Source organism: Sander lucioperca, chromosome 20 (genome assembly GCF_008315115.2).
Source record: "Sander lucioperca isolate FBNREF2018 chromosome 20, SLUC_FBN_1.2, whole genome shotgun sequence".
Classification (NCBI taxonomy): domain Eukaryota; kingdom Metazoa; phylum Chordata; class Actinopteri; order Perciformes; family Percidae; genus Sander; species Sander lucioperca.
This window is the reverse complement of record NC_050192.1, coordinates 15,027,820-15,099,908: the sequence shown is the minus strand read 5'-3', so window position 1 is coordinate 15,099,908 and position 72,089 is coordinate 15,027,820. Positions and strand designations below refer to the sequence as shown.

The 72,089-nt window shown below is 41.7% G+C and overlaps 1 protein-coding gene and 1 long non-coding RNA gene across 2 annotated transcripts; both read right to left on the bottom strand.

The window, feature by feature from the left end:
* Nucleotides 1-13,585: 13,585 nt before the first annotated feature.
* Nucleotides 13,586-18,508, bottom strand: pim3 (Pim-3 proto-oncogene, serine/threonine kinase). The gene is made up of 6 exons (XM_031284870.2): nucleotides 18,025-18,508; nucleotides 17,687-17,796; nucleotides 17,478-17,528; nucleotides 16,962-17,325; nucleotides 15,901-16,077; nucleotides 13,586-15,423 (listed from the first exon to the last, which is right to left on the bottom strand). Exons 1-6 carry the CDS (start codon nucleotides 18,110-18,112, stop codon nucleotides 15,218-15,220), a joined length of 996 nt encoding a protein of 331 aa, XP_031140730.1. The 5' UTR covers nucleotides 18,113-18,508; the 3' UTR covers nucleotides 13,586-15,217.
* Nucleotides 18,509-37,901: 19,393 nt separating this feature from the next.
* On the bottom strand, nucleotides 37,902-52,980 carry LOC118494007. Its single transcript, XR_004896069.1, has 3 exons — nucleotides 52,970-52,980; nucleotides 52,803-52,804; nucleotides 37,902-37,951 (listed from the first exon to the last, which is right to left on the bottom strand). It is a non-coding gene; the product is annotated as an uncharacterized LOC118494007 (long non-coding RNA).
* Nucleotides 52,981-72,089: the final 19,109 nt, after the last annotated feature.

Below are 72,089 nucleotides of genomic sequence, written 5' to 3'. Positions count from 1 at the left end.
TGTGACAACGGTAGCCATCACCGTAGTTACAGAGCTACAGGTAAACAAAGGGGAGGAGGAGAGAAGAGGAGTAGAGGAAAAGCAGGTAGGTGAAGAAAGAGGATGACAAGGTGGAATAAAGGAATAGGATCTGACAGCAAGTAAACACACAAGACAAGAAGAAACTTGAGCAGGAAAAGATGTGATGCACAAGTGGTAGAAAGGATAGGAGAGGAAGGCAGGGAAGGATGAGAAGAAGAGGGGAAAAGGAGGACAGAGTGGGAGGGAGAGGTGACCCCCCAACCAGAGAAGGGTAGATTCGGGTAAACAGGATATAAATCCGTTGGCACTGGATCGGGGTCACACTGTTCCAGAGCTGTGCCATGACAGACTTTTTTTTAATAGGAGGAAGTCAGGCTGATTGTTGACATGCAATAATGCTGAGTCACGCCTCGAGCTTTGACACAGTCACCTTGAACAGAGCAGGAGGAGCAAATGATTGTGGCAACATGTTGATGGCAAAAGAGATCAGCACAGTTCAGACACTAATAATGAAAAAAGGCCCATATTTTTTTCTGATTCATTGCTCAATATCAAAAGCTATATATATATATATATATATATATATATATATATATATATATATATATATATGTATATTCCAGAGATACAGACACTTAATCCACGTTTCTACTCTCTGATGTGATGCTAAAAGTATGTACAAATGAACCTGAATCTTAATATACTGATTAAAATACTAATAATGTCTACTAAGTTTGATCAATTTGAGATTTACATTTGACAAGGCAGGCATTGATTTTGAAGCAAATATTGTCCTGTCAAAAGATTAAAGAATACAACAACAACTTTATACACATGTTCATGATTCTATCCTTCAACAGTTATCCAGTGCATTACTGTCATATCAGTGGGATCAGTTAGGGACAGAGAGAGAGAGAGAGAAAGCTCCCTGAAGCATTGACCAGTAGTGGACGAGTGACACAACCATCTGAAAACATGGGCCTTGGCAAACTGGGTCATAACACCCACACACACACACACACACACACACACACACACACACACACACACACACACACACACACACACACACACACGGCTACCATGAGTCTTCCTTTAACCCCACAAAAGGAGTGATACCTCTTTTTTAGTTTGTCAGATCGCTCATCCAAAATGTTGGATTTGAAGAGTTAACTTCCGCTTTAAACCCATACATCAAGGCTCTTGTCCTGTTGGCACACTCATTCTTAACAAAATTGAATTTAATACCGTTCTGAATACAACAACTCTGGGCCAACACGCGGTGGCATTATAATATAATATGGTGCACGCCTATGTGCTTTTTGCAGCACAATGAAGGTTGTGGGTTCGAACAACAATAAGGCCCAGTTTGTATGTTGCATGGTTATCCACCATGTATTCCTGTTTTGGTATTTGGTAAGGAGATACTAAGTGACAAATAACTTGCATCCGATAGTGTCACTATGCTAGCTTCTAGCAAAAAGTGCTTGTTGGATGGTTGATCAACGTCTGAAACCCCCTCTTTCCACACCTTGTCGATGTTGTCGGACAATTGTAGCTGCTTTCCGAAACTGACTTTTGCCTTTAGATGTTATTTTGGACGAACCTTCTTACAAAGCACTTTGTTTAAAGCATACCGAACCCTTTAGAAATCTGAGGCCAGTGCCCTTAAACAAGTCATTTGCTGTAGTTGGTTGTAGAGATTTTACAAGGTGGAAGACCAATCTCCACCGGAGTTAGAAAAGTCACCTGTGTTAACATCATTCTCCAACCAAAATGTGTGATTATGTGTTCCTCTCTAAAAACGATGTGCTACCAGTCATAATGACAGAAAGTCTTTTTTTTTTTTTAAAAATGAATGTTTCTTCAGTCATTCAATCTGTACTTGGTTATTACAGGCATCATCAAAAGCTCTGTTTCATTTCTCAGCACGCTCACTTCTTAGAAAGTGAAACAACGCCCATAATTCTCTCCTCTTGGCTTCCACTGATTCCCAGGGTCCTCCCAAGCCATATATTCTCAGGCTCGCCAGCGGTGAAAGTGCAGCGCCGATGGTGCACCTACTGTATGTGGCTGAGCGAGAAGCCTGGAGAAGTGGAAGTGTTTTTCCCACACAGTGGTACTTTTCTCTCCTCTCTGTGCAGCTCCCATACATTCCTGGAAGCATGAGGGGAGCTAAGATCAGCCCGAAGTGGTTGTTACATACCTGAGGCAAACACGTGCCCTTTAATCATCGTCATCGAGGAGACGCGGCAGCTTTCGGGACAGTCCTGAATGGGAGGCTGAATGCCCTGCCATTCTCACAGCTTGTAATTGAAGCCCTGCTTATGTAAACTGTGTCTGTCTACCACGTAGTGATATTTACACAGTTGAAATAGAAGGGAAGTAGTTTGTTTTTACTGCTCTGATATAACCCTTTTGTGTGTGCTGCTCTTCTTGATGTTTTCCTTGACAGAGACAGTCTGGGCCCAGGAGTGGATAAAAAAAGAATAATTAAAAATGATTTTGAGGGATTGGAAATCTAAAATTACTATCTTTCAAATTCAGTGTTGAGGTAGTACAGGAAAAAAAAAACCATCAGCTCGAAAGTTAGTAACCCTGCAACGTGATAAATTTAGCTTGATTGCTGTATACAAAAATTGGGAGTCATAACAATAATACTTCTTGAAATGTAGGTCTCAACACACTGGTCTTCTCTTACTGTAACCCATGACTCTTACAAAGTCCAAAGTTCAAAGTCCTTTCAGTCTATTTTTACATGAACAATGGATCAAACAACTATATGTAATGTGCAAGGGATCACTGATAGTGTACGAAGCGTTTTAGCGTCTTTTAGCTCATTGTTTGGGTTTTAGGCGCCGCATGGTCGTTCACCTTGGCGTGCTGTGCTTTCAGTTCATCCATAGCCATAAATATGTGGTCAGAGAGAGACACCACACTGGGAAAAGAAGAAACATTTTGCTGGAGAGTGTGGAAAAAACGGTCTCATGGAAAGATTGTTCTTAACAGTGTTAAGAGGCAGACAGTAATTTCGATTTGGAGATAATCGACAGCCACATTAACCATTAAAGTAGATAAATGTAATGTTTGGCGGGACGTCTGTGTTTATCATGGATGTGTTTACTACTGTTGCCAGGCAGCCTGCTTTCTTCCGCTCTCTTCTTCTCTACTACTTCTTGCTTTTTCATAGATTATTTTGTTGGTACGCCCTCTGGTGTTTCGGAGAATAACAATGCGTTGAGCATTAACGTCTCCGTGCATGCTCGTAGCATGCGCGCCATCTACGGAGGCCTGTGCCACAGTGTCATTCGCGAGTATAACCAAGGCTTAAGGATGTCCTGTGTGGTCATCTACATATTAAAATGAACAGGATCTTGTCCTGTTGGCACAGAAAATATAAATCAACACAAGTCAAAACAAAAAGTCAAACAAAAGCCAAACTCAAGGTTGTCAAACTGTTGGCAAATATTTGACTATGCAGCAACCAAAGCCAGTTATACTGCTTTTTACTTGAATACCATAGTCCTTGCGGTCCCATTTCTGCCTTGTTCCAATTGATTAAAGTTAAAGGGATACTTCACTGATTTAGCATTAAGCTTTGTATCAGTAGAAACACGGTAGGAGATGAGAGATCTCTGTATTGTGGGAAAAAATCTTCCGATGACGGAAAACAACGATTTTTGCGTCATCGGAAGATTATTTGCCCAGAGGCAATGGACTACAGCCAGTAGTAGGAGCTACTTCCACATGTTTTCAACCCGCCCCTAGGGGGTTGGACTGTCGTCTTTACCCGAAGCGTCAGCCATCTTGAAGCTTCGCTAACAGGCTCCGTCTTTTCAGCAGAAAACTTTTACAACAATTATGTGCATTCAAACTACCGCACATGTGTACCACCGGGATACGTTGGTACAGATCGGAGAATATGCAGGAAACTTTATTACAGACGGAATACTCAACACACTACGCGAGCTTCGCCTGCTACGGAGACCAGCACCTCAGCCTGCGGTGTCGTCTGATGCCGCTAGCCGGGGAAAGGGACCTCGACAGCGGTGTGCAGGAGTGGAAAGCAGCTAGGTGGAAAGCTAACGCTAGCCGGCCACCTGTTCCATCAATCCTGCTTGCAAGTGTCCGCTCATTAGACAACAAACTGGACTACATCCAACTTCAACGAAACTCCCAACGCGAGTTCAGAGACTGCTGTGTTTTTGTTGTTGTGGAAACATGGCTGAACAACAATGTACCAGACTATCCAGCTACCAGGCCTGCTAGCCTTCCTAGCAGATAGAGATGCTACTCTGTCGCCGGGTAAGACTAGTGGAGGTGGGCTGTGTTAACACGGACTGGTGTAGAAATGGGGGTGCTTGTATCCAACTAACTGCTAACTGCTGGTGGAGTTTGTGACTGTTAAATGCCGACCATTCTACATTCCACGTGAATTACGGCTGTGTTTATACTCAGTGTTTACAGCCCACCAAGCACTAATGCTAGTATGCGTTAGCTGAACTTTACGGAGCCTATAATGTGTGTGCACTAAATGTAGCCTGTTTCGTATGTCGTTTTTATATAATCTCATTTTTATATATTTTAAATGTGTAACACCACTTGAGCCACGGTATATGGTTGAAATGACAATAAAACCAACTTGAGTTGAGTTGACCGTCTCACTGTCTGTCTGTCTGTAAACGATAGGCGTGGCTTGGGAGTGGACTCTAAAGCAGTGAAGCAAGTGCATTCTGGGATTTGGTGTCTTTCCACGAGCCAAAAACACATTTTCTGGCTTTTTTCAGCATAGAAACCACCAATTTCTAAAAGAATTTCACATTTCTACTACATAAGTGACCCAATTTAAAGATATATTCATCTTTCCAAAGGTGAAATATCCCTTTAAAAGGGCCATATTGTTATAGCTACATAAAACCCATGCAATTTTCTCTTGCAATATAATGCAATAATCTACAGCAATAGCTGCACATTCAGGCACATGCCTGTTGTAAAAGCTTGACCAAAGAACTTTTGAACTGTACTGTAAAAATTGAATTTTTTAGACTGTTTTGGAGCTGTAAAGGTCCCATCAAACTCAGATATGTCTCATGTGACAGCTTTCAAATTACACAAAATCATTTGATCCATTTTTAATACACAAATGATCATTAGAGCAGCTTTAAAGTCAGCCTAGAAATGCTACATTCCAGTTTTCCATTTTGCTCCTTTGAAACCCCTCGTGTCCTCAGTGCCCTGAGCTACGAAAGCATACCAAGAGCAGCTGACACCAGAGATCCACAAATGAACAAAAAGGTCCCCTTAGAATGCAGTCACTCATCCGTTTTTTTTTATACTTCCAAAGACACTGCATACAAAATCTGTGCTCTCTCCATCAATGCTTTTTTGATATCCGCGGGGGCCATGTTTGCCTTGAATTCACGAGAACACTGACGTCCTGTAACAAAACCTGACTGACAGGGAGTCCTGCAGCGCTCTCACCCATGAGAACATTCAGTCATTCACTCTCTTTACCTGTTTATTATAAGGGCACAGGGGGTTGGAGCCTATCCCACCATGCAATGTGCCAAAAGTAAACACTCCAGTCTGGTCGCTATCCATCACTAAGCTCACACTCCTGGTTCTGCTGTACTTCTGCTTATGGAAGTGTTGAAGGTGCAAACCAAAAGAAAGCAATGCAGGTGTAAGCTGTAGGAAATGAGAGACCAAGAGTGAACACAATGGGCCGGCTTTTAGCTTAAAGCCACCTACACAGGTGTTTTCAGTTTTTCTGGCTGCTCAGGTTGAAGCTGGGCCAGAGCTTTGATGGGAATTTATCAGATCACAAATCTTCATCTACCAATAAGAATGATAAAGGTCTAATTTGTCCCGCCCTTACAGGTTGCACAGAGCTAACAGGAGACTCAGAAAGACGTCAATCAATCACACACATCACATCAGATTAACTGAAAACACCTGTGTGGGTGTTCAGAACCTTTCAGGTCCCAGGTGTGCTGAATCAGCTGATGGCCCTCCCTTGTCAGCCACTTGACAGCTGATACAGTGACTATAGTTTTGCAGATATTTGGTTGTAAACCAAAAGGTATTGGACAAATTGAAACCTGATGACGATGAAGTTCTACAGTTGAAAATTAGCTAACACTGGCACGTTTACAGAAATGTTGATTTGTGTGTTGTCCTTATAAAGCGCGTAGATACATGCTGCATAACATCAGAAGGATACATCCCCTTCTAACGCAGAAGGCGGCTCAGGTTCTGGTTCAGGCTCTAGTCATCTCACGTCTAGATTACTGCAACTCCCTCCTGATTGGCCTGCCTGCTTGTGCCACCCGGCCCCTGCAGCTCATTCAGAACGCAGCAGCTCGACTTGTCTTCAACCTCCGCAAGTTCTCTCACACTACACCGCTCCCGCGATCTCTTCACTGGCTACCAATAGCTGCCTGCATCCGCTTCAAGACACTAGTACTTGCATACATGGCCATGAACGGATCAGCCCCAGCTTACATCCAGGACATGGTCCAACCCTATACCCCAACCCGCCCACTCCGCTCTGCATCAGCCAACCTGCTTGCTGCTGTTTTAGTCGTGCAACAGATAACTCAGATTGGACAGATAGTCTAGCTAGCTGTCTGGATTTACCCTGCAGAGATCTGAGAATAGGTTTAACATAGTCCACATAAATCGACCAGAGTTTAAAATGCCAACATAAAGAAAGCGGAAGGTGACGGACATCTGGCCAAAATAAAAGACATCTGGCAGGATTTCCGGCAGCACCTGAACAATCCCGGAAGTGGAACGTCGTGGATATAGACTACTATCTTTACAATAGTTATTTAGATATTTCACTAACAAGCAAAAATCAGGGTTCCCTAGCAAAAAAAGTCAAGGGATCACCAAAGTCAATATAATCCATTATCTGGGAACCATAAATGTCTGTATAAAATAGTTGTAGAGATATTAAAACACAATATCAACTGACATGACAGGGGCTTTCAGGTGGGTTTATTACCTGAAGAAGGGCCCTGTAGTTCTAAGATCTTTACCACAGGGTGAATCCAGGGCCAGGTAGTACTGCAGCATGGATCAGTGTTTTCATTAAACAGAAACGGTTCAGAAAATAGTTTCATATTACTATCTTCCAAAGGGAAAACTACAGAAATACTGTACAACACAGCAGTGTATTGCTTTCATCATGAGAACAACACCTCTCACAAACTGCCATTAGAACGAGAAAACCATAACATAACAACATATCAACGAGAAACTACGAATGAAGAACAACACGCTGCGGTACAACAAGAAATATTGTGTTTGGACTAATATTTTCCCAGGATACTTTTCTCATAATACAGGAGAAACAGATAACAGCCACGGGGCAAAAATGAGCACCAGGTCAAGGACTCCTTTGATCACGTTACAAGCTTGTAAAAAGACTAACGATTAAGATCTCTATCGCTCTCTTTCATCCCCGTAATCCTTCCTTTATTCTCACCTTCCTCTCACTTTTTGTTTTCCCTCTCATCCCCGCCTTCCCGACCACTTTTCTGTCGTTCACAAACACTCACAATTAGACATGACGGACAATTTGTTCTGACTTGGGACAATTAAGCTGTTGCAGTCACCTCAGTTCACCTGCTGAGATGTGCAGTTGTTGATGTTGTTGTTTGGGAGCTTGGCAACGGCAGCAACGTTTGAGGCTTTGTAGCCCTGCTTCTATTTAATCTCAGGGATCTATTCATGTGCTTGTGTGTGTGTCTCATGTCCTGGTACAGCTGTGTGTGTGTGTGTGTGTGTGTGTGTGAGTGTGTGTGTGTGTGTGTGTGTGTGTGTGTGTGTGTGTGTGTGTGTGTGTGTGTGTGTTTGCCTGTCTGATGTCTCTGCATGTTTCTTTCTGTGTCTCTTAAAACACACTCTACCCTTATGTGTACAGCTTGTCCTGTCGATCTAGAACAATGAGTTCCTTCACGGTGCTTGGTGACGGAAGCAGGTTCCCACCAGACTGGCAGCCAGGTACTCCTCTCTGGCAGTGGCACAGTGTTCAATAAACGCTGTGCCAGACCAGTGGAAAGTCCCAGTGGAGGCTGTGCTCTGGGTAACAGAGAGCAGGAGGCCTCCAGGGTGGGCAGTCAGGCATTCTGCAACCCTGAGGGCTAACAACAAAAACATATACACAACACAAGTACATAAACACAGTTCAAGGCAACAGGACACAGGCAAGATTTATTTCCATTTTTCTACTGCATGGTTACTGTGCATTTTCTAACGTTTCACCACACCACAATAAATAAACAGGCACCATTTACATTACCCACTTTTCATTTTAAAATGAAGCCATACACTTGGAAATCACCATATTTAAAACCCTGTTTAATGTGCAGTTACGCCACGACTGGGGTTGGTTGTCTTGGTAACCACGTTAGGTACACAGAGGTCAGAAATAGCGACCGTCAAAGCAAGTGATGCTAAGGTGTGTCACTGTAAATATAGTCTGGATCAATGACAGTTCATTTCCAGAATAATCACCGGAACATCCGGCGCGATGTTCGTGCCGTTGTCTAACTCTGTTTTCTTCAGGAAACAACAAGCTACACGCTATAAATGGCGAGTTTTGAAGAAAGTTTGGATCGTGCAACAAGGCAGGCCTGCTTGGTTCTTTCAGGGAATAATTGTAAAGATTTACAAAGTATATGTTTACGACATTTACTCTCTAACTGGGACGTTTTGGAACTGATTGGCGGGGATATGCTATGGACAAAATACACACGGCAATACACTCATAAGAGCAAATTACATTTAACCATGTATCCAGCTGGCAAAGCTGTGATGTTCTGATTTTGTGTGTTTGGTCTGTCTACTCGTCAACATCAACGTATAGCTGATGTTGACGAGTAGACAGACTGGAATATATATAAAAACCTTAAAGATTTGCAGTTTTTCCACAGAGGAAATGAATTACAGGATATATTTGCTAGCCTGGTCTACCAGACTCTGGTACATTTCATTTGTACATAGAGTCTGGCCACTCTCCATTGACAAGTGTTAACTTCCTTGAAGGCGGGTACTCTGTTGAAGTTTAAAACTATTGGATCTGCCCAGAGCCACTCTGGATCTGCCATAACCAATCGCTAACGTTTGGTCGTGACGTACAGTATGTCATGCGCATGTGCAACAAGAGGGGAGTGTCGGTACACGATCCGTTCTGCCTGCACGATCCGTTCTGCACATGCGCAAGATAATACTGTTTTACGTATCCATACGACCTGCACGATCTGTTCCACGCTAGCCTATGGCTAGCCTCCACCGGGAAGCTAACGTTAGTTTAGCTAACAGCTAATTCGGCTAACCGCTAGCTGACAGCTAGATTCAGTCTAAAATAACGTTAACTCAAACGTAATGGGAAAAGCAGGCCACAGCTAAATTAAGACTTCACAGCAATAACAATAAAGACAAGTATTGAGTGATTGTATTTTAAATGAGCACAAGTAAAGTAGAACTGACGTAACAGCTGTTATATATGTCAACGTTTATTATTGTTTTATTTTGAGCAACGTTTTTATTTTGAGGGTCTTTTAAAGTTATTACATGCTGTCTCAGCTAGCAGTTAGCCGAATTAGCTGTTAGCTAAACTAACGTTAGCTTGGCTGTCGACCGGAAGCGTGGAACAGATCGTGCAGTGTCGTAAATCCTCGTACAACCGCGCATGCGCGAACATTTTGCGCATGTGCAGAACGGATCGTGCAGGCAGAACGGATCGTGTACCGACAGGGAGACTGACAGACAAAGCTTATATTTAGCGTTAGCATCGCTAGCGTTAGCCTTAAACAACTCCTTCACCACTAACAGAGCGAGCTGGAAAATCAAACTTTTCCCGAACCCCGTGGGGAGGAGGGCCACCAACACAACCACTCTGGCAAATATTGTTCTTGCTCGGGCTTTAACTTCTGGATATTCGGCAGCGTTGCCACAACGGATCGAATGGCTTCGCTCGCATTTCTAGCGCATCTCTAGTAGCGCATCTGTAGCGCATCTCTAGCGCACGGCCTCAACGTCATCGTTCTCAGCCACTCCCTCTGTTTGCTGATTGGACCGCCAAAAATTTGGCTGTAGAAAACCCAAAACTATACCGCGAACCCCAGACGTAGTACTGAAGGGAAATGAAAATTGAGCGTAAGTACGTAGGAGGGCGGAGCCAGGCTATATATTTGCTACTTGTAGTGTATGTTTGTGTGAGAAGATGCACAGACTCGAGAACTGAGACATATGCATGTACGTACATGCACACATTCAGCAGCATGCATTTATGCAAACTCATGCGTTCAAATGACCATGTCCTTAATCAAAAGGTCCGATGCATGGGCACACACGCAGTGAGAGAAGTACTGTGAAGTGTAGTATCACTGGTGGTGTGATCTCGCTCTTCTTTTCCCTGTCTTTGTGCTGGCGCTGCCGCCTGTGCTGCCTGTGTGGGTGCCACCCACCCACCCATCTGTGCCCATCGGGGCCCTCGGGCCCAGAGTCCATCTGGCATCTTCCTCTGTGTCTGTCGAGTTGTCACCTATGACGGCCACCACCGACTGCCTTAATGTGCCAACACTTTTGTTCAGAGAATACAGAGAGAAAACGCAGTGAACTCAGCTTCAATGAAGGGTTTACATTACAAAAATACACAATCACAATCATTTAATGTATAACCAAGAACCCCCCTTTTCAAAATATTTAATACCTCCGACACAATTCTTTTCAAATTTACCCAAAAAGTCTCTCTTTACACCTCCAACTCGCCACGCCGCCCAACCATAACTGTCTAGCAGCACTGATGCTTGTTTCACAGATCCGCATTTTAAAGAAGTTGCATATTTACACTGTGAACTGAAAAAAGTTGGGAAATACACTTTGCCTTCTTGCCATGCGTTAGATTAGAAGAATGATACCACTCTCATTAGCTTAGCTTAAACACTGGGAAAAGGGGGGGAACAGCTAGCCTTGTATGAATAAAACAAATAATGATATAACGTGTTTATTAGTGAGCTTTATAGATGCTGATAGGTGGATCTAACTTTTGAAGGCTAGCTTTCCCCCCTACTTCCAATCTTTATGCTAAGCTAAGCTTACCGACTGGTTAAGGTTAGCAATTGCTACATGGCAATGAGAGCTGGAGTTGGCAACAGCATTAGCACAGACCAGCTGTTGATTAAATTCATCAAAATGATGTTTTTCTTTTGAATGTTTTGGACACAAAGATACCTATGTTCCCTTAACTCATACCATTTGATCTTTTAATAGATGGCTACAAAGCAGGGGAATCTTTATAGAGTCTAACTAATTGTCAGTGATGAGCAGAAGGCATTCTGATGAAGACAAGTTGCGGGTCATTTGCATGTCAAAAAGCCTGGAGACACAAAGACAATAGACTATCAGGGCTGCAAATAGAAACACAGCTGTCAACGTACTGAGACTGACACCAGTGATCATGCACAGGGGTGCTTGTAAGGAATTAAGTTTAAGATTGATTAAAAGAGACATCTTCAGCTGTAGTCTTCCCCCCCATTCCCTCACTGAAAGCTGAGTGATCCTGGTTCAAGTTTTATTTACAGTTTTACAGCATTACAGGAACATTTCAACATTGTGGGAAGTATTTACCCTGTGTTTACTATGTTTACAGCGCTTAACTTAGTATAAAATACTTCTATTTTAGGTATATAATTAATATATGGTCTAGGCTATTTGTGAAGTAGATGATTACTTTGGGGGGGGACCAGAAAGGAGGAAATCCCACCCCCGTTTATTTCCCAAAATGTCTAGCTGTTCCTTAAAAGCAAATTTTCTGCTCTTAATTTACATTCAGATACATTTTTTTAAATAAGAGAATGCATAATGTGAGGACTCGCCATTACATAGACATGGGTTTTGTCTCAAATAAAGTTGTAAGAAAACTACAATTTCAAACCAGAGCTCTTCTCTAGAAGCTCCTCGGGGGGGAGGGGGGGGTTTGGATCTTAAATTATTCTCCCAGCCTTTTTCTTGCAATGCCTAGTGTAAATATCCTTTAGGCCGTTAGGTGCTTTTTCCGTTCCAGGCAGTGATGTTCCCCGTCAGGATGCTCTCGATGGAGCAGGAGTAGAAATTGCTCAGAATTTGAGGGGATACCTGGAATTTCTGAGGTGAAACAGTCTCTGTGTGTTTCATCCCTCTCCTGATGAATATTCCAAATGGTAATTAAGAAAAGTCTTCTCCTTTTTCCCCAAGCATATAAATCAATGTCTTCATTGTGAATTAGATCCCTGAGAAGATTTAAGGACCAGCTGTCTTATGAAGTCTTCAAATGCAGGGTTAGAATTAGAAGCAGCCAGTTAAGTTTAACTTGACATGTGTAGGTCTCTGGATGAGCTGTTGATACACATTTTTTTTCCATATACACAGGGATAATGATTTAAGGTGTGAGGTCTGAAGAGTGTGGTTTTCACAAGTGGTTTAGTGTCCATCCATTTATGTCTGTCTGCGTATATCTTGTAGAAATAAAAAATATGAATATAGACCCAACATTATATGCATAATCATGAAAGAGGTTTTACGGAAGTAATCAATAGCTGTTTTAACTATAATCAGTGGAAAAGTATTACAGGAGAAAGCTAATGACACTGACCCACCACAGGGGGCAGCACCTCACCAGAAAAACATAAAACCATTCAACTCACTCCTGCTTCCTAAAAAACACAAACATACATAAACACTGTATACACATGCACAGACACTATGTCATCAGCCTGTTACTTATAGCCTTCCTGCATCCAATAACAGAATGACTTGTGTTATTGTACTGTAGGTAGGAAAGCAGGAGGCTTAACATGGAAAAGCAACTGTTGCATTATATTTTAGAGGCTGTATGTGTATGATGATGCATAACATCCCAATTTCTCTCTTTTCCTGTCATGCCAGCATCACTTCATCCCTTCCTCCCCTCCCCTCGGCTCTCAAAGACACATCTGTCTCTTATTAGCCCTGTGGTTGCTGCAGGTTGTCATCCAACTAATGCAACATGATGAGTTGCTACAAAGCTAATTAAGACTATCAGCTCCATAAAACTCTCTCTGTATTTCTCAGTATGGCTATGTTCAGAAGATTGTGTCGTACGGTGACTTTCGCGCGCAGAATCTCGAGTGAAGATAATGACCTCTTCTGAAGAGTCCATCATGTTTTTTTTTTTTAATCCTCCGTGTCCTCCTTGGCTACTAGCAACTGCATGGAGGAGGGTTGGGGGCTGTGAGTGATCACGGAAGGCTTGTATCATGTGGACACGCTGACCGTTTTGTTGGCATTACTTAGAATTCCTCATGGGGGCGACAGAAACTACGCACTATAGCTTTAATTAAGGTGTGTGCAAGGTGTTAAGACCTGATTTACAAACTACTATGGTGCTATATCTCTAAAATATGAGGTAAACGTGTTTTCCACAAAGAACGTAATATATCGTGCGATAGTGTGTGTTAATCATACCAAAGGTTGTGGATTAAAATGTGTGTAACTACAACATACCATGTTCAAAATGATCAAGACACCAGACTTATTTCTGTACATAAAAATGGGAGTTTAATTGAAACTTTTGTATCAAAAAATAGCAATATCCATCCTTCACAGCCACAAGTCACACAGCTAAACTGAAAGGTATCCAATATGAGGCTGTGTGACAACTACGAAAGCTGTTCCACCCGTAGTTTAGCTTTCCATAGAATTCAAAATGAATCTTGACAGTACAAACACCAGATGGACTTCTCTCATAATTAGCAATTCAACATTACCAACAGACTTTTTAAAGTAGTTAAATAACATTCAAATGCTCTTTTCAAATTGAAGTAAACTTGTTTTATTCTGCTTTACATCGACAACTGCTTCAGTGCATTCTCCACATCTAAAAAAAAAAAAAAAAAAACATGGCGAAATGTAAAAATAAGTTATAGGAATGCAAACCAAAGGCAGAGTAGGATATGCCAAAAATTTAGAGGGGATTTTAAGCGTAGACAATAAATAAATAAATAACCACAGAGTGTGGAATGTGTACATGTTTACAAATAAATTAAATGCAGACTGGGGAGGAAAAATAATGTACACACAAAAAGAGAAGAAAAAAAAAAAAATACACGCTGTACAATATTTGTTGAAAACAAAATACATAATTGAGACCATGAATATTGCATTGATTGTGCATTTCACACCCCAAACCCTGAGGGAGGCCAGGGGCGGGGGCCATGTAGTGTCAAGCAGTGAGATGGCAGGAGGCAAAAAAGAAAAGTCAAGAGGGCCACACACCCTGCAACAGGCATGGGACAAGAGGGAGAGAAAAAGGTGTGTGTGTGTATGTGTGGGGGGGGGGGGGGTTGACATTTTGTAGACATTCAGAAAAGACAGGATCCAGTTTCCAAACACCTGTTCAGGCTATAGAGTGATTGAGCAGCGTTAAAGAGAGCGACACAGAGTTGAGTCAAGTGTTTTTCAAGTATTCCATTGTCAGGAAGAGCCCCCACCTCTTTCTCTCCATCTAATGCTATCTTAGCCTCTTGGCTGTGGGTTGTTGGCTTACAGTGATGGAGGGGGGGAGGGGAACACACAGCCTTAACCTCCTCCCCCCTTCCATCACAACACAGGCAACTTAGCCCACCAGGCCACGAGCAAACCCAAAACATAGAGTTGTTGATGAAAGCCCCCCAGAAAAGCAGCTTTCCAAAAGAAAAAGGCACTACAAAATCAAAATTAAAACATTTAAATAAAAAGGTTTTCTCCAAGCTCTATGAGAGCAGCCATGTTTGAATAGGAGGGCCTTGCCAGCTGCATATACCAGCCTAGTAACAAAACGAGTAAAATAAAGTTAAAAAAGGGAGAAGGGGAGAATAAATAGTGCTGGTAAGACCGCTCAAAAAAAATAAATAAAAGAAAATAGTTCCCGTATAGGAAACAAGTATTATCAACTGAAAAAAGAGAGGATGGGGAAAATAAGATAAGGAAGAACAAATAGTAATAAATTAGAAATTCCCTACAAAAGAGAAAAATTAAAGTACATTTTTCTTGCTGGAGCAGCTGAGTCAAGCGCCCAGCCACTGATGGGCCAGTTGGGCTACAGGCTTCCGGCCTCAAGTCCATATCACCCCCTCCAGCCACACTCCTTCTTTCCCCAGAAAGTCTTTTGGGTCCATCAGAGCCGTCCTCAGAGGCTCTCCTTGCTTGAGCTTGTACTTGACGAAGAGTCTGTGTCGATGGTCCTGAGGCGGATCTCACTGGTGACCGGCTCCTCTTGTGACTTGGGTGACTCGGTTGTCGTCGCCCTCATCCAAGGGTGGTCACAAATCTGCTCCAGTGTAGGCCGGTCTGAAGGCCGCAGGGCCAGGCACCATTTGATCAGCTGCTGGCACTCTGATGAAGAAGGAAACAAACAATGTTGAGTATAAGAGGCTCTCAACTCAAAGAGAGAAATTACCAAGTGTTTATTTATTTATTTTTTTTCTGTACTGTATGTGGCTGCGCTGCATATGACTCAAGTTTGTATGGATCTACAATATTCTAGTGTGTAGGCGGCACAGACAGCCAATAGAAAGAAAGAGAACATGCGTCCTTTAATGGAGTTACCTCCCTAGGGATGCCAGGGCTGTTACACAAAGTGCACCGAGGGAAATCATAACAGCTAAAATCTCAGTTTCAGTTATCATTCATAAATCTGTCTACCAGCCATTTCAGCAGGTAATCCATTATGATTGTGAGGTATTACTCCTGTGTACATCAAATGCATAATATAGTCAAACCAGGAGGTGGACTTAGGGCTGTACCAGTTACCATGGCTAGAGGGCAACAGAGTCAACTCCTGTGTTATGTGCGTTGTTGTGGTTGACTCACCGGCTGAAACCCTCCTCCTGAAGTACAGTCTCCCTCTGAGGATCTCCTCGTCCTGCTCAAAGGGGATGTCTCCACACACCATGTCATACAGCAGCACTCCTAGCGACCACACCGTCGCCGAGCGACCGTGGTATCTATGGAAGCGGATCCACTCTGGTGGGCTGTACACTCTTGTACCTAAAAACAAAAATGGGGAAGGTGAGTGATGATGAGCGTGTCTGTTGTGAAATATAGTATGACGCTGTGAAAAAGAGAGCTTTTAAAGGGTTTGGATGTAATATAAAAGAATATGAAAAAGGGCATTGGTGCTCAAAATATGGGAACAGCAAAGAGACTGAATGAAACAAAACGAATGGGGCTGTGTCTAAAATGGCTGAGTCACAGTAGAAATGATTTCAATCTTCCTTTAGCCATAAAACAAACTGCGTGACCTGCCTGCGTCTCCTCACTCTCTCCCCCTCCCTCTCCCCCTCCCTCCTGGAAGGAGAAACTAGGATACCAAAAAAAAAAAAAAAAAAAAAAAAGGCAATGTGAGCCCATCACGTGAACCGCCGACTCGGGTTTCACAACAAACAGATGTTACGTGGCACTGACCTAATACCCACAAACTGCACTTACTCAAGCATTACCAACAAAATAACAACCGGACACATAACAGTGCACTCCATCTCACAAGACGAGGATGAATCAGACATTAAGAAAAACGGCCACCAATAAGATTAATAAACTGTGAGTCATATCTATGAATCCATAACATGCGCGTCATACAGCCCGATAAAACACCGGACGCTTTTCATTTGGCAGCATCGATTTACAGCCGCGTTAACGATGAGCCGCGAGACCCTGGGCGAGGAAAACCCTCGACCATAAACAGAGCAATGCGTCACAGCCTCGTGAACGCCTCCGTGTCTGAATATAGCACAGCGGAGCATCAAGGACAAATACAACCCAGCCCACACGGATATGTATTCATATCAACAAATTACACATCGCGCATTGTAACGTTTTATAATAGCGATCAATGTACTAGGGGGGGGGGTGGGCGGGTGGTGGCTGCTTACCATCGAAATCGGTGTAGACTGTGTCCTTGAGAATCGCCCCTGAGCCAAAGTCAATAAGCTTGAGCTCTCCGGTGCGTAGATCCACCAGCAGGTTTTCATCTTTGATGTCTCTGTGTACTACGCCGCAGCTATAGCAGTGTCTGACCGCCTCCAAAACCTGGCGGAAAAATCCCTGAGCCGTGTCCTCGTCCAGGGCGCCCTTCTCGGTGATATAGTCGAAAAGGTCCTTGACGAGCTCCGGCCTCTCCATAACGATCAGCCAACCGTCCGGCCGCTCGTAATAGTCCAGCAATTTGATAACTCCGCGAAACGACGAGCTGACCTTCTTTAGCAGCAGGATCTCCAAAGGCACCATAGCCCCGTTCTGTAACATATGAAGGAGAATTTATAAAAAAAAAAAATGAAAATAATGCACAGCCATTATTCTGCCTTTAACATCACAACTCCTCCACCCAGCAGCAGGCGGGTGGGGGGTGGGGGGGACCAAAACAAAACAGATCGGGGATGACTACTTACAATTGTTCCCCACTCGGTCACCCTCTCCTTTGCAACGTGTTTCACAGCCACCTGAAATAACAAAAATAAAGACGAAAAATCGTGAGCAAATGCTTTCAATATTGTGGAAGTTACATTGTATTTCCCGGTGGCGAACAAGGACCGCCCGGCTTTCATGGCGGCACATGCAAGATCAAAACATAGACCCCGATCCCTGTGCATATTCTTACCGGTGCGCCATCAGATATCCGGCTGCCGGCGTACACTGTTCCAAATCCTCCGCTGCCCAGCACGGATCCCACTTGGTAAACCTTTTCGAAGGGCTCCTTTTCCACTTTAACTGCAAGTAAAAGTGAAGAATGTTAAGGTAACCAACCACCGCTTAGTGCCAGTCCAGGTTGTTATGGTTTACTGGCTGCACTAGCTCAGCTGCAAGAGTAGTTTACTCTAAATTAATCGAGCGGAGTAAATATAGTTAACGTACGTTTCTCATACCACTTATCAGTTGTTATATATCAAATTCACTGTACATGGGGTGAAAAAGTAACGTTCAGTAACGGCAACCTACCCGACTGGAGCTGTATTTTCACTGGTAGATGGTCCATACTTGAAGGATTGCAAATGTGCGAAAATGAACCAAACTTTGACAACAACATATTCCCGCTGAAAAGCCGACGAAAACGATCCCGATTCACCCGTTGAGAGTCAGAAGAACCAGCAGAGGAGTGAATTCAGGCGCAGTATGGTGGGGTGTACCGTCTTGGCTTCAAGCGAATAATATATCCAATCCAGCAGTGCGCCAACTCCGCTGCACCGCACCCGTCAAAGTCGTCTCACGACCGTGAAGTGGTATACCGTTTCCCGAAAACCGGCATGAAATTTGAATTCTGTGTCTCGACTCAAGCACAAAAAACGAAAACAGTCCTCTTAAGGAACAAAAATCACGGACACTTCGATCTGTATTGTAGCCGTATCAACAGCAGAATGTATTTAAAGGGCCTCCGCAGCGTGTTATTGTCCTGAAGAGTGGCCGCTGTCTGAGCTTTGGCGCGGTCTTCCTGAGCCAATATTTTGACGCGCAGTGGGATAGTGATATCCCTCCGCCACCAATACAAGTCGACACGTTCGCTTAATTCCAGCGCAAATTCGCCACTTTACACTATATACACATTCACATGAAACCACTGGGTACGTATTGTAATATTATCGTACTTTTATTAGAAACATATCATCGAAATAATCATTTTCACCGCGCACTACTTTCTCATAGTACGAGACACCCAAGAATCCCTTGTCTGGAACCTTTTGCGCTGTGTTCACTATGGACTCGGAGGCTTCGACCAATTAGATCTCGTATATAAATACCGCGTTTCGTATCTGGACCAATCCAGAAACAGTTATTATAATAAAGCAGGCATTTGAGCGCACGTGGCGGCAATTCTGAGTTACATTTCCCCTCCCTTTTCTTCCGCAGCTCTGCAGTGAGAGACATACAAGAAAATTCTTGGTTTGGAGGGTAAATTCAGTTTGTAGTGTAATTCACCACAAACTACTGATCAACTCTTTCAAGTTGTTCTCAGTTATAAATTGGGTACCTAAACTCACTTGTGGTATTTGTTTACCTTTTGTTTGCCTTACATATATACTTATTATTCCTAACACATGGAATGAGGTTTGGCTGTTATTGTCATACAATTGAGACCAACACATATATATATATATATATATATATATATATATATATATATATATATATATATATATATATATATATATATAAAAAGAAATTAGAGTTCATGCATAGGACAGAGATGATAGTTAATTATATATTTTGACCAAGCCTCATTGAGATTATTTTTTTTACAAGCGTCCTAGCCAAGAGAGGGCAGCAATATCAATGAGTTAAAGATAAACAACATATGACAAAAACACTAAATATACCAAAATCTGACGTAAAAAGAAATTTGAAAGTTTCTAAACTAATAAATAACATTTATTATATAAATATTATAAGTAAAGCTCATAGAAAGCACCTATAGCCTATGGCACATTAAAACAGCCCCAGAGCTGTCTAAAAACATAAAAAAAAAAAAATTAGCTAAATAAGACCAACAATAACTTAATGAGGCTTCCAGAAGAGCATGTTGCTGCATGTGCATGTCAAAAGTAAATGATTGTCCAAGGATGAAAATGCAATTGGCAGTATTTGAATGATGATACATGAATACTATATGTCATGCACTGACATGAGTATGAAAACAAAGTAGCACATGGAAACACAATCAGATGGCCAAAGTTTGTGAAGCCAGCTGTCCCATTTCAGGAAGTATACATATTCCAGTTTTACTGTTAAACATTTGACATGACCTTGGCTCTCTGTGAACTCTACACTTATCTTCTGCTACCTCTGATAACCTGTGTGAGTATGCGTGTGTGTGTGAGTATGCGTGTGTGTGAAGGAAAAAGAGTTCCAGGGAACCTTATCTTGCTACAGGCCTGCCTGCCGACTGCAAAGTTATGTAAATGTACACACGCAGGCTGCAGATGAGAGCAGAGTAATAGCCTTTGGGCTAACTGGCAGTGATGCTCTGTATTCACCGCATGATAATTTACACTGCTTCCTGTTTCTAGTACTTTGTCACTCATACAAGTTGAGAAAATGCATGCTATCAACACATTTGTGCATGGCTTTTGCTATTTTCCAACATAACAACACTGTATGGACACACTGCATACATATTGCAAAGCTTTGTGTTCCTATAAAGGTAGTATTTGCATTTTAAGGGATATACTGCTATGTACATGCAGATTGCGCAGGGGGAAATGGAAGAACCTCAAGGGTTGATTTACTTTAATCTTATGAAACATTTACATAAATGACAAAGAGTTCAATGGTTTATTGGATTATGCTTCAAAGAAAATGTGTTCAACCCGGCAACAGTGTTAGCAACAGCGTATTCCCTGCAGAAAAACCTTCCACCTCTCCTGCATGATCATTCTGCGATCATGAGTGTATGAATTGGAAAATAATAAATTGCTTACAGTTATTATCAGCTTGAATTAGTTTATATTTCTATGACTCTTATCCAAAAACAGTCTCTCCTCATTTGCACTTGTCAGTTAACGTAAGGTCACACTCGCAGCTGAGGGAGGGCACTCTGTATCGCAGAGAAAGGTATATGAAAAAGAGTACTCTATTCTCCACCTGTAAACAGATGCAACATGTGTTCCAAAATAATAATGCAGGATAGCCCTCAGTATGTTTTGTCCGTCATGCAAGTGTGCAAATGAAGGTGGAGTGGATAGGGCGAAGGTGTAATGATATTGAGTGTCAGCCCCGTGACAGATTTGTTGTCCTGTCCAGGGTGTTTACTGCCTTTCACCCAGTGCATGCTGGGAGAGGTTCCAGCCATCACACGATCTTGGATATGAAAAAGATCCCATCATGGATGGATAAAAATAATAATCATCAGCACTCCTCCATCACAGACAAGCCCCCTGCATCCCCCCGGCAAACTTTTCTGACAACGCACCTTACCCACACACTCTAAATAATGCATTTAACACACAGTATGGATCCCACAATCCTGTCATCCAAAGTATTTGAGTGTATAATGTGCAGATAATTCCAGGTTCTACAAGACTTTGCCCCAGACAAGGACCAGTCAAGTTCTGAAGAATTCCCTATTGTAATCATTTTCCTCTCTTGGTGGTGTGAACCAGTTGAGCAGCAAGTGAGGCAGTCAGGCAGTTGGCCAACCAGGCGTTCCAGCAGACGCACACAGCTGTTTTGCCATGGCTTCACATGAACGCGTGCTATGCACTTGTTTGCAGCTCTCATGGGAAATCATCGTCAGGGTTTTTATTTTTGTTCCCCAATCCTTTGATCCGTGGATGTAGAGGAAATGCTGAAGGGAGGGAGCAAAAATAAATAAAATGGCTTGTGGCCCGCTGATGAGCTGTCACTGTCCACCCTGCTCGTTCTCTCTTCTTTTTCTTCATTTTTTGCCCTTGTCTCTCTTTTTCTCCGCGTGCCTGGGATGCCTCCCATTTTCCTTTGCTCTAATTACTGCCTTAGTAAACTGTGTCAGTGAGCTGAAATAGTTTTGATGAGGGGTCCGGCTGCGTTTGCATCTGTAATTTGATGGTTTTCATTGGGGACACATTAAACCAGGCACACTAGAGGGTACGTGACCAGATCAGAGCCTTGGGGTCAGCCAAGGTTATTTTTAGCCCCATCATGCTAGTCCGGTGGCAGCCACATCATTTTGGTAAGCCGTCGATTGAAATCGATCCAGCTGGTGCTCTGTGCCAGGGAAATCTGGGGGCCTGAATTTGTCATGCGTCGTTCTGGGGTTAGATTCCTCAACATGTGTGCAGGATATACATGTATTATATTCTGCTGGCATGTTTACTGTAGCTGTGTCCTCATGTAAAGATCAAAGATTACCTTGTAAAAAGACTGTAGATTATCTAGAATTTCATGCAAACAGGCAGTGGTGGTCCTAAGGTTAGAGAAGCGAGCTTACATATGACCGGGAGGTCGTCGGTTAAATCCCTGGACCAACAAGATAAATCTGGGTGGGGAACTCAGATTTATCTTAACCCTTGTGTTGTCTTCCCGTCGACCATGCAACGTTTTGTTTTTCTGGGTCAAAATTTTAAATTCAAACTTATTTTTAACGTTTTGGTCGACTTTACGACACTTTTGTCATTTTTCCTAATGTTTTTGTCACTTTTCTCGATGTTTTTTTTTTTAATGTTTTCGTTGTTTTTTTCCAACGTTTTTGAAGCTTTTTCTGACATTTTTGTCACCTTTTTCAACATTCTTTATGAATTTATTTTCAAATGCTATAGCATTGAATAAAACACCCAAATTCAATGAAAGTAGTGAACTGATCATTTATTTTACTTGTGAAGAGCGTTGTATGGAACCATCCATGTTATTTCTTTTGACAATTTGGTTGAAAGAAACCCAAAATTTCTGATATAGAAACTTTTTGAAAATGGGTCAAATTTGACCCAAGGACAACATGAGGGTTAAACTCAACTGCTCAGCAGATCAGACTGGTTGTACTGGGCAGCTTCTACATGTGAATGTGTGTAACTGTGCGAATGCGATCAGGGCGTTCCTGCAAAAGAGAAGCTTTCTCTTAGTGGAAGTTCCCTGAATTAATAAACAAGGTAAAAAAAAAGAGATCACATTACAAAAAGTGAATAAATACTTATAGCCTTGGGACATAAAAACAACAAAAGCATTTAATTCCAATGAAATCATCCCAACCAGTGGATTCGCTTGTAAGAAGGAAGTAAATCATCAATCTTCAACTTTATCACTAAGGCTTGTTTGGATATAATATATAGTTCTGTTAAATCTTATTAAATAGGTCTGGTATAGCGAAGCTATCCCCGAGTGCCGTAATACCTGCTGTTTTGGACGTATTATTAATACATGTAGTTATAGATCAGGTTTACCTACACTGTGCGAGAACAGGCCAAAATTATAATTCAATTTGCAGCAATTCCCGAGCGTCTGAGAAGTTTTTAGCTTTTCCCCCGCCAGTTGTCATGATTCGGCGACGAAAGAACAACTGCCAGGGTCATTAACATACTGATCAGCATTCATGAGGTGCTTTGCATTGACTAATTATGGTTAAAAATGGGCATGTACAGGGCGGGATAAGAGGCTGATTCACGTACGCACACTTGTGGGTAATCTGTGATTTATAAAGGGAACATTGCTTACAAATGTGCGTACGTGCGGTTTTATAAATCTGAATTTTTTTTGGGGGCGTACGTACACTTTTAGTAAAGATCCTATGCACAGTTTTATAAATGAGACCCCAGGTCTTTAGTGGGATACCTAGATGCAGTCACCGGCAGTAAAATAGTAAAACACAGTAAGAATATACATATATAGGCCTAAATACATTTTCCAAATGTTCCTTTGAGAGACAGCTCTCCTGTCACTTGTACTAACCCTGTCAAGGACAGGTTAAGGCATGTGTGCTGCATGCAGGCCAGGCCAGGTTGCTGAATGGATTACTGTCTGGACTCAGCATTATGTAACAATGTCAGGTCAACTGGTCACACTCCTAATCTGGCAGCCACATTGGATAACTGTTCAGTAGCTTTTTCTACACATTCCCTCACACCTTCCCTTTTAAGCTTCTTCTAGGCTATAAGTACTGTATGTTTTTCCTGATGTTCAAGATGGATATTTACCCTAGATTCCATGGGTTATACTTGTGTGCATGTGTGGGCGTGTATTTGTGTGTACAACCAGCCAGCCAGCCAGCCAGAAATTCAAAGGAGGACAAATCGAAGAATGAAACATGGTAGTATTTATTGCATTAGATGACATTTATAATTGTGAAATGTATTTGTTTCTAGTTATGTTGGCATTTCTTTTCACTATCTGGACATGTTGGACACTAATGGTGTTAATTAAACTAATGTTTGTTTGTTCTTTGCCTAACTTCATTTGGGCGAAAGAGAAATCTAACATGACCCAGTGTTAGGCTAGTGTTACATAGACAGCATATGTGGCAGGTCATTGATGCCATCTTTGACAACGGGCCCTATCCTGCACCCGGCGCAGTGCAGCACAAAGCCCGACGCAAGTGTCTTTGCTAGTTTAAGACCAACGCAGTTGTCAATTTCCCGCCCGGCGCCCACGTCGTTTAAATAGCAAATGCCCCTGCCCCCATCTGTGCGCCCATGGGCGTGCTGGTCTTACAGGGAGGTGTGTTCAGGTGCATTCTTGGCGTATTGCTATCTTGAGGCAGCGGGAAGTGATCGCACCATTGACCAACACAAACCTGGTCTAAAGTCAATAGTGCAGCATTTCATTGGTATTTTAACATCGAATTAGTAAAATGCGCCTATCGTGCACAGCGCGCGCACACTATGCTTGTTACACACACACACACACACGGAATAGCAGCAGCACACAAACATGCAAAAGATTACAAATAAAAATATTACGGTGCAAATCTGCCATCATAATAGCAATGCGCCAAGGTACAAACGCACCTGGCTTTTAAAGGGAATGGGAGATGACACTCTGATTGGTTTATTGCATGTTACGCCCAAAACACACCTATGATTAATTAAGACACTAAGTACAACCCTTTTGTTGGCCCTTTTTTCCACCGTCAAACTAGCAAAAGTGGATTTGGACACGCCCTAAATGCACCTGCACCATGTGCTTCACGCCGTGTGCTTAGATCATTAAAATAGGACCCTATGGCCCTAAAGCTCGAGGACACACACACACACACACACACACACACACACATACACACACGCGCTGCACACATGAAACCACTCAAGTACACTCTGTCTGCTGCCAAGCTTCTTTTATACTGGCACTTTTCATCATGAAAACATCCATATTAGCCTAGCTCATTGGTATCTGAGCTCTCTATCATCTGTGTGCACATGGTGAGTGTTTATGTGCGCACGTGTAAGTACTGCAGGAGGGGACAGAACAGGCCGCAGGCCTAGTGTGGGAAATTTCATAACAGCAAATCCCATTTGATCATTTGGATAGGAACAAGCTTTTATTGCGATAGCTCAGGTTGTGGGTTTGGGTTGGTCTTTGTGTATACCATGTAAAAAGACTGGCAAGCTGCCAAAATTTAGAACTGAGGTAGTAAAACAGTTTGCAGTAGGAAAGATTAGCACAGTTTTGATGTATAAATTGAAAACAGGTGCTATATTTTCACTGCATCCCTCTAATGGGGATCTCCTTAGGCGACCATATGGATGCAATTTGAGCTATCAAAGCGACAATGCAAGTGTTCCTTGACAGTTGACATACATGGTTTACATTCTGAATGGAGTTTTCACCTCTTATTCTAATTAGGATAAGAGGGAACTTATTAGGCTAGGGCGTCACGGTGGCTCAGTGGTTAGCACTGTCGCCTCACAAGAAGTATGCACTGCTCAGTACTGGGTTTTATCCTTGGTTTGGGGACCAAAAACACCACCACCAAAAACATATATGTTTTAGTTCTCCTGTAACTGCCCCATGACCAAAAGGCACAGGCAAAAAGGCTGGAGTTTGTCCCCAGGCGGCTGCCCGCTGCTCCCATGTAGGCCTATAGGATGGGTTAAATGCAGATGACAAATTTAATTTCTCTGTGAATGACAATAAAGACATTTAAACCTTTATAAATTTAATAATTTATAATTTATTTATATAAATTATTTCCCAGTCAATAATCACTTCCCAAGTCTATTGCTCAAACCGTTATAGAAAACCTTCCCCCGCCAAGCAGTTGGGTTGGTGGTTAATCCTCAGCGGCAGAGCTGCCGTATATACCGTCCTTATACTGTATACATGAAAGTTTCAGCTAAGTGCTCCACTTCCCTCCAGTGACTTGATCCATTTAACTGCCCCACCCCTGTCTTAAGAGGATACTGAGACCAAAGCCTTAAATCCCCCAGGCCCACGACCCTGGGAGGGGAGAGCAGCAGGGTCAAAGATGGTCCAAGGGAGCTCTCAATGTACCCTGCATGTTCAAAATATAAAAGCTAGTTACTTTTTCACTTTAATAAGCTGAATCCAGGTAAAGGCCATTATCTTCCCCCCCCCCACACTGATTTTCCATTCTAAAACATGTACCAATCGCAAAGGACATGGTGTGGATGACAAGAAACAGATGAGCATTTTTTGTGGTTTGAGTTCAATATCAGGGCAATGATGTTTTTGTATTTTACTTTTAGAATGTTTTGGTATGGTCCAAAGAAGAGGTTTGACCCATGTCTGACACTGAAGGAAATATTCAAGGCCAACCAGAACCAAAATGCAAGAGGAGAATGCAATATTATGATCAGGTCACAGCAAATAAACTGCAAACATTTTATACTGTAAATAAAATCTTCTAATCACTGCATTTGGAAATAATAATAATAATAATTGTGTATGCATTAAATGAAATGCAATCACAAATAAGAGATTTGGGACATCTGCATGGTTTATTTTGTAATTGATTAATCCATCAATTTTCTGCGAAAATGATTTCGGTTCAGGTCACGTTGATTTATTTTGAATTTTTTATTTATATGATAGAATATCATATTCTATATATACAATATAGAATTATTGCAGCTATACTGACAAAAATGTGGTATGAATATTAATAAATCTGTGCACTTAATAAATAATTGTAGGCCTGATATTCATTCTTTAACCAGTATGACCGTCCAAAAGGTATTTCATTGCATTTTATGTGTATTAAAAAGGTGATAAAAAGGCGTAATTGAATTTGGTGAACACTGTAGAAACCATAGAGATTGCTGTACGCGTGAAGAAACCTATGTCTACTAGTACTATTTTGATTGTGACCTGTTAAAAAATTAAATCCGTTAATTTTGCTTTTTCAATCACAACCAGGGTCGTACCTATTACGAATACTAAGGTCATGACTTAAGTATTTTATCTGGGATTATTTGGGGGATTAAGTAACATGAACATCCTTTTTAGGCAGATACCAGTTTATTGTACTTACATTTGAACGCCAACAAAACAAATGAATCAAAGATTTTGTATTTCTCTACCAGCACTGTATTTCTGGTGGCATGGAGAGGGCTTTGGATCAGCATTTAGATCTTTGTGCTGAAAAAAATAAAATGCTAATGCTTTATTTTACAGGTCCTTAATTTCCTAGGATGTTTCCTGGAAATAATGATTTGATCCTAATTAGAGGGAAATCAATGTTTTGAGACATGTTTTTAAGTTAGAATTCAATTAATTCAGCTTATAAGCAGATTTCTAGCAGATATATTAAAGACACCAACCAGGTGGTGACAGATTGTTACCAACATGTTTATAGGGGAAATGGGTGATTAGCTGACTTTCTTTGAGCTTCGATGTCATTAAACAACAAAGATAAGACATCAGCATGCATCTGAGGATCCTGTCACGACAATTGGTTCCTGTCTGCCCTTTGGCCCGCACTCTGAGTGCTCTGATTGGCTGGCTGCTGTGACAGGCATTGTGCTGACTGTGTGTCTGTGAGGGCCAGGGCTCTGGCTGCCTGGTCAGCAGTCTGTACACGCCCCCCCCCCACCACCACCACCACCCACACACACACACACACACACACACACACACACACACACACACACACACACACACACACTAACTTTACCATCACAAACAGTTCAGAAGAAAATTTGTCTGTGTGCAAAGACATGAGCATGAGTCATGCACTCAAACCACACATAATTGAGCTACTCATGCAGAAACACAAGCTATACTGTACGCAGCTATACAGTTCACGTTGTGTTTATGTTTCATCTTCCATCTTTGCTGTGGTCACATCATTACTTATTCACCAGCGTGGCTAATAGCCACATGTCACCGCGGCACTCTGACACATTGTGCAGAAATTTAACCCTCAGGAGGCCCTAATCCATAGGTCCTGATGTTATGACACAGTGACAATAGCAAAGAAAGCAGCTGCAGACCCCCGCACCATGACACCTATGACACCAGCACAATAAAAAGGTCCCCCCATGCCCGGCCCTGACGCTCCAATCCTTCACACCTGAGCGCTCACACTGAAATTAACTAAATGGTGAGAATAAAATAAAATATAAATAAAAAATAAAAAATAACATCCCTGCTTTCAATTGGTTTAGAGCAGCAATTTAGCAAGACAAAAAGATTAAAAGAAATCAAAGCATCTGGTCAAGCTCCAAAGACACTGGATTCTATATTTCCTATAATCCTACATCCCCCATATTGCAACTTGATAGCGTCTTCCATTAGACTGCCCTTGCCTTTTAAATGGCCATGTCTCTTAAAACTCCAGTTTGTAAAACAGGCTTTCTGTTAAAAAATTGTCCAAAACGTCAGTCAATCATCAGGTTTTTTTCCAAACTTTGGAACGCACCCTTCAGAGCCACGGAAGACATTATACAACAGTTTTCACAGGCTGAGTGATACTCCCTGTGATGAGTAAACTGTTTCTTCACGATTGGAATTGGTGAAATGCCCCTTTTAAAGGAACCATCAGCATCTGAGAAATCTCAAAAGTGAGACTACTAGAAGGTGGTCCTTGTCCATAAAAACCCTCCATTTTGGTCTTTTGGGCTTCTCTAATGAAACCCATCAGCAATATGACCTTGTGCATTGAAATGTCACACTACACTCTTTCCTATCCTTGCCAAACCACGCAAACGCAAACGCACACACACACACACACACACACACACACACACACACACACACACACACACACACACATAATGAGAATTAATCGCAAAGCATCAGCATGAGCAAGGAAATGCTTCCTAATGATGGCCCGACTAATTGCATGTCAATATGCTTTCCACGCTCAGCAGTTTAATACAAGACTCCCTTCCTCTGCCGTAATTTGTTAGCTTTTGCGTTGTAATCACAATTTCCCCAACTGAAGCCGGTGCCTGTTGAAGATAACACAGAGTACTGATTGAATAAATATATGCAACATGTCATTATTATTTTCTGTGTGGCTTTCGCCTCATATGTCAATATTGGCAATGTTAAATTTCATCATCATGTGATAATGATTCTTCTGGAAAGTCTTTGAATATTTATCACTCTGGATGATTGGTGAGGACAATATGGCAGCAAAATGAATGATTTGTTGAATGCCAATTATAGCAAATACACGTGAGCTAGATAATTAGCAAATCTTTTCACATGTCTACATAGGTAAAGAAATAATTAGTGTTGTATCCTTGTTGCTGAATGTAACGATTTTGGCTTCTCTCCGTGGTGCCAGTGCACAGAGGAGCGGAGCAGCGGAAGTCTGCTGAGATTTGCCGGATAATGTGAAACGCATCGCATGAAGCCAAACACCGTTCATCTAAACTCACTGCCCACACTGCCATGAGACAGAGCTGGAGCTTAAATCAGCAACATATCTCTAAAATATGGCTGATCTGGTTTTTAAATTAATCAGAACACTGCATGGCATGATGTTGGCTCCCAAGAAGTAACCCTTCCCACGAGAAGAAACCCATCCCCAATACCTGGTGATTTTGGTCACATATTTAAAAAAAAGGCAAAAATTGAATGTTATTTTATATAGGAGGCGAGACCGCGAGTAGTGGGAGGGATATGCAGAGAAAGAGTGAAGTAACAAGTACGTATCCTTAAAGCAAATGTTAACCTTTCAAAGCTATGCAGCGTCTTACGAGACAGAATGTGCAGATAAATGCCATTGCCTCTCTGTTCTTCATTCTCAGATGAAGTGCAGATGGATTGTGGGTAATTACGGAGGGCCCTTGAACTGTGGGTAATTATGATCAGGATTGCTCACAGCCGAGAGCAGAGTGAGAGACCGAGTGTTGGCATGGCAACCGCAAACGTGTTCATCATTTCTGCCCTTAAGGCAAGGGAGGAATCCCCTCTTTTATGGGAAGAAACACCTGTGAGTAGAAGCCTCCCACACCATCTCTATTTATTGCCATGCTCTTTTTTCTTCTTCTACAGCTCCCTGTATTTTGCACTGCCGTTTTCCCTCACCTTCCTCACTGCTTGAGTCACCCCTTCTCATCTCCTTCGTTCCTCACCTCTGAACCTTTGTCTTACTCCCTCTCTCTGTCTGTGTCTTTGGTTTACTTCCTTTCTCTCCCATTAGGGTCTCATGACGAGGACCAAACAAAGAACAGAGTGTGTGGTAGCTTTGAGCTTTTGGCTTCACTGGTCTGCCTCTTATTTGGCCCCCATTGACCAAAAAGTCCCAGAAACTAAGAAATCCCAGGAAGTCAATTCAGCGACTGTCAACACTGAAAACTAATAGTAGCACAACTATGTACTGTAATTTAAATACTTCTAGTTTCATCTGCAATGTTTTTTTGCAGACCAGGGACTAAATTTAGATCCTGGTTCTCGGTTATGAAACGCAGGTAAAGTTCGGTGTTAGTAAAAAGGTTCTAGGATTTCCTGGAACAGTTCCTGTGGTGGATATAAAGTTATGTTAAAGATATCACTTTTGTTGCAGCAACACTGTGGTATCTTTGTATTTATACAGATGAAATTCTGCACACCTGCTTTAGCAATAGACCTTCTGGAAGTACCCTTCATTTCCCATTAATGTTTTCTATAGACATTTCGGAAAATCCCACACAAACAACATTTCAACAAAGCCAACCATTTCCAACAGTCCATTCAATTTCCCTCATGGTATTACTTAATAAGAAACTAATACAAAGTGATCACTACTTTAGTAGTACAGTGTAATATCCCGTACACAGTAGATCTGAAAAGGTAATTTTGAAGGGTCTAAGGTGAGTCTACATTTATCCTGCTAAAATGACCAGTAATTACATTGGATTTTTTTTTAACCATAATACATATGTTTTTAGGTATTGGGTACAATTCAAAGTCAGCAAAAAAGAACATAAAAATACAATTTGAATGAAAAACAAAACAAGCCTTTGAGCATTCATTATTCAAGTGCAAGAAAAACTCTCAGCTTTGTCTGGCTGTCACCACACTAAAAGGAAGTGGTTTTCCATATTAAAAAGATTTCTCTGGAATTGACGCTTGAGTGAATGGGAGTGAATAAATAACAGATCAAATCACTAAGTTATTTCTATACATGAATGCACAGTGAATAAACTGTATAGAGGTTTCCTGGAACATTTGTTCCAGGAAACATCCTGGAACCATACCTAAAAGCACGAGAGAGCTTCATACCATTGTGATTGTTTTTACTCCACTTGCCATCTCTAATTTGAGTGATGGGCAAAGCATGCTGGGCCGGTGTGTCCTCCCCCATTCTTCCTGTTCTTTAATTGGTTCGTCAACAGAGGACCCCTGCCTTTGTTTGTCAAAGACCCCAGAACACTCACTTACACAAACACACCAAAACCAATAGAGGCCTCTGTCCCTCTCAGCTGATTAGGAAACGATGATTAAAGTTATCGCAATCTTTCCACAACGGAGAACACCTTGACTTTCACGGGCTGTGTTTGTCCTTCATCAACACTACGTTGGTGTGTAAATAGTCCCATACTCACATCACTGTGTCCAATTTTCCATGAGCCACCAAAACAATCCACCCACTGCTATGAGTTCCAATACAGACAGTGAGTTTGGTATATGAAAAGACAATAATGGCAATACAGACAATTGCTCTTGGATTTTATTTTATGAAGGAATTGCATTTGTAATGGAGAAACAAACACAGCCGCTGTTTTCGTAACATTTAAGTTCAAGATTTGATCAAAAACAAACATTCTTGTGGGTCTGACCCTTCTATTTAGGGACTGTACGCAAATTATTGGGAGAGGAGAGGTGGTCAGAAAAGGGGGAGGGTATTGTAATTTTTGTTTTTGATGTTTTCTTTAATACAGAAAACAGTGAAGGGACTTTTATTTATCAATTTTATTTTTACATTTTAGATTTATATTGCATTTCAGCCTTCCCTTGTGAGATTTACCATCTAAAAAAACAAATAGATCTAAAGATGCCAATGTGCACCATGGCTCATAAAGACTCATTCAGTGGCAGTAGTATCTGTTCTTTTAGTAAAGACACACAGCTGCTGGAATATTTGGTAAACAGGACACATCATTTTATTGTGTTTGCCCTAATGTTGGCAAACTGCGTATTTCATAAATGTGCATCTCAGTGGTGCACAATGTGACGGTATGACGAAATCAAACGTTTAAATTGAGTTACACATCTTAAATTCTTGCTTTTTATTTTGAAGGATTTTGAGTGAGGGTATTGCCCTCTCCCCAAAATCTATCATTATTGATATTTTAACCCTCTCTTTGACCTATCAAGGTTGGCCCCACCCCCTCTCCAGCTCAACAATTATCATACAGTCCCTTAAAAGAATGCAGTCTGGGTTTTAACAATGGTTTTGTCAGATTAAATGCTTAATGGACTGATTGGTAGTGGTGCAGTGTGTTTTGACAGTTATTTGTACTGTAGTCACTCCCTTTAATCTCTTATCAGTGCACAGAATTAACCCCTGATTAAGATTGGCTGTGACTTTCCACTGTTTGACCACTCTGAGGTTACTGTTCCAAGGTGACCACCAGCTTGTGGACGGATGTCTCCCTCTGATCATTTTCCACTGGGAACTCTGCCACATGTGACCTGGGCAGGTAAAGTATTAGCAGGACGCTGTGAACTTTGCTAAACACAATTCTAAAACTAACGTAGGTCACGCAGTCACTTTAGTACAAAATGTCTCATTTGTCTTTAAGGTATTTTGTCCTTTTTTCTATGGGTGAAATCATTAACAGAAACTTTCTTTGATCTAGTGTCACCTGGTCACTTTCAGGAAATGCTGACACTGTGTACACAAAAAAACACATAAAAAAACGCTGACCATCTTTTAAGATGGCAGATTTGCTATAAGTCTGTGGAAAAATTCTGTGAAAAAAAAACAGTTGCAATTTTAGAGTTCTCCATGTTTGATCTATTGTGAGTTTTGGCACACACCCTGAAATAAAAACCTGATAGAAGTGAATACTGCTGTGTTGGTCAAACATTGCAGTCAACTAACATGGTACATAGCAACATAAACAGTGTGTCTGGGCACAGATTAGTACGACAGTGTGAAAAAGGTCAGGAGAGGCTGGAGTTGTGCAGCCAGCTGCTTGATGAAAATACCATAACAAGGTTTCAGGCTGGAGAAAATAATTAAAATCATTCCTGACCAAAAGTGATTTGACATAAGCTGCAGCTGGGATCTGCTGGCCTGTTGAATCATCGACCATACTGGGTAGTAGGTGCTGATAAATGTGAAATTGCTAAAGCCCTATACTAGGTTTTACAGTGCAAAGGCTATCCTTTTAACGGCTTCAGTTAATTTGAACATAATACCATTTTGGTAATGTTTGATGAGAGTATCGGGAGAAACTGGTATTTTCCAATGATATGGTCCGAAGAACTGCATGATTAGGCGTGGTGCTTTATTTGGCAAACTCTACCAAAACTCCAGCAGTGGTAAATCCAGTTCAGCCCTCAGTGGCATTCATGGTGAAACGTTACACTGTGACCAAAACACTGAGTGATCGTGTGACTTCGCCTCAGGTACAAACACAGACGGGCATGTTCTTCATGTGACAATGCGTGCATGTGTATAAGAGTGTGATTGTGCGTGCAAGGTATGTCCATGTCCACACTCTTACACTGTATGTCCCTGCACCTGTGTGTTTGTTTCTTTTTATGAGCTCATGAACAGGGGTGGACAGCCCCTTTCCCCTCCTGTGTTTGCCTCATGATCAAAGCCGCTGCCGTGCCACTGCTCCTTTTGATGCTCTGGCACAATAGAGCCTGTTGAGGTTTTGATTTCTTCATCCATTCATCTCCATAAAGGCAAGGCCTCACCCTCCCTGTCCAATGGGCAGGGGGAGGGAAGGACCCTGGAAGTTCCCTTTAAGTTACAGTTATCTTTATGTCACTTCCTCTCAGTTGAACTGCAGAAGGCCTAATCTACACGCGCACACACACACACACACACACACACACACACACACACACACACACACACACACACACACACACACACACACACACGTAAATGAGCTTTTGTTGTTACAACAAAACTTGTGCTGTTTAAGCTACTTCTCGTGCATTAAGCTGAACTAATGTGTACGTTTTGATACTGTGACATGCTATACTGTTGCACTTTTTGTTGCCACACCAATAACAAAGTGTTTCAGACACCTTACATCACCTACATTACTAACCTATATAGCTATAGCATTATATGAAAAGCTTTGTTTGGTTACTGCTGATCTGGATAAAGATATTTCCATGAACTGAATGTTCTCTTACTGATGGAAGGATCTTGAAACTCTGCTTTTTAATACATGTGAAATGGCAAAACAGATGATTCAATCACCCACAAAACCTAAATTTGAGGCAGATCCTGTATCTTCCTCTAAAACTAGAGGCAGTAATGGAAGTGCCACCCACAGTTGAATTGCTCATTCATCATTTTTTTTTCTCTTCCTGAGAAAGAGGCGAATTTGCATGGAGAATTAATTTGACTTGGTTGAATGGCAACTGGAAAGTCCAGTTAGATAATGGGCCTCAAGGATAATTAGCTCTTGAAATATTATTCAGATGCTTCGTTCTGTCCCACTGCACTGTCATTTCTCACCGCGTTTCAATTAATGTTCAATAAAATGAATAAATGAATACATCAGAGAAATCATACAATGGAGCAAACCATCCCAATGATATGAAGACCCATTTCTTTTTCTTATTTTATGAATTAAATTTCTGTTAGTTATTTCTGATGCCTGATAATGATGTCATGGTAGAGAGACATGAGAAAAATGCTTTTCTTTTGGTAGAAAAATCCACTGAACTACTTACAAGACCAGTTCTCTCTAATGACCTTGATGCACGCACACACACACACACACACACACACACACACACTCACACACTCACAGAAAAGTAATTATATGAAAAGTATGATTTACAAAAATGATTGACAGTGAAAAACAAATCATGGCAGTTTGTGAAAGATGATATGGAACATAATAAATTCGTTGACAATTAATCCCCATTCAAGCAGGTTGAGTGCTAAACCGGAAGTAGCCGGCTCGGCTGGCGGAGGTCTCTAGTGCGTCTTCTCTATGGGCCCCATAGTGCAGAAGCAGCGCCGATAATCTGGGTAATTTTATACGCAGAAGATGAACTTTTTGGGCTTCATGCGCCACTGAGCAACTCTCATAGCAATGAACGTGGTCCGCCTCGAACACTGAATCCAGGTTTTAATATACATCCATGGATAAAGCCAAGCACTTACCCCTGGCTGACCGGCCGGAGTAAACTTTCTCATTTTACAGATAAACAGTACACACATTAGCACCTCAGCTAACCAATTTCCTCAGAGGAGTCCTGAAAAGAATATATGATATATGACAGGTAAAGTTTTGGAAAACACCTCTGTATATTATGCATATTATAAGTGTCCTGAATGTTAGCTAAAAAGTAAATAAATAAAGTAAATAAGTTTGGAAATTCATCAGCAGCTTTCCCATTTGATGCAAAAATAAACCAAAATGTACCTTGTATAATTGGTATAATTGCTCTTTAAAAAATCCCTCAAATCTGTTCTCTTTGTGTGCATGCGTGTGTGTGTGTGTGTGTGTGTGTGTGTGTGTGTGTGTGAGTGTGTGATCTAGCGTCCGTCTGACACTGCTAACCTTGTGACAGAACATGGCAACACACTTCCCCCCCTCTGTCACACACACACACACACACACACACACACACACACACACTCTATCTCTCTTTGTGTAGATGTCTAGTGTAGTCTTGCTTTGCCAGACCCTCTGGTTACTCCACATAGCATTCGGGGATGGGAGGAAAACAGGCTCTGGTTTAATGGCATTTCTTTAAACCAATCAGAATCGTCATGGACGGTGCTAAGCTCCGCACAGAGCCGCTGCAAAATAGTCATGCGAGAGCAAACTCAGATTGGACAGATTGGACAGTCTTGCTAGCTGTCTCAATTTACCCTGCAGAGATCTGAGGAGCAGTCAACCATAGTCCTCATTAATCCACTGAATTTAAAATTCCAACACAAAGTAAGTGGAAGAAAATGGAAAATACTGGCATCCAGCGGAATTTCCTGCGGCACCGGAGCAATCCCGGAAGTGTAACGTCAAAGATATAGACTACTCTAAGTGTGTCCCTCTTTCGTGAGCTTTCCTCATGAAGGGGGTTGAGAGTTCACGTTGGGAAGGTGTGAAAATCCAGAGTTGCTCAGCATATCAGCATGCGATTTCGTGACATTTTGCTCACTTCTTAATATATTTTTGTATCACCCCCTGGCATACATGTGCATCACAAGCATGTGTACCAGTGCCATTGGCACATGGTCTTTCTTTTCCTGGACTCTCCTGCATGTGATGCTGAGTGCCCGGGTTACACAATGAAAGCCAGTCAATAAGTATCATCTGAACATCACCACTCATTTATGCTTATCAGTTCCCCTCATAGAGATATACCAATGTGTTCCACCTAATTTCATTGGTTATAATAAGCAGAATGTGGTTACATCCGATTGTCCTTGTTATATTGATTTAGCAATCACAATGAACACTAATTTGCCTGCAGCTCATTCTTATGTCTGTATTTTTATTTGTTCAAGAGTGTAAGTGTTTGGGTTGTCTTCCTTCCTGAACCTCCCCTGTCTGTATTTCTGGCTGATCGGAACAGAATAAAGTGTGTTATAATATATTGAGGTCTGAATGTCCTGTCTGGAGCTCATCAGGTAGCTTATTAAAGTGCCCATATTATGAAAAAAACACTTTTTCTGGGATTTGGGGTGTTATGTTGTGTCTCTGGTGCTTCCACACACATACAAACTTTGAAAAAAATCCATCCATGCTGTTTAGAGTGAGATATATTTTCTGAATGTGTCCTGCCTTCAGTCTCTGGACGCTAACGCTAGCATGCTACCTCGTTCTCAATAGCAAAGCACTGCTACAACACACACAAGTTCACCATAATCTACAAAAGAACTACTTACATGTGCGCCCTCATTTAGAAGTCTCCCAGCTAATCCTGCCTTGTAACTGACCGAAGTTGTAGAAACAACCTTTCTTTTACTGTCTATGGAGCTAGCTAGCTGACATGATCTACATCTGAGCTACTGTGCAAGTGCAATCAAAGATAGTACAGAAGAAGAAGAAGAAAAGAGGTCTCACTCTGTAGCTAAAACAGAGACCAGCTGAAAATACAATTATGAACCTGAAAATGAGCATAATATGGCTGCTTTAAACGTTTTTACGTTGCCCACAGTGTACTTTGAATTTTGTTTTTGGTATTAAACTGTACTTAAAGAGCCTCTTAAAGCCAACAAACTGCAAATTACACTTAGTTATTTGTAATGTGGCAAGGCTTCACAGGCATTTGTTTGGGACAGGTGTAGTTTAAAGGCTGCACAATCGATAATTGATAAGTGTTCTTTTTTACCGACACTTCAACACAAACCTTTACCCACACCTGATTCTGGGCTGGTCCTGCCTGATTGGATAAATGCACTGATAGCTTGGCTTTCATTTATCTTTGAAATTCAATTTTCCTTACACCTGCTTTATTAGACATATTTTGGCCACTTGGGCGCCACACAACAAGTTGTAAATAACCATATAATGTTCTTATGGCTAATGCATTAGCAAGCAGTAGCTTATCTATTAATCTTTCTCTTTTTGACTTTGTTTTTTGTCACCAAGCAGCAACCTCCAGGCCTGAAAACTGAAGCCAATGTGGAAGCGCCTAGACCTGCATCTTTGGTCAGCAGGAGGCGATTACACTGGTTGCAAAAAGAAGTCAATTATATTGAAATCTATGAGAAAATGACCCAACCTCTCGCTTGATTTATTACCTCATTAAACATTTTCCTAATGAGTTTGTGGTCTCAGTCACGAGGTCTTCAATACAGCATGGTCATATTTAGAGTAAAATAGACGATAAAGCAGGGTATGCTTTAGGGCGTGGCAACCTTGCGATTGACCAAGCTAGCTAGCACTAGCATCGGATTGGATAACTTAGCTCCACCCTATCATCTAAATATGGTCACCTCTGGCTCCAATAACCCAATATAGTGACAGCCAAAAACCAAGATGGCAATGGCTGAAATGCCAAACAAACTTTAAAACGGTAGTCCACAAACCAATGGATGACAGGTACAATGGTCTTTCTCTGGTGAGAAATGTGTGGCTCATTAGCAGCTAACAGCTTAACTAGCTGGTAAACTTAGCACATTTCATCCATTATTAAAATTATTGCAGCATTAACCTTTATAATTATTCCCCAGAATTAAAAAAACATTACCATCATGAAATTAAAAATTCTATACATTTTTATAACAATAACATTATATATATATATATATATATTTTTTTTTTTAATATGTTATATAACATTCCATGCAGGCACAGATTACATGAGAGGCACTACCTACTACGGCTATCCTGATGTCTCTATCTATAGAGACACTGTGGACATCCATAATAGGCTACTAAACACAAACTGTCACTCAATATTAACCTATGGCCTCCTTTCACAGTTATTGTTAGCCCCTGCAGGTGTGAACAGCGCCAAGCATCTAAAACCGTGTTATGGGGAAGACAATGCACTACTATGGCATCTCCTGCACCCTCAAGGGAATGGTGTTCAGGCGCTAAAGCACAAAATGTACCAGGAGAGAGAGACAGGAGGAGAGGTGAAAAATGACGTGGAAGGGGAGGGAACAAGAAAAAAAAACACAAGATTTACAGGGAAGGGAGAGGTGATGAGAGGGAAAATAGCAAGAGAGGTCAGAGACAAATCTATAATACACTCCATCAAGGACACTCTGAAAGGACATGTGTCTGTTGGACACGGAAACATGGACACGTTTGGTTACATGACAGTTAAATCTAGGCTACACCCTCATGTGTGTCTGAGTCACTTCTCGTCTTTGCCCTCCCAAGAATCTTCCACTGTTGACAAGTGTCCACGCCGAGCTCTGTTGAATGTCAATATGACACAGTCCACGCTCTGATATGGCAACAAACACATCAGGGAGTAGGCGTACGATTATGATAACTGACTCACGTGACCTGCTGAGTGGACCCATAATAATTATTGTTGTGGACCATATTACACACAGACGCCAATGGGAAAATTCCAGCATCATATTTGCTTCATTCTTTGATAACTGCTCACAAGCAAAATCAACAATTATTACAGCTCAGCAATTATTACTAATCACCCACAAGATCAACTGAGTGATGTGATGGTCAGAGCTGGATTAAATGGAAAGATTTCACTAGGCATACTGCATTTTTCGGGGCCCCTCCAAATGGATACTTTGTAAACATGTGTAAAGCCTGTCTTCGTCTTTTGTTTTCCCGCTTTGCTGCACCTGAAAGCATCCCAGAAAAGTGGTAGTATAACCGCTATGGCTAGCTAACATACGAAACCGGAAACACATTTTCCCACAATTGGAGTGGAATATTTTTAACTTTACTGTACTTTTTATTAAAACAATATAATATGATAATCTATACTGTATACTTATAAATATAAATTTTGATTAGGGACGCACCGAATCCAGATTTTTGGGATTCGGCCGAATACCGAATCCTACTCCCATCCTCAGTCCATTAACACAGTAAACACATTAATGAAGTAAACCAATGGTTAACACCAGTTTTTAGCTGTGACTGTCCTTCCTTTGCCGTAACTGAAGATGCTGCAATTTGGTTGCTGTCTGTAGATTCCTTCATGCACGACTCGTATTCTTTCAGCGGTGATGTTGTGTATTGTTTAGGGTCCTTGCCACCACGAGACAAATCGGCATTGCAAATTGAACGTGTAGCTCGACTTGAATCGTCTTCTTTTGACTGAAAGTACTGCCAAACAACACTTTTTCTGCTCACGAGTTGCATTTTCACTTTCTCACAGCCTACTGCATTGAACGGTCCACCTACGTAAACACCTTCCGTAATCAACGGCGGCGTCATTACGCTGACCAGCGTAGCGCGCGTAGAGCAAGTGTAGGGTTCGGTTTGGTGGAAAAAAAATTCTAAGGTTCAGCAGAAACCGAACCTCATCAAAAAGCCCAATATTCAGCTGAGCCGAATCCTGGATTCGGTGCATCCCTAGTTTAGATGAAATGTTAGATTAGAAATTACTGGGCCCCCTAGTGGCAAATGGGCCCTAGGCCCGTGTCTAGAATGCCTATGCCTAGATATGGGCCTGGTGACGGTCAGGCAGCTGAGAGGTTAAAGGACAAGCAGGATTAGGTTGCCAATACAAATTGTGGATCAGCTGCATAAATGCACTGGGAAGGTGGAAAAGAAGCACTCTCTCCTCCATCAGCAGCTATTCTCCATGTGGCTGACCTCTAAGCCCTCTGGCCTAAACAATGGAGCAATTTAAGCGTAGTCAGGAAGATTAGTGCTTTTCATATTCTTCCCCTCTTTTATTTAGGCTTTTTGTGTTTCCTGCTGTCAATTAAATCCACAGACTTTGTGCCCTTTCCAACAAGTCTTTCAAATTGAACAAAAAAACAAACATTCCCACTCCCGCAAGAACGACACATATAAGAACAGCTAGTAATTGGACCTTGAAGAGAGATTTTGTCAACTATTTGCATCAGAACCAGCCCCAGAATGCGTCTACTTCTGGTACGTCCTATAAAATCAATTGGAATTCTGTTAAAGATCCCATCTGTTCAGATTGTCAGGTGAAGACTTGTGTTCTTCAGATCCTCACCACCACCCATGTCTAGACTTAATTGGGAGGTGGGGGGGTTAACCTACATGATTTAGCAATGCAATTCTAACCCATATCATATATCTCTTCAGCTTTTCCTATATTGTGCAAATGCAAAATGAAGTCCTGCTCTGCTGGTTGAAATGCAGCAGGTGTGAATGTGTGTTAACAGTGAGTGTGCAGGGTGTGCTCAGTAAACATTCCCAAGTTAAATAAAGATTGAAGTAAAGACACTAAATCCATAAATTGGAGAGAAGTTGGCCCAAGGAGTGTCCTGATTCCTAGGGATATCCCTGCGTAGCCTTGGCCTAAGGTTGGTAAACATACAGTTGCTAAGCTGTGACTCACATACTCACAAACTATGGTATGCTTTACCAACAATGACACACCACTGTACTGCACACTTTGGAGAACTAATGCAAATCACCAGTGTTTCATAAAATGTAGATCGAATCACCTATGATGTCCAAATGCCAACAGAATATTTGGCTGCCATTTAAAGGAACAGAATCCTTTTTTTTTGTGAGTGAATTTAAAAGTTGGAGCTGAAGGAAGATAAAACACTTTGCAAAAGCACACATTTAGAAGCTTTGCAGGGATTAAAAAATTCCAGGCTATCCTCAAAAGGAGCCCACACTGACACCAGTAGCTTTTACAGACGCGGCTCGACTGCATCAGCTTCCATTATTCATGCTCTACTCAGCTGCTTCAATCCGGTCCAGACTGCTCACCTTACACGTTACGCATTCATTCACAGTAGCACTTACTTAAACACACCGTCAGGCACAGTGTGTTCTGCCTTTGGGTGAACACACTAACATAAACCTACTAACCTTTTCAATTACTGTTTTATCAGATGTGTTATGTGACGAACACAATTGTTCACTATTCAGATTTATGTGAAAGCTGACAAGTGGGATCAATATTTTGATTTATGAATCCCCAGGTATAGCCTATAACTGAGTGAGTGAAGGGAAACTGGATTGTTGTCAAGCTTATTTCAAGATGCTCTGAATGTGGATAACATGAAGGTAAAACTGGTTGTAGGACACAGCTTTAACCTTTATAGCCTTTTTATTCCAAAATGAAGATTTTAAAGCAACCTTTTTATCAACTCTTCAAAGCGAATATTAGCAGAAAATAGCATTTTATTGACCATGTAAACACTTTAAAACGGAATCATAGTGCACAGATGCACATACAAGGTACACATTGGAAAGAGATTCACTCCAAAATATTGTGAAAACATGCACTTTCACACAGATCTTGCTCTGCTCATTAATGTGTGTGAGAAGACACGCCTGGCCTTTCCAACCATTCAGCGCTCCACCCCTCTTTTTCTTCCTCAGGGAACTCTCACATACTTTTCCTATCAGGTGTCTTTTATCCGTGCGCATACTCGCGCACACCCGTAACTCAATGTTCCTGCTCCTTTTCTCATAAATTCAGACGTAAAGCTTCCCTCTCATCTTGTGCCAGGTAAGCCAAAATTGTTGGTGGCTGTTAAAAACACACACACACACACACAGGTCCTCGTATAACCTAACACCTCTGAGCAGTTGGCGAGACCTGCACGTCCTGATTTGTTATGGCGAGAATGACAATCAGTGCATTTTCCCTTGAGGCAGGCCCATACCTGTACCTGCATGTAGCTTGTGTATTTCATCTAGCTGAGGCAATCTTTATCTCTTATGCAGCCCACGATACTGAAACAAACACTTTGTTCATATAAGCTCTTTTTTTGAGTTTACAAACTGCTGGGACTTCTGATTATCCTGTGCCTGCCAAAATGAATTGACTAGCCAAGCTACAGACCGTTTGAATGTCAAGGCTACATTTAGCCAGTGCGAGGCACACTGTGTGTCTCTGTCTGTCCCCTTTGAGAATGAGATCTGGAATGCCACCAATGTGAACCAAAACTAGGCCAAGCACAGATGGACCTACTGCTTTGCAGGCTTGCCAACATGTCATAGGCAGTGATTGTGTTGCATAAAGAACCGTGTGTGCCACAGCTTGAATTCACAACTTAAACAGTGCTACCTTTTGTCGGCATCAAAGGCAGAATTGATTTGACTGAAATGAGCCGCATAGAATCAATCGGACCAGAACAGAGGGGCGGTTGGATCGAGTAATAGTAAAATCAAGATGAATCAAATCAAACTAACTCATACTGGGTAGGGATATAGATGAATGACTTCAATGCCAGAAAATCTTACAACTAATTTCACTTAGCCTACATAAAGGTGTACTTTGAATTCTACACCCTTTTTTACATAAGGAAATATAATCTAAAACGATATGGCCGGTAAAGTGCATACTTTTCCATCTCTAAAAAACAGATAAAACAGTTTTGGGGCATATTTAAAGTTGGCAAGATAGGCTAAGAAGTTTCCACAAGTTAGCCTAGTTTGCTAAGGTTAGCACTGATTCCCACTTAAAGTTACTTCTAGTTCATGATATTTCTCATTGGCAGCTCCCACACATCCTGCATTACAGAAAACAGGGGGTCTAGCTAGCATTTGTCTCTTTGTTGTGGTGACACCAAATAACCAAACTGTGGAAACTCACAGCAACGGGTTGTCCTGGGACCTGTCTGTACATTACTCTGTTATTCAAATCATGTAAACTAAAGGCCCTAACACACCACCGCTGGCCAATGTCGGGCCGTTGGTGAGCGTCTGTCACCCTAGTTTGGTACTAGCCCATTGGCACTAGTTGGCCCTTAAGCATGCGTTCAAATGCAGTATTTTGACCCAGACACAGGCGACATGAGGTGATGCAACAGTCGGCCTTCATCGCCGATAGTTTGGTGTGTCTGGGCCTTAAGAGGAAAAGGAAATGCCAGCCCCCAGCGGGTTAACTGGCCGTTAGCTATATATATATATATATATATATATATAGCTATTTATATATAACAAACACCAGGGCTATTCATACTGATGTCTAGAAAACAAATGACATTTAATTTCAGTTCAACATTATAAATCCTTCCCTGCCCACCCCTCTACATCTTACGATTAGGTCTCCTTCCTGCTGAGCAGCTCCATCATCCTTTCATCCTTCTGACCCATTTATCTGCAGGACTCTGCCCAGGTAAATCTGCACTGATATCATTATGTTCCCATTAAAGCCCCCTAGTGTATCCAGGGCAGATACATTTAGGCCAAGAAACCCTCCTACTCGAGAGATGAGACTCCAATTCAGGAGAGAAAAAAAAAGCTTTTGGACTTGGATCCATATTGGGATGAGCATTACAATGCAAATAGGAAGTTCGAGGTTGAATAGTTTCAGGTTACATTTATTTGAATAAGATGATTAAAATTGCCAATTGGAAGCCATTTTTCTACAGATTATACTGATGATGATGCTTGCTGTGTAGCTCTACATGTCTAATAAGTACCAATAAAAAGCATTTATGGCGCAATTGAATTTATTGAGCATGGATGGTAAAAAGGAGCAACCATCTGCTATGTTGCATTTCCTCCACAATAACAAGCATGTCTATAATGTTATTTGCCCAGTGCTATCTTTATGAAGAGCAAATATAGCACTTGGGCCTCATTTCAGCTTTAACGGTGCAACGTAGGAGACTGAAGCTGGCCGCCTCCTTCAGTATGTACAGTATGTGTGCACCTGTGGATTGTTATGGCTCTCTCTTTTTTCTGACTTTAATGCCTGACTTTTCAGCTGCAGTGCACTTGTTCGAGGCTACCTGACATTTACATGCGGCCAGCTATTAGTGTTTAAACTAAATATTACTACAACCAAGATCAACAGACACTGACCAGGCCCGGGCGCCGGCAGCTACCACTCCCCTTCCTTTCTCTCTGTCTCACTTTATGCTCTGCCTTTTCTTTCTCTCCTTCTGCGCCAAGCGGCGTACAAGGACGAAACCAGGCGGCCAATTATGGCGAGAGCAAGGCAGTGCAAGAGTGTCAACATGTAGTAAAGAGCAGACAGCCCACTGTCTGGAAAGACTGAAGGAGGGAGACAGTGAGGGAGGAGAAAACAAATGAGAAAAAAGAGACTGACAGAGATTGACAAAGTGAAAGAGGCCCAATAAAAAATACAAAAATAGACACAGAGACAGTCACAAAAGACACAAGAGGAAGACAGACAATGTACAAAATAGAGCCAAGGGAGCACACATGACTAAACAGAAGGAGAAGCTTGTCTTTACTTCCTTCGCCGAGAGGATTTCCTTGAAAGGGCATAACCACATAGTTTATATTCTGTTCCCGACACAGACACGTGTAAACAAAGGCATCATTAAAGGAAAACATCATTAAAAGGGCAGTCACATTGCATTTTTGTTTCTGTTCACTAGTTCAACACATGCAGAGGATGGGGAAAATAATATATCTGCGTCTGTATTTGTCTCTTCACTCTGCACTCTGACTTTTAAGGGAAATTGAGGTATTTGTCAGCCTGTATGTTCTCATATTTTCATCCATTATGACTATTGGTCATGAAAACATTGCACTCACCTCATCCATTATATAGATTTGGGAAACATAGACTCTGGTGAGAACAGTATAAGCTTCAAAGCTTTCAGTTTAACAGAATCATCACAAAAACTAATTTGTCTCCAATCTAAAATAAACACAGAAAGTCCCTGAGAATCCCTGGAGCTGAAGTAGCAAACACAATAACAGTTATCGAGCATTTAGCTACAACTCTTTATAGTAACAAGGGCATGGTTGTCAGGTGTGGTTAAACGTAATTTGCTCTTACCAGTGTATCGCCATGTGTATTTTGTCCATAGCAAATCCCTGCCAATCGGTCCCAAAACGTCCCAGTTAGGGACCGTTCGGTATTTATGGAATGGACCACCGGAGGAAAATAGGGGAGCGTCATGTCTTTTTATTCTTTGTTGAAGAAATCCCATTTTTTTTAGTCTAGGGGGGAGGGTCACCCAACTTTCGTATTCATGAGAAGAGCAAAATTTCAAAGTGGCTTGTTTGGTGCATATTTATCCATGTAGCTCCATTTAGCTCTCTCAGTCTCGGCCCCTATTGCTAGCAGATGGGTCCCTCCCTGTTTAGTCAGCCAGACAATTTCAGCTGTAGCTTTAGAGACCGTGGGATTTCCCAAACTGAATAAATCCCACTCGCATGTATAAACACAAAACTGCTCTGCTAGCTCCATCGTGTTGTAACTAAGACATCTGATGAAAAAATAATTGTATTCATTAGCATGATTGCCGTACTGTTTAGTTCAAAAACATCCAAAACACCGTACAAAAACATACCAGACGCAAGCTTTTATTTTGAAAAGTCGAAGCTTGCGGACTGCACCAGCCGGGAGGGCATGCATGAGACAGGAGGTCTCCAGGCTGCAGTCATACCTGACTCAAATATCCTTTCGGTCCTGGTGATTATTTGTGAAATTGTGCAAACGACAGCCTTTTCAAGGCATTTGAGAAGGAAGGAGTGGTAACATGCAAGCCCCCAAATTGACGCTTGTCTGAGAAGTGGAGTTTTGGATAACGTTCAGCTTCGGCAAAATTACCTATGCTAAAATATACAATGACTGAGGAAGCCTAGTGACGAGTCCATAGCAACCAGTGTTGAATTTGTTATTTCCCAGTGTCCTTTGCTGAATGGTCTCAATGTTTTATTGTTTTATTTCTTGTGAATACTAGTTCATTAGATGAGCAACTTAGTATTTGAAGTAATGCAGGAAGTGTGCATTTAGTTTCCATGTTTATTGTGTTTCCACACAATGTTAGTGAGTAAATCTACTGAAATGGCCCCCACACCATAACAGAGGAGTGTGACGCGTAAGATGAGAATGCAGAGGTTTAATCACATATGTCATGGCTGTAAAAAAACAATGGGTATCTGTATGTCTTTGCCAAGTGCAAAACAGTACAGAAGGCATTGATACATTGTTGGGGAGGGTCATCCTTTTTTTTCCATATCATTTTGGAGGGTCATCCAAAATGTATTGCTGGTGAAGGGAGGGTCAGGTCTATTTTGATTAAAGATCCCAAAACTCCTCCGGTGGCCCCTGAAAGAAATAACGAACAGTCCCTTAGAGAGTAAATGCCGTAAACATATTCTTTGTAAATCTTAACAATCATTCACCAAATTTACCAAGCAGGCCTGCCTTGTTGCACGATCAAAATTTTCTTCAAAACTTGCCATTTTCAGCCTGTAAAGTTGCTCAGAGTTTCCGGTTAAAGTTAACTCAAAGAAAGCGGAAAGTGAGGGAGATCTGGCGGAACTTCCGGCGGCACCGAAACTATCGTAAATGAACTATCGTCAATACAGACTAGGGTAGGGGTCTTCAACGTTTTTTTAAGCCCAGGACCCCTTAACTGAAAGAAAGGCAGATCAGGGACCCTCTACTACATATATTGTATCAAATGAAGATGCATATTAAACTGGGCCTATAATAATGTGGAGGGCGGCCTAAAGCCTTTATACATACCTTTTTTGCATAGAATACTAAGCTATTAAAATAGCCTAATAATTGCTTGCCTGATTTTATAAATCATGTTTTAATGTTAAACATACATGTGGCACAGTGAATATTCAGGATGAACTGTATCTGTGGATGGCTATCTTAGTGACTACCTTAACTATAGGCCAGTACGCCTATCATCAGTGGAGATTTATATTTGCTAATAATATGTTATATTCATGTTAAGACTTTTTAATTTTTGAAAAAACTTAATAATTTGGAGGCCACCCTGCATTGACCCTGAGGACCCCCTAGGGGTCCCGGACTCCCTGTTGAAGATCCCTGGATGTGGGGATCACTGAAGTGAAGGACCATGAAGGTCTGTACAAAATTTCATAGTGACCCCATGCCAGAAAACACTCAGATGACAAATAACTTTAATATATATTGATGTTTACCTTATCAGTGAATTTGTACGAAAAGGTCAATAGACATGGGGAAGCTGTGGCTCAGGAGTTAGGGCGGGTCGTTCATAGATCATGTTATACCTAACCAGCTCCTCCTGTCCTCAAGTATCCTTGAGCAACACACTGAACCCGCAATTGCTCTTGATAACCATGGCAGCTGCTATTAGTGTGTGAACGCATGGGCAAATAAGAGGCACATTATGAAGCGCTTTAGTCTAAAAGCACAATATAAACGCAGTCCATTTACTTTTTAAAGGTGTGGTGCGGCGTTACTCAGTCCTGATAAACAGCCGTCATCTTTAAAGTTTTCATTTGAATCTAAATCAATCCAGCGGCCCAAGCTTCCTGCCTGACCCCAGCCAGTCCTGACAGCAACGTCAGGCCCGACACTGTCTTTATCACTCAGTCAGGATGAATCGGGGGAGAGAGTGAAGTGGAGAGAAATAACCTGGAATCTTATTAAGTCCAATAGCTTTAGTGTGTGTGCGGAGTAGAGTGTGCAGTCCAGGTCCCAGGGGAGGAACTGTGGCTCGGATTAGTTAACCCCGTCTCACCCAGGCTGCTGCTCGGCCTTCATCCCTGCAGCAGTAAGCTCTTAATGAGTTCTCTGCCTCCTTCTCTTTTTTTTCCTCGCCCTGTGTTTCCATTCATCCTGTGTATCTCTGCTTTTGCTTACTGGTCATTTTTCCCTCTTCTTATCTTCTTTCTTTCACACTTTTTTTGTTACCTTGTTTCTTTTGCTCTTCTCAAACAGTATCGCTCTTTACCTCCTCCCATGCAACCCTTTTTCTTTCTCCATCCTCTTTCTCCCCTACCCCACCCCCACCTCCACCTCACAGCATATGTTCTTCTTCTGGGTCAGGATTAGGGCCTTTTCTTGTTAGTCGATTAGAGAGAGACGCAGTGGAGTGATAGAGAGCAAGAGAGAAAGAAGAGTGATACATTGCATGATCGTTTTTTCTAAACCTACGCCAGGTCACGTGAAATGATTCATTTAGTTGCTCCGTTTTATCAATTAAATCATAGTCACATAAGGCTGGATCTCAGGGTTAATAGGCGCAGTTGGATTTTCAAGTAACACAAACAAATAGGAAACCAAAAGGTCTGTTCATCAATGTTGCTACCAAATCAATGCTATAACCAAATCACAAATCCTATAATAAAAATTGCTCACAAGTGTCACTAGAAGCTACCTCATGTACACTGTAGCTGACTGGATTGAACTCTCTCCAGGGGTCTGTCTGACAGTCTGTTACTGAGATTCAGTGGGATGCTTGAAAAACTTCCTCTCAAACACCTCAATGTTTTTGTGCGCAATAGAGTCTGCATCACAAGGAATGTAATAATGAACTATATCTGATAATAAATGGATTTAAAACAACAGAGCAATGCCTCTTTCCCAATACACATACTTGTGTACTAAACATACTCCACATAGGGAAAATAATAAATAGGGAAATTCTTCCGGAAACTTGCTAGGAAATTAACCCTCCTGTTCCTCGGGTCAAATTTGACCCGTTTTCAAAAATATGGGTCTCTTTAACCAAATTGCCTAAAAATAACATGGATGGTTCCATACACAAAACAGGCTGTGATCATCCATCAACATATGTTTTTCTGATCTTAACCATTAGTCAAAAAATTCTGGATTTTTAAACTCAAATTAGGTATATTTTCACATAAATTAGGTTTATTGACCATGAATTCCAAAAAATTGTGTTAAACTAGAGTTAATAAGTTAGAATGAAGTTGGCTAAGAAGATGTAGACAGAATTAAATAATACATTATTACTTTATGCTTCATAAACAGGCAAGACAGACAGAGAACAACAACACTGGCCAACAAGAAGACAACACAAGGGTTAATAGGAAATTACGGACCCATGAAATAAAGTGACTAATAAGTAAGTTAACATGTATGTTTCTTTGATGTGTAGGTTACCTGTGATCTCTTTAATTATTTTTTTTTAATTTTAAATTCAGCTGCATTAAGTTTCATTTTTAGTGCAAATTAGAAAAAGACATTCAGGATTACTGTTTAGGATTTCTGGCATGCACAAATGAACATTTGACCAAATATTGGTGCATCACTGAGGTTTTAAGGTATGGACACATAAATAAGACAAATATTCTCTAAATTCTCGGTTTATAAACAATACATCTGGGATTTTCTTTGATTACCAATCCTGTCCATTTTGTATTCATTATTTCGTTTATATATTTCTCATGAGCTCTCAAACTAACTTTTGTTACTGTAGCGACTTCTTTGAAACCTCCATAAGCTGCTGAGAGGCTGAGTCAGGGAACAATCAACACCTGTGTGACCCGCCATTTGAATAATCCAGTTCCACTTTGTGATATGTGTTTAAAGATTATTTGTCCATTTGAAAACAAGAAAAAACTAAAACGACAAAATCCAGTTGCATGAAAAATACTGTGTGTGAAGGTGAACGTAGATATGGTGAAATTTGCGTTTGCAGTTAAACTTGCGGTCAACAGAAAATGCAAGAACCCAAACTCACCCGCTCTCTAGCCTCCGCCATGCAGGTGCACAGGTGTATAAATAGACTAGAATAGTAGTCATTACTGTCAGACCAACCCCCCGTGACATCCTGCATTACGTAATAAGTGAAAAACTATAAACATACATAATAGTAACTTTTGTTGGTTGACTCTCAGTCTACAATCTAACTGTGTTCAGAGAGAACGCTAAGTGAATTTTACACGTAGATTCCATACAAAGTCAATGGAAAGATGCACTTAAAATCAAATTTAAGTGGATATTTCCGAGACCTATCTTCTCATCTTTCATTTACTACCTCTTGCATGCTTGACCTTTAATTTATTTATGCACAATTCAAGCCTTGGTTGTATCCTGTGTAGCTGTGAAACATGTATAAGGAGCGATTTGTTTATACTGGTGCATAATGGAAAGCGTGGCTCACCCCCCCATATACGGTAGCAGGAAGGTCTCAGGGGAGAGAAGTAAGCTGTTGTTACAGTATCTTGCCACACAGTCACTAAGTCTGGCAGTGGCCTGCACGTGTATGTCTGTGTTAGTGTGTGTGGGGTAGCCAGCTTGACTATTTAGGGGAAAGAAATTACCCGATGCTCCCTTTGGGAAGAAGCGGGGCAGGATAAAGACTTGTTAATACACGATAGGTATTCCCCCCTTCTTCTCTTGGGGGTCCATGGTTGGATTAGCCCGTCCCTCAGAAGACTGCAAAAAAAAGCCCTGCTGTCTCACGTGAAGTGAGCTTAGAGGGAGGGAAAAAAAAGAAGAAACGAGGGAGAAGTTGTGATCCAATTTTCAGCTTTTTCTCTTCGCCTGGGTTTTTGTTCGATGCTTGTTTAAACGGGTTCCCAGGAGATGATGTAGCCGGGGTTTGTAAATGAATCTGTGTGTGTGTGGTCACAGGAAGTGTTGTGTTGTGCATTATTCCATGCTGATGAATGAGAATTTCAAGCAGACATATCAGTGCGGAGCCCCCGGATGACTTTTCCCTAAAGTGGACAGGGGAAAAACAAAGACTGAATAAACCGCCGCAAACATATTACGGCCCATCGCAGGGTCATCTAAGGGTTGAACTTACCTTGACCCTAACTTGTTTTAAGTCCCATACTGTAAGTTATGAGCGCTGGAAATATAATCAGATAAAATAGGATTGAAGCGCCCTAAGCTCATCTATCGCAGAGACCCCCTCTGTTGGGGCTTAGAGGCTGATTATGGCATATGATATTGAATCCTCTTTGGCCATTGTGTGAGTATGTGTAGCTTTGTTGTTTGTGTCTATATGTGCCGGTATGTTCCGCCCGCTGCTGTTCGACCTTGCGTTGGGGGCTTTTACCCCCCTCGGTGTGAGGTCAGGAGTTCAGCGGGTGCTAAGTAATAGCCTTCAATCAACATCCATCACTCACTCGTGGGATGCATGGGTGCTTCCCCGAAGCCCAGGTAGGCGAGAGCGGGGCTAGGCTCAGCATCACTCCTCACTGGTGAGCCTCCATTAGATTAACATAATGTCCTGATTATGCCGTTCACACATTTTTGGTAACGGTGGCTGAAGGGTAATAACCAAGCGTTTACCATGGGAATCGTTAATAGCATTGGCATTTCAAGGCCTGCGGAGCAACACGGGAGCACAAGCTGCGGCCAATTTAATAGCTGTTGTTTTCACTAGTGACTGCTTCTCCTTCATTTGTACCTCTATTTGTTTCCTTTTATCTGAATCATTTTTGTTTCCAATACATAAGTGAGCCAAATGTCAAGAAAAAGACAAACATTTTGTTTTGGTAAAAGCAGGCAGAGTGCCACTGTTTAGCAGTAAACACATAGTGCAGGTTGATCTGACACTAAACACACAAGGAGTGTGTCATGGACATGGCAGGTGCTGGTACACGCTGACTGAAATACTGATTGCTGTTGTCACGTGATGACCTTGCAACTCCAACTCTAACAAGACTGAAATACTACATTGGTTAAATGCTGGTTTTAAAGGTCCCATGGCATGAAAATTTCCCTTTATGAGGTTTTTTAACATTAATATGAGTTCCCCCAGCCTGCCTATGGTCCCCCAGTGGCTAGAAATGGCGATAGGTGTAAACTGAGCCCTGGGTATCCTGCTCTGCCTTTGAGAAAATGAAAGCTCAGATGGGCCGATCTGGAATCTCCTCCTTATGACGTCATAAGGAGAAAGGTTACCTCCCCTTTCTCTACTTTGCCCGCCCAGAGAATTTGGCCCACCCATGAGAGAGAGCCATCATGACTTTCAAACAAGCAAAGTGGCAGTTGGTCAAGGCCACACCCCCACCCTCTACTTTGCCCCCCCCTCTCTCCTCCTCAATAGCTACAGACACAGAAATGGAACATACTAAGGAAAGCTCATTGTGGGACTGGCTCTAGTGGCTGTAATTCTGCACCAAGGCTGAATTTCGGGAAAGAGACTTCAGATACAGTATTAGGGGACCACTAAGGCCTATATAAAAGAGACTTCAGATACAGTATTAGGGGACCACTAAGGCCTATATAAAAGAGACTTCAGATACAGTATTAGGGGACCACTAAGGCCTATATAAAAGCATCCAAAAAGCAGCATGTCATAGGACCTTTAAGAATCCTGCAGCAAATGAATATCTTCTTTATTATAAAACAGAAGTGGAATTATCAGGGGGATGTTGTGAGTAGTATGACCATCTTTCTTCTGTCTGACTCAGTACCACTGTCATATATGTTCACTCAAAGAGTTCTCCACTGATTTAGCATTGCAGTCTGTCTCGTCATAATTCAGCTGTTGTAAGTTTTCATTGGCTGCCTGGCTGGGTTGGGTGGTGGCTTACCTGCTTCAGAGGGTAAAAAGCAGAAATGAAGGAGACTGTGAGGAGACATGTGATGGTGGAAACAGCCTGAATGAGAGACTGACGGAGAGAGTCAGCGTTTCCTGATTTAACTGATGTTTCCCCTCATTAAAGCTAAAGTGTGTAGTTTGTGTCACCCCCATGAGGAATTCTAAGTAAAGACAACAACACTGTCATTGCATTCCCATTATGCAAGCCTTCCGTGATCACGCACCACTTGCAGCCAAGGAGGACAGGGAGGATTAAAAAAACATGATGGGCTCTTCAGAAGAGGTAATTATCTTCACTCAAGCTTAAATATTATACGCCGTTGGATGCTAAACCGACTGACAAAGCCATGCATTCTTCTTCCTTGTCAAAGCCTGGCGCCTACATTACCCACAATGCAAACCTAGCACTGACAGTTCGGAGATTTGGGTGTGTTATGCTAGCGGCATAATGTAGAAAGCCTTTATGTTGCTTTTTTCCACATGAGCTGCAATACTCCCCAACTCCTGTAAACAGATACTGATGTGTAAAATCGGTTGAGTTCCCCTTTAAATATGAAGCTACAGCGAAATCATGCTTAACTTAGCATAGCATAAATCCCCTGTAAAACCACAACTTTGTGTTTTTACACTGTTTTTTGTACGTATGAAACATACAAAATAATGTGTGAATTATAAAGATTTTGAGGTGCTGATAGATGTAGGCGTCCCCTTTTTATCCTAAGCTAAGATCTCCTGGCTGCAGCTTTAAATTTAACGACAGATATGAGAGTGGTATCGAATCATCTAACTCTCGGCAGGAAAGGGAATAGCCTACGTGTATTTCCCAAAATGTCAAGCTATCCCTTCATTTTCTTTTTATATACCATGCAACTTTACGCCCTGTTTATTTGTGACCTCGGGTGACAGGGGGCCTGGGGGAGTTTTTAAATACCGAGAGGTTCAGGTTATGCTGGATGTGTATCAAAACATGAGTCAGCACAAGTGCTCAATCATAACTGGCCTTCTCATCTTCCTCAAGAGCCAGCTTCTCATTATCACCTGACTGCGCTGATGACATATTGAGGTTAGAGAAGGGTTCGACAGGTCAACCTGTCACTAAAAAGGTTAGAAGTTTGAGTTCAGGGACAGAAAATGTGTCCTTCAAAGATATGTCACATTGACTTTTGGCTCCTTCAATGTTAGCTACTCTATAATGGAGCATGAGCAAAAAGCTTCAAATGTAACAGTGTGATTCACAATGGAAGCGCTTGTATGGGGCTCATTTGCCCTCATATCATCCTCAAAGCAAATGAAGAGCTTGATGTTGGTTTTGGTCTGGTGTCTTGATGATACAAAAAAGAAGAGAAGACTGGATGAAAAGCAGTTATTTTCTCTTCTCTTCATGTGGTGGTGGGATTGGTGGAGGCTGTCCGTCATGCTAACTGCAAGGTCCCCCGTGTTCTTGTTTTAAAGCTAATGTATGGGTGGGGGAGAGGACGCATTACTGTGGCTCATACATACCAGTGGTTAAGAGTGGCCTGGTTTTCCATTTCACATGAGCGCACACACACACACACACACACACACACACACACACACCAGCTGCAACCGTTGCTGATTGTTGACCAATGGCTGGCAGTGTGTGTGTGTGTGTGTGTGTGTGTGTGTGTGTGTGTGCGTTAGCATCCCTGTATCATATGTCACCAAGGCCGCAAGCGCTGACCAGCCCCTCATTTACTAGGTGCCCATTTTACCTCAAAAAAAGAACATGGGGCCAATCATCCATTATTCAATCTACCACCACCAAACTCTGTTTAGCCAATAACAGCTTCTGCAAACTCCGACCCTGTAATAAAAGAGTCCACTCTAACCCCATGTCAAGCCATGTCATGGACCTCAGCCGCTCCTGAGTGTCCCAAATAGATCAAAGTCAATTGAGTTTTGCAGAAATTAAACCTTATTCCCATGTGGGATGAGCTTTAATTAGTTTTGATCGGTGGCCCGATTTAGTGAAAAAATGAATCGCTATTAAGTGTCATTCCAAAGGCTGTACTTTTGATTTCAAGCAGTCAGTGGAGTAATATTTTTAGACATGGTTGGTATTTTGTGGTGCTATATTTGTCGCCAAGCTGCAAATCAGGTCAAATTATATTGTCAGCCCAATTCCTTAAAATCTTTGTCAGTTATATTAGCCTTTCATGTAGTGAAATAGACTTGGCTATATGAGCTGTAATGCTGTATATGCTTCATCGTGTGTTTTTTGTTCTAATACATGCGTGTGTGTGTATATATATATATATATATATATATATATATATATATATATATATATATATATATGACGGTTTAGAACCTAACAGTTAATCATTGTTCCACACATAATAAAGTCATCTCCTCTACTCCCTTTCCAACACAAACACACACACTCAAGGACCCCATGCAAAAACACACACACACACACACACACACACACACACACACACACACAACCATCATTTAAACCTTTGTCTCTTGTAATTAAAGCATCTGCTTGGCTTCCTTGGCCCCAAGCCACTTGTCTCTTTATCTAAAGGGAAGAGAAGGGAAAGTTGTCACATTCCTCTCCTCCATGGCAGTGCCACATCATTATCCACCATGAGTGTCAGAACTCGGTCTCACACTCTCTTTTTCACTGCCCACATAGTGTCTTTCTCTTCTTTATTTAATGCGATCACACCCTCCTTTTTCCTTTCCCTGTCTCACTCTCTTTATATTTGCCCGCAGGCCCTTCTCAGGATGGAACAAAAGGAGGAAGTGCCCCTCACATTAGTTGCTAGGATTATTTATATCCCGACTGTGTTGTGTTAAATTTAGCAGTTAGGTTATATTAGTCGCTGTGGTGCCAGATTTGGAGTTGAACCACAGGCTGTTATAGTGGGTGATTGTTGAGGATGCTGCTGTTTGAAAGCACACCTACAATCACTTGGCCTTGGGTGAACATATAAGTAGCCCGGGTAATTGTATGTTTTCACTGTAGTAGCCAGCTTGGCGGATTCTCTCCGTTCTCCTCGTGGGATCTTTCTACTTTTTTATTTTTAGTCTCTGCTACTTTTTAATAGAGTCTGTGACTGTATTGTGTTGTGTCGCAGCCGCTGGACATGAAGTGTGCTGCTGGGAATGTTTGCTACAGGTGGAGAGTTATTTCACCCGTCTTTTTTTTCTTTAAATAAACCTTGTATAAATCATTTTGTCTCTGTGAAAGGTCAATGAAATGAGCTCCTCACTCTTACATTTTTCATTTTACCATTTAGCCTCTTCCTCATTCAGCCATGGGTCAAAAATAGACCACCATATTGTCCCAACGGCTGTATTTACGTGCAAATTGTCACTTTGCATGAGTGCAAAATGCTTATTATGGATGCACAGCATCTATTTGGAATGATTGCAGATTGCAAATCCAATGGCTGGTCACTGTCGCTGGTGGCTACGGGGTGAGAGTCTCTCTCTCTCTCTCTCTCTCTCTCTCTGAGCATCAAACCCACAATCCTCCCACGCTTGCACTCACTAACTCCCCATCCCTGACTCACAACCAAATTCTGTTTAACCCAAACCAACCCACTGACCTCGGCTTTTCAAATATTCCTGTGATCCACCCGTGGTAATCCAGCCAATAACCAGAGTTTTGGTTCAGGCTACCATTGGCTGCATTTGGCCAAATAAGGGAATTAGCCTTTTTTCCTCCAACTCCTCTTACACAGAACTATAGGAGTGAAATGTCACAGTGGTGTAGAGATTAGGAAAATAATCTCCTCCTGAAGATTCAGGTTTTAGGTCAAGATGGCATGTTAAGCTATTTCTTGACCGCAATTTATTGCTGTAATTCTACCTCAATCAATCAATCAACCAACCCCCAAGTGAGAAGCTAGTGAGTGCACCTGGCAACATCTGCTTTAGCTGTCGGGTATAAAAAAATAGCTCCAGTTGCACAACTGCTCTGAACACAATACTACTGTTTATTTTTGTACTGTTATTCTGTATTTGTAACTCTTGTTAAACAAGGTAAAACATGAAATATACAGAGAGCATGCAAAGAGTTCCAGCTGATTCTGATCGAGTCTGACTGTGAACATGTGTATTTCTTTAAATGTTGGACTGTTTCTGAAATTGCATACTAACTGGGGAATAAGTGTGTGAATCCAACATTCATAAGCATGTGATGTGACTAATGTGGGTTCATAACAGGCAACAAGGGCAGGAGCAGCCATAGGTTGCATGATGTGTCCCAGTGAGACATCTCACATTGCAGTGACTGTCTGGGTCTGACTCCACAAGCAGGGCAACAGCTAAAAGATAAGCTCTAGTTTACTGTACGGAAGGAAAAAACAGACAGAGAACAGAAAGAGAGAGATAAAGACATACTCAGACAAAAACTATGCTGTAATCCTGATGCAAAGATAAAACGCTGACTTCTGGAGATCTTTGGAAAAAAGAGAAAATCTGCTTTTTTGTCAGTCACAAATATTCCGTAGGGTTGTATATGTATGTAATTTATTGATAATTTTTGTCAATTTTTAGTGTTTCAGTTTGCAAAGAAACTCCCGCACACTGTCTAACTTGCAAACATAAATTTAATAGCTGGCAATGTTTCTGTTCTAAAACATCCTCAGGCAATGGTCTAGTACCAAAAACTTTGCCAGGTATTTAACTTTTATTTTTGCAAGTTAGACAGCGTGTGGGAGTTTCTTTGCAACTTTTGACCTACTCGTACCCCTCTGACGCACGTCTCACATTATAGATGTGCAAAGTATTTTTCTGTTCGTAGTGCTTAACATTTGGTAACATTTGACTAAATCACTGAGATGTGGGGATGCTAGACCGTAAAACCCAGCAGACAGCTTTTACACTACTGTTTTAGTACTGATGTCTCTCATTAAGCATTTTTCTCCAAATGTCGAACTACTGCTTTAATGTAATTCCAAATTCAACAGATGTATAGCTTGAAAATGTGCACACATGTACACATGGTATGTTGTTAAGCAATTTACAGCCATTCCACTTGGGAGTCTTTTGTCTTCCCGGCAAAAGAAACAATCCAGAGCTTAACAAAAATTGGAGACTATTCAAAAGACCCCGGCAGAAGTTTATCCAAACATGGCCTCGACATTCCGTGAGTTCCCTTTCCAGGAATTTCCAGAGATTTGAGGGCCAACGTTGCATACAGCTGCTGGGAGTTAGCTTCAGAGAGGCCAAACACAGTACACAGGGGGGGCTGAGGTGGTGGGGTGGAACCATCCCCAAACAGGGCCCCTCTCCTCCTGCAGCTCCTCTTCTGTCTGTTATTGTTTTGACTGAGGTGGAGGGTAGGAGGGTTGGGGGGGTGAGGGGGTTCACGCGGGTAAGGCCCTGCCTATTATGTCTGGGCGTCTTGGAATCTAGGTCATGATTAGACCTCAAGTCCCCTCGCCCCTCCTCTCCTCTTTTACACTGCCCACTGCCAAAAACCCTGCTCTTTAATCGCTGCTGCTTTTTCACTTCTCGCCGTCTCGACTGATGTGCCGCGCCCATCCGACCCCCCCTCCTCGTTCCTCCCCTCACTCCTGTCTCTCTCTTCTCTTGCCGCACCAAATGCCAGGCGTTTATCAGGGATAAGCAGCTGTGCCCTTTGCTCGGGGGAGTAGAAGAAAAAACAGACAGCAGAGGCAAAGAAAAGAAAAATGGAAGAAGAATTGTGGAAGGAGAGAAGGGAAAGATGCAGACAGAGAAGACAGCCAAATTTTGACTGCTGCCTTTGAATTTTAAATCTTGAAGTGAACTCACTTTTCATTTTTTTGGGACAAATGATCACACACAATGACACTGTACTCTGACGATATCAACCTTAATTCTTGTCTTATCGTAACCCACCCTTTTTCTTTTTTTTTTAATACATTGCCACGTGATTTAAGATGACCGTTACAAGATGACTGATTGAACAACAAGTGGCTTCATGTGTGTCGCTCGAAGGCCTGTGATGCTGGTACAGTATCATGGTATCAATGTAAACACATTAGGGAGTGTCTCAGCCATAGCGAGGGGAAGGTTGAAGCTAGCGCAGATGCCTCATGAAAACGAAAGCATAATTCAAGATATGGTTTTCTAAGTCAACAGCCTTAGGCCGGCAGCTTTGTGTGCGTTGAGACTTGAGGATTGGGGCAACGTATCACAGGGAGCTGACACTGTAAACTTTGCACAGTGAAAGGTGACAAAAAATGTCAACAGTGGGATATTTTACACGTGACGGCAATTTAGAAGTTACCTCGTGTAAAACCTTGCCTGAGCACATGATTGCGATTTTATCTTTATGGGCTTGTTCTGCCAATTGACCTTGGTTGCACTGATTTTACCTTGTCAGTGGTTGTTAAAGGAAATGTTGGTTTATTACAACGTGGGTCTTATCTTTGTAACATAGATCATTAGTTCAATAAGTTGTGATAAACTGTACTTGCTGAGACCAGGGAACACGGAGTGATTGCTAAAAATATGATCAAACAGGTTGTAAACAAGCTAACACTTGAGCCTAGATTATCTAAACCATTTCATTTCGAGGTGAAAAAAAGCAAAAAAAACACCAATCTTTTGGAATTTTACATGTCATTTACAAATTGGAGGAGAAACACCGAAGGTTACAACAGCGCACAGGAAGCATCTCATCTTTATTGTATAACGTTGCTAATAGTTCCCTGCTGGTCTGGTTGGAATTCAATGAGTGTATACTGCATGTCAGAGCAGAAATGCCACACCTTATCGTCCACTTTATCGCCATGCATCTGATATCAACAAGCGACTGTCTGTCTGTCTCTCTGTCTGTCTGACAAAGCTTCATTCTTGGCATGCCACTGTGTGTATGCCACTGCAGCAGCCAATGGCGACGCGCCAGATATTCCTATATTAACGGCTTGGAGCAGTGTTACTTTTGACTGCAGATAGAGCCTGTTATCATCCGTTTGCATCTTCGGGAGGCACCCCGCCATGCAGCTGAGGTGACATGTGTCTAGCGGTTTGACGGCCGTAACACAAATGAAACACATATATCATCGCACTTGCTGCTGGGCTGTAAACACAGAGGGACAGGGACACACACATAATGATGCTACTCATCTGTGTGCTTGGAGGAGTGGAGGGGGTGCAGAGAGAGATGACACAGCCACACAGCCCTCCAGCTGTGAAATCTTCTCCAGTGGACCCCTGGGAGAGGAGAGAAAGTCTGTTAGTCCACTGCATTATTTTACCAGCTAACTCTCTCTCTCTCTCTCTCTCACTTTTTTTCTCTCTCTCTGCTCCCTGCCATTTCTTCTCTTCTATATTTTGGCTTCCTTTCTCACATCTTTCTCAGCTTTTTTCTTCCATCTTTAAGTTATCACATTGAAGGTGCAGTTGGTGCGGTCACAGGGTTCACTTGTTTATTCATGTGTGTCGTGTGGGGGTGGGGTGGTAGGGTTCATATCTAGGGGCTTAAGTGTGTCTGCGTTTGTATTATAACAAAGTTATAGTGCAAGTCTTGATCTGAACCGAAAAATGTCATGGGATCTTTTATTTTTTTTTAGGGTTGATACATTTTATTAATGTACTATATAATAACTTTATATTTCCAGGTGACCACGGCCAACAGTCCTAACTTCACCATCACTAGGAACAACAGCAAAATCATTTTGCTGTTCTTTATAATCAAATCCCAAACAGGATTACACGGACACATCCAGCGTGTAATTGGATGTGTGACATTATCTGAAGGGGTCAGAGGTTGACCTGGACACATTGACCAATGACAGAAGACTGGCCGATAGCAATAAAGGACAATCAACCCTTCTGGACCAATTAGAAGACAAGACAGGAAGGGCATTCGGTACCTGCTATCTTTGTCGGACACTAAGCAAACAGACAGAGGAAACGTTACAGGCTATAAAACGAGATTGGAGAGAATGACTGAGGGTAGTAAAAATTTACAAACACCCACACAAGGATTTGTAGTGCTTCTGGGCACATGTTTGTGATAGTAGTATGAAAACAAAAATCATGTCTTAAGAGAATGCAAGACGGTTGCATGATTGTCATGTGAGGGTTAGAAATACTGTGCATTGACAGCATATCTACAGTACTGCGTTTAATCACTTGAACAATGAACTTTGACTGGTGTAAGGCATATTTGGTTTTAAGGTACTTCATTATTTAACGTTTAATAGCCTGTAATAGCTTTTTTTTTTAATCAACAACAATAATTATGTCTACATTTCTGCATGTCTTGGTTAAAATGAAACTCAATAAACATATTGTTAAAAACAAAAAACAGTAAAAATTATTATAAGGAACATTTTTGACAAAATGCTCACTGTCAACATATTTCAAGGCTGTATTAAAACATCACACTACTTCCTACACTGGAACAAAATGTTGCCTATAATCTTAATCCAGTTTCTTTGATGTCCTAAATATGCTACCAATTTGCATTGGCCAATATTTTTTGGAGACAAGACTGAAAGTATATGATATGACAGGCTGAGAGAAAAAAAAAAAACATCACATATGGATTATATATAAAACTATGTGAGGCTGAAGTGTTCGTCCCAACCCTACTGTTTACCTTCACTTAGTCTATATCCACGACGTTCCACTTCCGGGATTGCTACGTTGCTGCCGGAAAATCCACTGGATTTCACTCATTTAGGCCGGATATCTGTTGCCTTGGGCTTCCTTTGTGTTGGCATTTAACTAACACAACATGACCATTTAAACTCTGGTCAATTTATGAGGACTACGGTTAACTGCTCCTCAGATCTCTGCAGGGTAAATCCAGACAGCTAGCTAGACTATCTGTCCAATCTGAGTTTTCTGTTGCATGACTAAAACAACTTTTAAACGTACACATGTTCCACCAAAACAAGTTCCTTCCGAGCCTATTTTGCAACGGCACCGCTGCTTTTCTCCGGTGCTTAGCACCGCCCAAGACGATTGTGATTGGTTTAAAGAAATGCCAATAAACCAGAGCACGTTTTCCTCCCATCCCCGAATGCTGTGTGGAGTAGCCAGACTCTCCTCCAGCACGCTTTGGAGGAGGGTCTGGCAAAGCGAGACTAACCTTCACTTAACCCTGATTTTTAAGTAATCAAGCTAGGCCTAAAATACTAGGGATAGACCGATTATCCGCTCTGGGCGATTATTGGGCTGTTTTTAGGCGGGTTTGCGGATTATCTGTATCTGCGTTTTATTTTCCTGATAACCGATAAAGATAATTCATTAAAAAGTGCACTACTTTGGCTCGGCTACAGCTCTGTGTCTGTCCCTCTGCTTCGGTTTCACTCACCACTGAGTCTGACTTAATGTCCCACCACAACACTATCTGACTGTTACTGTTATGTTCAAAGTTTCAAAGTTTTTTTTATTAATTAATTTCTTAAAGCATCCAAACAAAGTTTTGTGTTGGAGTTTGTAACATTCCAAAATCTTAATTTTGACATTTTCACAGCATATGCATATCGGTTATCGGTTTTATTAACTACTAATAATCGGTATCGGCCTTGAAAACCCAGTATCGGTCGATCCCTATAAAATACCTCCTTTTCAAAGAGAGTGCTAGCTGATTTGTCTCATGTGTACACACAGAATTACACACACAAGGTACACTCTCCAATTTAATCATTTCAATCACAGACTAATGATCTAATCACCATTACTGTGAGTGGAGAGGAGAACCTAATAGAGACAATAGTTTGTTTTGTTAGTCAACAGATGCTATCCAGTTGTTTCTTCTTTTTTTTTACCGTCCCATGCTCATTTCCATAATTCATCCCCTGATTTATTAAGAAGATAATCCCCTTGATATGTACTTGCCACCGCAGACTTCATCAGGGAATTGTGTGTATTTGTGTGTGTGGGAAGTGGGTGGGGTCATATTTGAGCCCAAATGAACCCTGACACCCCTTTCTTCTCCTTGCCCTCCTCCTCCCCGCTTGTCCTGCGTCGGCTGCTTGTGGATGCTAATGATTAATTGCCTATTTTCTTAGACGGGGTATGATTGGCGTGTGTGCAGAGTAGACTTGACGTGCTGCCAGAGCTGTCAGACAGGGTTTGATGCAGCCCAACAGAGAGAGAGAGAGAGAGAGAGAGAGAGAGAGAGAGAGAGAGAGAGAGAGAGAGAGAGAGAGAGACACTGACTGATGGGAAAGAGTAGGCAAAATCAGTGCCATCTGAACCCGTTGATGCCTGGCTACACACATATCCATACATACATGCGTGCACATATCTCCATGCAATCCATTAATATATGTGTGTGGTGTGTCTGTGTGAACGCAGTTACAGTAAATACACACACCTATAAGCAGACAGAGTCATCACAGTGCATGCACAGTATGCTTTCATTTGCTTTCACACACACACACACACACACACACACACACACACACACACACACACGCACACACACACACACACACACACACACACACACACACTTATTGACATTGTTCTGTCAATCATCTGAGTGTACTGCAACATACTCCATTTTAATCATCATTAGAGGCAGAAGCGATGCTCATCAGAGATCACTACCTATCAAATTACATGCAGTCTTCAGTATAAATGGCTGGTTGCATACATCAACATGAATTAAAGACGGTCTGGGAAAGATGTTTCCCGTTGCAAACTTAATTTGCGTCCCCGTGGTCCGTCTGAACACATGCTCCTCTTTACATTCAGTAAAACACATTTGAAAAGTATTTATTTTATCCTCGGAGGGGTTTATTATAAAGAATCATGTACTTAACCTCAGAGTCAGTTACTATGGTAACTGAGCCTGTGAACCTAACCTGGTCAGGAGCAGGTTTTCTTCAATAAATCTCGAGTTTCTCTCAGTCTCCTCCCTCTGACACATCGCTCTTTCATTTCCTCATTCATTCATTCAGTCAGTCTGTATCAGGTGCATTTTAGCGGCGTTTGTTATCTGCATGAATAAAAAAAAAACCGGGTTGGTTTATTAAATCTGTCAGGCAGATCTTTAAACGTTTTTTCTCAAACATGGCATGTCCTTTTGTCGACGATCCCGTTGATGAAGAAGCCGTATAACTTTGCAGAGAGTTAAACATACGTCGGGAGATGATATTGAGGCCCCGACTAGATGTGTTTTCATTTCCAGATAACTATCTATTTCAGTGGTATCGTTTTTCTTCACAGTCCATCAGATATGTACATAATCTTATCCGTCCTCATATCACTAGCGTCCACCAGTTTTCACCAGTAATATTAGGCTATACTTGTGATTAAATATGAAATGAATACACTTTATACGCATTGACTTGAGCAGCAATTTTCTCCTACGTCAATTCTCGCTCTTTTACAGCAGCAGCCGTGTTGAGAATGTTGAGTTTGCTAAACCTCCTTCCTGAAACGGGCCCCAGGTTTGGACCCAAAAGCAGAAAGGATATTAACATGCTGGATACAGGATCTGAATTGCAAACTATTTATTCTCCAAACAGAGAAATGAACTGGAAAGCTAAGACATAACATGAGGAGCAACATTGGAAATCAAGACAACCAAACTTAAAGAACGGACAGGTAAAAATACGCAAGGAGCTAATCACAAAACAAGGCACAGCTGGAGTGGGCAGGGAACGGGAATAAAGAGGGAAAGACTGTGATTGGGTAACAAGACGAGGGCTGGCAACACAAAGACAGGCTGACGAGGCAAGACACAAAACACGTGTACAAGGGAAGACATGCTGGACAGGGCTACATGGACACAGGGGAGCACACAGCACAAGCACAGAAAACTAGGAAGATGAACAGATAACCAAAAACATAAAATCCTCCAAGAAAAACACTAAAGTAAGCAGTAAAGGCAACTAAAGACACACTGTAATACTTTAACTCAGAATCTAAACAACAAAAAGTCTGAAGGCCTCTGGCCACAGAGCTAACCTGACTCCGCCAGATGGATTTGCTCGGCATATCCATCTGGGAACTTGGGGCGAAAATACTGGTTAGCTGATTGGATAAACCATCTGTCTATCACCACCTATGTTGGTGATAGACGGGCCAAATCAACCGATCAGATCAACGATATATCAAACTCTTGCCGAAACCAGTCGGGAGAAGAGCAAAAACATCTTTTCCTCCGAGAAAAGCCTCCAGTGCCATTTTTTGCTCTTCTTTCAATGAAGGAATACTTTCTAATTCGGATCAAACTTGCGCGATAGCTATGCTCATCTCATCCGTGGAAGCCGTCATGTTGTTTAGACTGAACAGTTGCTTCCAGTTGCGTCACACCTAAACCCGCCTCAAAACCAACGCTGATTGGTCAGTCGTTTGGCGAACAGCTCCAAATTTTCTCAAGATGCCAGACTGATCTGCGAGTGGAAAACTGGAGCTCGCGAGATCAGGACGGTCTCACGAGGCTACCACAGAGCAGGACTGTGAAACAAAGTTGTCAGTGTTGCTTAAAGTTACTAGTTTGACTGAATTAATAAATATGTTTGTGCTTTTTGTCAACATTCAACTCAAGGCTTCCTGGAATATAATTAAATCCATTGAACCAAAGTGCATCACTGACTTCACATGTACTGGGTTGATGTTCTCATCCAAAATGGACTTCAGTGAGCAGATAGCGAGGCAGCGTCTATGCTGAAAGACTAAAAGCTAAATCAGACAAGCAGACTGCCGATCATATGCTGCACAGCAAAGTAGTTTAGGCTTGTTTAATACCGGAGCCCTGTGTAGATGTGGGTGTATTGAATGCCCCTACAAACTGTGATTGACTCTGGTCATGAGAGACTGCTGTCAGAGGTCTTCACCTTTTACAGAGGCTTAAGGGTTACTCTTTACTTGAAGGTATCTACATAAGAGTGACATAACACTGTCAGGAACGTGTCATAAACATTATAAACAAGTTATAAATGTTTATGACATAACGCTTCTGTCATTAAGTGTCATTCGGTTTTTGTCATGACAAGTTATGGTTAGAGTTAGGGTTAGGGTTCATGTGTCATGACAGTGTCATGTGTTGATGACAGTATCATGTCACTCTTATGTAGATACCTTCAAGTAAAGTGTTACCAGCTTAAGTCTGCAACTGTGGTTCAATGCTAAACCATAGAATTACACAGAATTAATTTTCAGGTTCTCTCTCACATGCTTGTTTATGTCTTTTAATAGAAATTACAGGACTAGTTTGCCATTTTTTTAAAATACAGGCCTGGAAGGGGCTAGCCTAGCTTAGCTTAAATACTGAAGACAGAGGGAAACAACTAGCCTCTGTCCCTAAAGTTCTAATATCTGCCTTGCAAGACAAATGGTACAAATACAAGACTATAAAGACAAAAATGTTTGGCTTAGGTAGAGTTACGTTAGAGTTCCTTGTCTCGATTAACACTACACTTAAAAAACCCAAAGTCCAAGTCTTGGTCTGTTCATGCTACAGGGTAACCTGAGCAAGGTAGGACCTGAAAGGGATGACCCACTTAAAATCCTCTCTAAACGGCACACACAATCACTCTGCTCTACTGTCAACCACAAGCTTTTTTCTCTGTGTTTTGGTTATTTCCTCCACCACCCCGAACCACATCCAAGATAAATGATACCAATTTCATAAACAGCATCTTTGCCTGCTCTCACTTGTGCCCCCTGTGCCTGAACACACACACGCTCCAAAATGCGCACACATAAGCATAAATGGGAAAAGCAGGGTTGTGCACATAGAGAACACACAGGTACTCAAGCACACGCACATACAAGGGCAGGCTGACAGGTTTTGATCAATAGTGTTGTGAGCCATGTAGCTTTTCCTCTGCTGTAGTGACCACACATTTGCTGCTCCAGGCGTAAGAGTAGGCAGAGTAATTGGTGCGCACCACCATGATAGCTACCACTGAAACAATATTGATAACATGCTGCCATGTGTGTGTTTGTGTGCGTATATGGTTTTCCAGGGAATACAGTACACTACAACTTGCAGGTTGTTCAGCATAATACATCTCCTCCATCTCTCTCCATTTGTCCTTTTACCTGTCTCTCTGCCTGCTCATCTATGTCTCCCTACATTTCCCCCTAATTTTCTCTCTGTTTTCTGTCTGCTCTATCTTTTTCTGTCTCTTGAGTCCAAATCACACCCCAATACAAATTGCCAAAAGGGACTCATAGACAAACCTGCTGTCATTATAAAGGACCTACAGATCCAATTTCTCCTTGCAGAATCTTGTTAGAGTCCAGGGTTCTAGATGTACTTTAGAAGTCCTTTTCTTTGTCTGCAATGTTATGGCGACTGTCAATTGGAGAGCCTTCAAAGCTCAATCAACACAAAACTCTTGCAGTTGATTCATCAGTACAAATGATGGGGAGCTGCATTAGAAAATAGTTATTTGATGGCAGAGGGTACAGAGCCTGTGTACCTACAAATGTATGTAGAGAAGTTAACTACAACTCACAATGTACATTTCAGTGAGAAATTTCAGTTATGTGCACCACTAGCAGTGAGCGGAAGCAAAGGGTTGAACTTTTTGGAAACAGGCAAATACATTCAACATATTAAAGTGGTTCACTTTCGGAATATTGGTCATATATCAAATAATTTAGCAAATAGCCCCTGACTGGCATTTCTTGCAGAATCACAGCTGATACTAAACGTGTCAGTATGTGGATAATGGCACATTCAGACAGTTTTTCCTCAAAGGCGTTTAGGGTGTTGCACTCCTTTGAAAGAGTTAAAAATGATGATGAAGTAGGCGGCGCCATGCCATTGTTCCAAAGGGTCATAATTCTGAAGCCCCAATGATCCGGAAAATGTCCCATTGGCCCATTATCCCCAAAACAAATGCACATTGCTCTGAAGGGCCATTTCTCCGGTGGCACTCTCCCAAACAGAAGCACATGGCTAATTATTATGCAGAATAATAAGGTGAAACCATGACCCGCCCAAACTCTGCCTCTGATTGACTTATCCTTACCCTAACCAATCTCACCCCTCATGCCTATACCTAGCTAACCCAGCCAACGAAGGCAACTAGTACTAGCCAGTCAGAGGCAGAGTAGGGCAGTTCATGCCTTTGCCACTGTGGGAAGGTCCGATGAGATGATTCTGCATAATTAGCTGTGCTTCTGTTTGGAAGAGTGGGTTGTGTTTTTTTCTGGGAAAACTGCCCCTTGAAGCAATGCTTACTTGTTTTCATGATAAGGATCTGCTGGACAAATAGGCTTTCTGTCCAGTAGACATTTTTCAGGACTATTGGGGCTTTGGGATTATGAGCTGTCGGAACAACGGGCAGTCCCCCAGTAACCATGCTTGTTGGATTGTCAGGATTGGAAAGTTCACAAAATTGCTGGACACAGTCCTCCCAATTCTGATGTCAGAAAAGTGTTGGAGGATGGGGTTTCCAATCACGTATGTCCACGACCCATCACTCACAATATGAGGTTCATATAAACTCAGGCGCTCAGTCAGTCTGCATACAAGAATGTTGAGCTCTGCATGATCACTGTAACACTGCTGCTCCACCACCCCAGCCTACTCCAATATTAGCAAGTAATGTTGGAATTTTCTTCTGGAGTTTCTTTAGGTGTTCATGTTCATCATATGCTATGTATCTGAGGTTCCGTGAGGGGGTTTGTGTCTTTGTCAAGCTTGCTCAACTTTGTTAAGCTTGCTCAACTTTGTTCCAGAGCATCACATATGAGTATCTCAGCCTGAATCCAAGAAAAGTTGAACAAGGCTTATTAAGATGTCTTTTATTTTATTTTTTAAGATTTTATTATTTATTCATTTATTTTCTGGTCAAAAGTCCCATCCCTTCAAAAACAATACTTCTTCTTGGGACTATAAATTCCTTTTTTGTTGTTACACCCCAGCTGCCTGTCCGTTTGTTTCTCCCTGTTACCCCCAGCTCTTCTGTGTGCGTCAGCTGACACCTTTTGCAGGTTCTTCTGTCAAGAAGATGCCAAATACCAGTCGCTGCCAACAGGCGCAGTCATGGCTAAATATACACCTGTGTGAGAGCGGGACCCGATTTATCCCGCCAGTTGTACATGTGGGTGCACGTGTGAGAATTTTGAATGCCTGTCCGCCCGTTTGCTGTGTGAATCCACGCGCACCTGAATATGCACACCCACGGCAACCTTGCCAGTCATTGACTCTTTTCACACCTTTGTGCAAGGGCCTATTTTCGGCCACTTACCATCTCACCCCTCTCTGTTGGTGTAATATTCATGAGGAAGGGAAACAGCCCTCTCCTCTCCTTTTTCTGGAGTGCAGATGTTAGATAAGGGTATGCCGGCTATGCAAAGTGGTTTGGCATTACAATGCTGCAGACACAAAAGAAATGAGAGGGGAAAAGGAGGGGAAATAAACAGAGGAGACACACGAGGAGCTAAAGGCATATGACAGGTGAGGAGAGGAGCAGAAGAGGAGAAGAGAAAGTGATGGAAAAGGAGGAGGGAGGATGAGCAGAGACAGGAGGGCACTGGGTACAACGTGTCCTTAAAAAGCCTCAGAGGAAGTGCAGGGAGAGGCAGGGATGAGAGGAGAGGATGAGCAGTGCGGCGTGGCTGGGAAAGAGGTTAGTAAACCAGTTGAAATTGGATAACAGTCTCCCTACGTTACCACAGTTTCACATTACAAGAGCTCAGTGAATGAAAATAGATTAACTGAGATATGGGGGAGGACAGATGGCGTAATTTAATCTTGTGTTTGTCTGCGCAAATCCAGCGCATATGATGGCTTTAGTGCAATGTGGAATAGACATACATGCACAATTAGGAAATCCTTGATTAGGCTCGAAATTGGTACGCAGAACAGAGGCAGAGCGAGCCAATCAGACGGCAAAAGTGGGTGGGGATGCTACGAGCGCATGTACGTTTCAGAAAAGCTCAAACATTTCTGCAGTCGGTGCTGCAGTGTCACCCTGCCTCTCTTCTGCTTCTTTGTTGATTTTTCGGAAACAATTTGTCCTCGCAGGAAAATGTCACGCTACCCTGTCAGCTCTGACTCCATCCCCCCTCCCCCACCCCACCCCGCCACCCACCGTCTCTCTCTCTCTCTCTTACTCTCAATCTCTCTCTCTTTCCTCTCCTTCCTCTCACTTCTCGCCAGCAACGCATAGAGTTTCCTCCCTCCCCTCTTTTTATCTTATCGTGTCCTTATTTTCCCTTTACATCTCATCTCTTCTGCTCTCTTTCCCTCTGCTGTGAGGCTGAGACTCAGAGGTACCACCAGTGTCATGGAACAAAATGTTCAACATTTTACACAGTGAATATATTAATCGAAGAAGCACATACTGCTTCACACGGTCACCTACATGCCACAGGAGGAGATTGGAAGGAAAAGGGAGAAAAGATGTAGACATACTGTCTGTTCCCTGTTAACTTCTTTTCCATCTCGTATTACAGTATGTTACATTCCACAAACTTCCACGTCTTTTCTCTCTTTCTTCACTTCCCACCTATATCTTTCTATTTCTGCCTAGACAGACAGTTTTTGTCTGATGTGTACCCCCACAGCCCTGTCAGATGAACCTTTTCATTCTTCAATCGACACCGCCATACCATTTATCCATTACTTTCAGCTAAATATGTCAACCATATATCCATGACCTTAAGCCTGCAATAACTGTTTATTTGGGCCACCTTAGGGCATCATCAACAAGTTGCGAGCACAACATTGACATTTGATCACAGTCTAAGTTGATGTGGCAAACTTAAGTGGTGAAAATGCGGCTCTTTAAAGGGAGCCGAATCTTATGGCTCCGTTCCCTTCGTCATTGTTCTTTTTGTTTTGGTCTTTAGGGGGTAGGGTTAGTAGATTTATCTTCGAAAATAATCACTAACATGATTATGATAGGGTAAGATTTGGATCAGATTCAAACATCCGCCAACTGACCCCTTTCACATTGTTACATTGTTTTCACATAATCAATTGATACATATGTTACTATAAAAATATTGATTATAGCTGCTTTAAGCTATTTTACCATCTATCCAACTCTATATGTTGTTAATGTATTACTTTTATCTAACTATTTTAACTGTTCGGGCAATTCTTTAAGCTATCTGCACTGTTTATTCATTACTTTAACCTAATGCTAGAACCATTTATCTATTACTTTTAGCTAGTATAACAGTTTATCCATTAACCTAACTACTTTAAACATTATTCTATTACTTTTAGCTAAATATTACAAATATTTACTCATCACTGTTCATTCATCACTTTTAGCTAACGGTTGCAACTTCTCTGCTTGCTTGCTTACTACTGGGGAGGGGGGGAAAAAATTGATACCGCGATATTTTCCGTGGCAAAACTGTATCAATACACAGACGCCAAGTATCGATCTATTGTTATATATGTGTTGGTCAGTTTGTCTGCTTGACAATCCCATTTTGCAGCAATAAAATGGAAGTGAGATGAACAAACAGAGAAATGTGTCTTTTTAGCTAAAACAGATGTTGACAAAGTTTCCTTTTGGGGACAAAATTTGAATTTTTGCATTGTTGCAATGTGTTTAAAATCGCAACAACATTGTATCATGACACAAGTATCACAATGATATCGTATCGTGAGGCCTCTGGTGATTCCCACGCCTAATAACTACTACTACTTACAAGCACTAACCCTAACCATGCTTTCTAGTGTTCCAGCTTACTCAATACAAGGAATTTCCTTTTCCACTTTTTGTTCAAATAAGTTGAGCTACTCCACAATCGTTCCATGTATCCCCGAGCAAATGCAAGAGTGGCCCCTGGAGTACAAGTACCTCTGGTTGGGAATCCCTGCAAGAGACAGAGATATAGACTGACAGAGTCAGACAGCTGCACAAGACATCAAAGACCAGCGTGGTCAGTCTCACATGTTCAATAAATCATCCTGCTAACAACACAAAGTATTAGATTACACCTCTGAATGTAGCTAAACCCCCCTCCCTCACATACTGCCTCAAACATTACGTCAAATACAAATACAACACATATGAGTAACAAATTCTTAGAATATGATATCATACTAAGAAGTTTGGGGAGGATAATTTACATCCAGATTTCACAGAAAATGTAGAGAAAAAAATTTGCTCTCCCACTCCATCTTTTCTTCAAAGTAAGCTCTTTAGCTGCGTGTATGTGTGTGTGTGTGTGTGTGTGTGTGTGTGTGTGTGTGTGTGTGAAAAGCAGCGGCCACATATATCATTCCAACCGGGTT

Bases quoted from the DNA above. Each gene is read 5' to 3' on its own strand.
- pim3 (XM_031284870.2), bottom strand. From the start codon at position 18,112: ATGTTGTTGTCAAAGTTTGGTTCATTTTCGCACATTTGCAATCCTTCA. The intron at 17,797-18,024 runs GTAGGTTGCCGT...TTTTACTTGCAG, and splicing joins GAAAATACAGCTCCAGTCGG to TTAAAGTGGAAAAGGAGCCC. The intron at 17,529-17,686 runs GTAAGAATATGC...TTGTTATTTCAG, and splicing joins GGATATCTGATGGCGCACCG to GTGGCTGTGAAACACGTTGC.